Genomic DNA, 71,213 nt, shown 5'->3' on the forward strand with positions numbered 1-71,213 from the left:
TGCACCAAACCAGTGAAACTCACCGGGGCTGCTCACAATAAAACTTGTTTTAAGCTGAACTCTACTCTGTGAATTTTTGTTTCTTAACAAGAATGCCAACCTTACACCTTTGACTTTTTGGTTTTAGCCTAATTGTAATTTTCATCACAAGTAAGGGTTTCATGTTCCATCAAGTAAAATGTTGAACAAATAAACAGCAAAAAGTCCCTAGTTAGTAGGAATACAGCAATAGCTATAAAAAATATCATTGAATGGTAAGATGGCTATTTCATCCAATATACAGTAAATTTTCATCACAGATCATTATGACTGTTTAACGCAACATCCATAGTGATTGGTTTAAAAACAGAGACTGACAAGAACTATTTGTAACAATACTGATGCACACAAGCATTTTTTTTTTTATTTTAGCTTCCACACATAAAGGATAGCCCCTTTTCACTTTTACAAATTTAACTTTCACAAATTCAGGACTTCTCAATCCATAATGCTACTGCTGAAGTAAACCAAATTCATGAACTAATCAAAGTTACTGTCCGATGAAGGCTGTATGGCAATGTATTCTCATTAAGGGGTTTTAAATCCGACACAATACCCACAAAAGTATAACTTTTACATTTCATCATCATTTCAGGCAGCCCTGACCCAATAACTGAATTCTTTAATAGGACTGAGCACTCTAAAACCATGGTGCATACTTTTGAAGGAGAAAGTCCCCTAAGTTTCCTAAGATTTTCAAGAGGGCCTGTCATCCCATTAGTCACTATCACCAGGTTTTTTGTTTTTGTTTTTTCACAACAGGCTCTGTAGTCTAGATATATAAAGAGTCTAGATATATAAAGTGTCTAGGAGAGAACTCAAGGGAAAGATTTGAATGTCAAAAGACAACCTAATAAATAATGAGCATAGAAATGTTAAAGCAGGGGAGTAGTTAAGATCCTTCCTTTCCCGGTTTACACTCTTGAAAATAAGCAGACAAAATTATTGCACCTAAGAGTCCAGGAGAAAGCTAAGCAGATGAAGACAAGTCAGCAGGGGAGGCTGGGAACACAAGCACTGTGAAACACCCTGCAAGGGCAAAGGAAAAAAATAAGTTTCTGTTGTTCTTGGCCACTAGGAGGACCCTGAGCACGTTACCACACAATTCCAAGGAGGAAGTTGGAGGAAGTTGGAGTAGCCACCCTGAGCTAAAAATAACATTGCAAATGACAAGACTGTATACTTTTTTTTTTTTCTGTCAGAGGCAGAATTGGTGGTCATTAAGTGAAATCAAGCAAACACAGAAAGCAAAGTTTGTGGTATGTGAAATAAGCCAAGTGAAAAGACTAGTAACATGATCTCACTCTCACGTGGAATCCTAACAATGGTGATTTCATGGCAGTGTGAGTCTAACCGTGGGGACCGGAGTCTGGGCAGGGGAGAGGGGATCCAGGTTGGAAGCTTAATGGGATCTAAGTAACCGCTAAGCAGGTGCAATCTCCCTATTTAAAACAAAACAAAAACAAAAAAAGAGAAGCCAGGATTTTAGCATGATTCCACACTATAGAAATACTGCCTGTGTGAGGAGCTAGACACCTTGACTGCATGCAACACAGTGTGTGTATGTATTGGCATATTACTAATCCACAGACGTGGGCAACGTTTATCTGTGTCAACATTTTTCCTTGCAGAATTCTTTCATATTTACAAAAATACAGAATAGGAAGGAGGAGGAGGGCGGGGCAGAGCGAGGTGAGAGCACAGCCGCTTGCCAGTGAAATCAGAAGGGCGGCTGCGCGCCATTGGGGTTTTGCCACGTTCTGCGACTCACAGGCTCACGAGGACAAAGGCTGACAGGCTTTTCGGGGTGGCTGCAGGGAGGGCAGGCCCTCGAGGAGTTTGTTGACCCTCCACCTTGGCAACGTAACTTCCAGAAAGACGCTTAAAAGCGCCTTCAAACCATAAACGTTTGTGTTTCCCAAAACTCAAGGCCTTTTCCTATACATTTCCCATCCTAAGTTTGGAATTAAAAAAAAAAAAAAAAACTACAAAACTTAAATTCGCTTCTTCAAATTACCGTCTGCCTTGGCCACGACGTCCGCAAGGCACCATGGAAGACACTCAGAGCTTCCCTCAGGGCTGCCCCACCCGCCTGCGTACCTTGTGGGAGATCCTGAGAGGCCCCACTCCGGCGGCGCTTCCGAAGGAGGCGCTTCCCACAGCCACAGCCGCACCCGTCGCCCGCTGCCAAGTCACCAGTCCCGCCACAGTACCTCAGCAACACGTGCCAGAGGCCAGAGGCCGGAGACCTTTCCAGAAGCCTCTGGCCCCGCCCCTTCCGCGAGCTCCCCGAAGCTCCGCCTCTCTCCCCTTGCCCCCACCCCTGAGACATAGACGTCAAAAGAACTAAGTTGCTTCCCTCAGGGAGCTTTGACACCAGTCGGCGAACCAAAGTGTAAACTGCCACCCAAATGCATGAGGGAGCTGAGGTATATAGATAAGGGGAAATGGGGGTGTAGCCTTTCACAGCAGCCATGAAAGGTGGACTTACGGCAGCCTTGAAAGGAACAGAGGGCGGAAATCCGGCTCCCTGAGGGAAGAATATTCCAGTGAGGGACCCACAAGCACACAGGCTCCCAGGGGCCAGAGGCTGGTAGCTGCGAAGAGCGCACTCCCCCCACCGCTTCGTCCCCTGGTAACCACTGCCTCTGCAGAGCCTATGGGGACAAGACAGTGGGGATGCCGTCTTGTTCACCCACGGGGAACTGTTTAGGGTCGCCAGAGAAATCCAGGATGCCCAGTTCAGTTTGCATTTGGATAAACAGTAACTTGAGTTTTACTTACACAAAATGACTTTTCTTTATTGGAAGTGTGATGTCCTTTGTGTATGCTTTTAGTGGCAAATTTTCTCTGAAATGTTAGCTGAAAATACAAAAAGAATTGTGTTGATACACTAAAGTGAAGTATGAGCATTGTGAATTTAATTTTCAAAATGCTCTTGACCAAGTGACAATCTTAATTTTTAATTAACTCCAGTTTACTGACATTTATTTTTGCAGACTGCTGTTGTGATTGGTATTGTTTTAAAACATGCTCAAGATTGCTTCCAAATTTGAATAAGAATGCTGACATATCAGTCTTAGAGGACCCAAACCATGCTGATGTTATTGATACTGCGTGATGCATAGAATTACTTTAGATGAAAATTTCACAGCATTTAATTGCCAGACTATTTAGGAGGCAAATCATATAGCTGCTTTTTGTAAATAAGATGTGTTCATAGAAAATCACTTTTCTCTAGGTAAAAATTTAAAATCTGAAGACATTTCATTTGATTTTTCTTCTCTCCATTTGTAGGATATCTACAATCTCTTTAAATTTCTATTGTTAAACACTGTTCCCATAATAATTTAAAGATTGTTTCAATGATTTGTTCATTTCTAATTAAGTATTCAATGTCTTTGGTTAAAGTTTTACATTAATCAAACATTTTCAGAGTTACTTTCATTTGTTACAAGCAAAGTGGTAGGTCTTTTGTTAGTCATACAAATATATATATGTATGTTTGTATGTATAAATAGAAACCTTTATCAGTTTTTTCCTTAGTTCTCAAAATATCATCACACTGGGAAAAAATAAAGTTGTAATCATTTGCACCAAGATATTTTGCATTTCAGGCTACTGAATTTTGTCATCAGATGAGGCATTTTACAATGTTTGACAACCATCTGTAATTTAGGCAAAGTGCCTTGGTTGTATTTGATTTTGATGCCTGTTAGGATTCATGTATTTTGAATGTAGTTTTTTAGAACATAACATTTCATCTGCTCATTGTACACACAAGAAGTTATATATCCTTTATACAGTACTGAAAAGCTTATATCTGAATTCGTGGAGGAAGCATTTTTGCACATTAAGGCTTTGAACTTATTTGGCATAATCCTGGAGAGAATAATGACTTTTACACTCTATGCATGCACACAACTACTATAGTTGTTTCATTGTTATATTTATGACCTCAAAGATGTTTTGTCAGCATCATCTTTTTTTAGTTATTTCAAAAGCTAACCCCATGTCCCTTTTTCCTCATTTCAATAAAGCCAGCTTCTTTTTTACATGATTTTTCTGCAAGCATATTTAATAACCTGATGTACTTGTTTGTGATGGGTCATATCTGTTACACAAAGAATAAGAAAATGTATTATTCTCCTCAACCCCTCACCCCGACATACTTTTTAATTGAAAAGGAAAAAAAAAAAAAAAAAGACACACGGAATTCTTCCAGCCACTTGTTAACTCCCCAAGTACCCACACTGACCTGGTCTGGGCCAGGAGCCAGAACTCATCCATGTCTCCCATGTGTGGGAGGGACACAAGTGCTTGTGTCATTATCTGTTGTCTTCCAGTAGATACGTCAGCAGGAAAAACTGGATGTGAAGTAGACAGTCATGAAATTGGGCCAGACACTCCAATAATGATGCAGTATACTGCTGTGCCAAACACCTGCCTTCCTGTATTTTTTTTCTTTTTATTCTCAACAGTATTTTGGCTCTAACATGAATAGCATGGTGTGGTCCCCTAAAATCAATTTTTTGAAGCCCTAACCAAATATGTGACTATATTTGAAAAATGGCCTTAAAGATAAAATTGAACTCATATGGGTGGGCCTTAATCTAACATGGTATCCTTACAAAAAGCGATGAGAACACAAATGCGTAGCAACCTGCCAGCCAAGAAGAGAAGTCTCAGAAGAACCTGCTGATACCTTGGATCACCAAATCCATATTCTTGGATTTCCAACCTCTAGAACTGTGAGAAAAGCAAATCTCTGTTGAAGCCACCCAGTTAGTATTTATTTTTCTTCTGTCAACCTTAGCAAACTAACACACATGGTAAAATTATTTTGGGTTTCATTGGACAAGACACATGACTTTGGGTATATTTTCTAACTTTTAAAAAGTGATGTTTATTTTTATTGGAAACAGAGATCAGATTTACAGAAAGGAGAGACAGAGAGAAAGCTCTTCCACCAGCTGGTTCATTCCCCAAGTGGTTGTAATGGCCAGAGCTGTGCTCAATCCAAAGCCAGGAGCTTTTTCTGGCTCGCCCAAGAGGATGCAGGGTCCCAAGGCTTTGGGCCATCCTCTACTGCCTTTGCAGGCCATAAGCAGGGAGCTGGACAGAAAGTTGAGCAGCTGGGACACGAACAGGCACCGATATGGGATCCCAGCACTTGCAAGGGAAGAATTTAGCCATTGAGCCGTCACATTGGGCCCCCTAATTTCAGATTCTTGATTACCTATTCTGAAGAACTGTTGTATGATTAAACAACAGACTATAATATCACTATCACACTACGAAATACATATTGAAATACTTAGCAGCTTGGCTGCCATAATAAACATGTTAACACAAAGCTAAGTATTGACCCTGTGCCAATGGTAGAAAAGTATCCTGTTTTTGTTTCTATAATCACACAAGACTGACAAACATCAACACATGACAGATTTCCTTAATGGCTGATTCTATTCTTAATGTAGGAAATGCTCAAGATAAATGTGTGATATCTTATTATGCCAGAAAATGAAAGAGGATAGCAAAGATAAGGTTGTCTGTGCATTTTACAGGAAAAACAATTGTTTTAAGATTTATTTATTTTTATTGAAAATTCAGATATACAGAAAGGAGAGACAGAGAGGAAGATCTTCCATCCAATGATTCACTCCCCAAGTGACTGCCACAACAGCTGGTGCTGCGCCAGTCCGAAGCCAGGATCCAGAAGCCTCCTGCAGGTCTCCCTTGACTGGTCCCAGGGCTTTGTGCTGTCCTTGACTGCCTTCCCAGGTCACAGCAGGGAGCTGGATGGGAAGTGGAGCTGCTGGGAATAGAACTGGCATCTATATGGGATCCTGGCACGTTCAAGTGAGGATTCTAGCTGCTAGGCCACCACACCAGGCCCGAAAAAGAAATTTTTAAAATTCAAATAGAGGCCACTGTGGGTAAAGCTACTGCATGCAATGCTAGCATCCCAAGTGGATGCCAGTTTGGGTCTAATCCAGCTCCCTGGTAATGGCCTGGACGAAGCAGTGGAAGATGGCCCCAGTTCTTGGAGCTCTACCACCCACGTGGGACAGCCAAAGGAAGCTCCTGGTGTTGCCTTGGTTCAGCACCGGCCTTTGTGGACATTTAAGGAGTGAACCAGAACATGGAGGTCTCCTTTCTGTCTCTCCTTTCTGTCTGTAACTCTGCTTTTTGAATAAAGGAAAAACAACTTAAAGCAATTTTTTAATCCTAAAAAATCAATTAAATGGGCAACTTCCAGCCAAAAATAGAATAACTTACAGTAGAACAACTTTCATATCAAAAGGAAAAACGAACCATGAAAGCTGGATAAAGTTTCTCAAAAATATGTTTTAACTAAAGCAGAAAAGGATTTGGCATCAAGATCCTGAGAAAGACTGAATCTCATGTGTTTGATTCAAAAGTCTGTAGCCTCTTTTATCCATAAAGAATTTACTGATTTTAGGCATGGACTAAGAATGAGGAACCAGGTCAACAGTAAAACACAGGCACTGAAGACAAAACTTACACTATAATTTATCAAACTCCTAAATAGGATGGGTAGAAAAATTAGTCATTCAATCTGTTTACTCTGTTTACCTAAGACATTTGCTGAACTCTGAAGCTGTGCAGAATGCAAGGCTAAAATTTTTGAAAAATTCAAAATCTCATAAGAGAGATGACTTTTTCAGGCAGGGTGTATGTATTAAGAATATAAGAATTAGAGTTGAGGTGCCCAACGCTATGGCTCAGTGGCTTGATCTTTACCTTGCATGTGCCAAGATCCCATATGGGCACTGGTTTGTGTCTCAGCTGTTCCACTTCCCATCCAGCTCCCTGCTTGTGACCTGGGAAGCAATAAAGGATGGCCCAAAGCTTTGGGACCCTGGACCCTAGCACAGCAGACCCAGAGGAGGCTCCTGGTTTCAGATCAACTCAGCTCTGGCCATTGTGGCCAGCTGGGAAGTGAACCAGCAAACAGAAGATATTTCTGTCTCTCCTTCTCTCTGTAAATCTGCCTTTCCAGTAAAAATAAATAAAATCTTAAAAAAAAAAGGAGGGGGAATTAGAATTGAGTAACTTCCAGTGAGAACAGACCCATCAGACACTCTAGGTTCTCAGTCAGAAATTACATATCTCTAGATTACAGCCTATATGAGAGGAACAAACAGATGAAGGTAGAGTCTTTAAAAGTAGCAATCCTGCCTCATTTGGGTCAGGTGTCAGCTCAGGCCCTGACCAGATTAAAGTGACCAGTCTCCATTCTGCCTAGCAGTGGAAAGCATTAGCCCTTTGTGTAGGAGGTTTTAACCACCCAGAGCTTCTACAGTTTGTCATAAGAAATATTCAGTATTGTTTAAAGATGCGACGCACACTGAAAGAGTGGACTAAGTGGCCAGAAACCAAGGCAGGGTGGGGTGAGATAGAGAACCACAGGAAATCTAAATCATGGGGTCATCAGATAAGAACTTTCAAGTAACTGAGTCATTGGTCCAAGAAAAACAGAAAAAAGATAAATTTCCACCCCCACCACACAAACACACACACATGCACATACACAAAATGAATCAGAAAAGCCAAAAGAAATGAATGGGTGGGTATTTCTGGAGGTGAAAAAAATGTAAGAACTGAAATTAAGAAACTGGTAGATTTAGCAAAAGACAAATGAATTGCAAACCATCAGTAAAAATGTACCTGATCTGAAGCCTAAGGAATAAGAAGGATAGGATATACAAAAGAGAACGGGAGCTTCCTGAAACACAGTGACATGCTCCAACACTACGATTACTAGAGTCTCTGAGAAGAGAGGAAGAAAATGATACATAAAGAATAACCGGAAAAAATCTAAAAAATTTCAAAATTAACTGGTCACTCTAGCAAGTCAAGAAACTGTAAACACAAGCAGGAAAATAACAAAAAATAAACCTACTCTAGGAATCAGTCACAGTAAAACTGTTGAAAACCAAATAAAGAGAAAAATCTTCAAAGCAGTCAGTAGGGGGCAGAAGGATACACAGCCTTCAGAAGAGCTAGCTTTTTAATAGAATTGATACAACTTTCTCGATAAATTCTTGTGATGTGATTCATTAATCAATCATCCATAAGAGATCAATTGCCTGTAAACACCTGAGACTGTTAATGTCCCTTTTTTTTTAAGTTTTTACTGTAATTTCTTTAGCACCACATGAATCACGGGTCACAAGCTGGCATCTACTCCAACATGAAGGTTCTTGATATTCTTTTTCACCACTCTAGCGACGCATTGGTATTTTTGTTGCATGTTCATTAACTTTATGTTGATGAAAGTTTAATATTTTTCTCCCCATTGTAGATTGTGTATACTGGCTCTTGTGTTTAAGGGGACGCATCATGGAAGTGTAGAGGAAACTCATAGTTCAAATGTGGAGAGCAGTATGCCCCTAAGCATACAGGACAAGGATGGACTCCCAGTGAAATGGCTAAAGATGTCCTGACAGCAGGATGCTGGACCCTCTGACATGGTCCATGCTTACATTGTCAGGAGACACTTCAATGGGCTTATGAATGTTCATGAAAGATACCCATAGTAAAACTAGAGGGAAAATCAGGGGGGAGGGGAGGGAGCCTGGAGAGGGGAATGGGAAATCACAGTGCCTATTAAACTGTGTCATAAAACAAAAGTATTATATATATATACATGATACAAGCCATATATATAAGCCCCTCCGAAAAAAACACCCCAACAACAAAAAACCCTGTATCTCATCTTTAAATTCCTTAAGGAAAATGTCCTAGATGTATATAGTAATAGAATTAGTGAATTACAAGTCAGCTGAATACAACATAGGTATAAAAAATATGGAAGATGGGTTAAAAGGCAAGAAAGAGAGCATTATATGGACTTACATTTAATCAGTTTCAGAAGGAGCACAGACAATACTAAACAAGAAAATGGTTTAATACTTTTTCAACTGTAAATATTCAAGAAGCTCAGAAATCCTTAAACAGGAATCTTTTAAAAAGGGGGAAGGACTGGCACAGTAGCCTAGTGGCTAACTTCCTTGCTTGCACTCACCGGCATCCCATTGGGTGCCATTTCATGTCCTGGCTGCCCCCATTTCCCATCCAGCTCCCTCTTGTGGCCTTGGGACCCTGTACCCAGGTTGGAGACCTGGAAGAAGCTCCTGGCTTCAGATTAATTCAGCTCCAGCTATTGTGGCCACCTGGGAAGTGAACCAGCAAACGAAGATCTTTCTGTCTCTCCATAAATCTGCCTTTCTGATAAATAAATAAATCTTTAAATATATGCCCCTCATTTTCTGTTCTCAGCTGAAGCTCATCCATTTTCGACTTTTTTTTTTAAAAGATTTATTTTTTTTACTATTATTTTTTTATTGGAAAGGCAGACATACAGAGAGGAGAGACAGAAAGGAAGATCTTCCGTCCAATGATTCACTCCCCAAGTGAGCGCAACGGCCGATGCTATGCCAATCCGAAGCCGGGAGCCTCTTCCGGATCCTCCACTGCTTTCCCGGGCCACAGGCAGGGAGCTGGAAGGGAAGCGGGGCTGCCGGGATAGAACCGGCGCCCATATGGGATCCCGGGCGTGCAAGGCGAGGACTTTAACCACTGCGCCACCGCGCCGGGCCCCATTTTCAACTCTTACAGAGCCATGACTCCGTAAACTACATTTCCCAGATTTCCTTACCAGCTTACTTCCTTCTAGGCTCTACTGACAGAAGCCACTAGAGGGAGATTAGATATGGCTGCAGAGAGATAGCAGCTACTCTACAACCAGTACTTTCTCAGACGAAAACCATTTGCACATATTAAGTCTGGGATTTAGTAGTTATTGATTACTTACAGATAGCATAAGCCTATCTGATCTTACAAAATGTGCAAAAAAAATTTAAATATAGACCCTTACACTTCATATTATCTACTGCATTGCTTTTAGAAAACAGGAGACATCTTCCTGATCTTGGGATACAGCAAAACGTTTTAAATAAGATATGAAAAGCATCTGCAATAAAGAAAAAGCTTGGAAAAATTGTTAGAGTAGAAGTCCCATTATCAAGAGAGCTGGGGCCAGTTCTGTGATGCAACAGGTTAAGTTACCATTTGCAATGTGGCAATCCATATGGGAGCACCAGTTTTGAGTCCTGGACCTATGTTTCTGATCTAACTTCCCGCTAATGTACCTGGGACAGTAGCATAAGAAGGCCCAAGTACTTGGAGCCTTACCACTCATGTGGGAGACCAGAATAAAGTCCCTGGTTTCTAGATTTGGCCTGGGTGTGATTGAGAGAATGGTTGCTATGACTTCTACCTTGTGGCCCTAAGCTTGTTGCTTAGCTGTCCTGAGTCTGACCCTCCACCTAGTGGATCCTTTTCGCTGACCAGCTGACTTTCTATTTGGCGGCTGACTGTGTTCCTCATGTTACATTGATGGCTCTGAGTTTTTGGCACTATCGTATAAAACATAACAAACTTGCCATAGAACATGACCTGAAACATTGTTCAACTTTAAAAAAATATATATTTATTTTCATTGGAAAGTCAGATATACAGAGAGGAGGAGAGACAGAGAGGAAGATCTTGTGTCCGATGAATCACTCTCCAAACAGCCACAGTGGCTGAGGCTGAACCAATCCAAAACCAGGAGCCAGGAGCCTCTTCCAGGTCTCCCACATGCAGGTGCAGGGTCCCAAGCCTTTGAGCCATCCTCGACTGCTTTCCGAAGCCGGATGGAGCTGGATGGGAAGTGGGGCTGCCAATATTAGAACTGGCGCCCATTTGGGATCCTGGCACATTTAAGGCAAAGACTTTAGCTGCTAGGCTACCACGTGGGGCCCTAGACTCTTTTCTTTCCACCCTTCAAAGAGGTACTTGAAGTCTTCTTGTTGGATTGGAGGAGGCAGCTGTTTTCTTTCATGCACATCTTGGGATGTTCTTCATCTTTGCACAGGAATCAGCAACCAAGGTGGCCCAGTTTCCACAACCAGATTACATCTATATGATGTTCCCTGAGACTGGAGACCAGGAGCAGCAGTCTAGTTGGGGAGCTTGAATATTACTAAACCTCTTGTGATGGATATTTCTGCTTCTTAATATTACCCCTACCATGAATGCATGCTTATGTGCCCTTGAGTCATCCATAAAAATGGCTAAGGCAGCATTATTCATAATTTACAAGACACTAAAGCCAAATTGAATGTCTGTCCATAGCCTATCAATTGTGTTATGTCACAGTCCTATAGCACATCAACAAAACTGAACGAACAACAAAACTTAAAACAAACTACTGTTACAGAATGTGAATCTTGGGGGGAAAAAAGCCAAACATCCAAAAATAGTCTGATTCCATTTGTAGGAAATTCATCATTAGACAAAATTAAGATAATTACTTTTTGAGAGATCTAGTCATAGGTATTAAAACTGTAAGACAAGCACAAAAATTACTGCCACAGACCACTGGCCAGTGTTTACCACGCAGGCATTGGAAGGGCTCATCAGGACTGCTGGGGAACTGATTAGAAACGCTCTATTCCCCAACGCAGGCAACAGTGACAGGAGATTTTGCTCCTCTTTGCATTCTTTAAAGCACACAACTACTATCAACAGGTATCTCAAAAACATTAATACAAAAAAATGAAATCTTATTTTGGTATAAGAAAAAAGTTTTAAAGATTTATTTATTTGAAAGGCACACAGAGAGACACTGCTACCTCTGATTAATTCTCCAAATGGCCACAAAGGCCATGGCTGTGCCAAACCAAAACCAGGAGCCCAGAACTCCAACTGGGTTTCCCACATGGATAGCAGGGTTCTAAGTATCTTTTACTGCTTTCCCAGTCATATAGCAGGGTGTTGGGTTGGGAGTGAAGAAGGCAGGACTGAAATCAGCACTCAACTGGTGCTGTCATTACAAGCGGCAGCTTAATCCACTGAGCCACAATGCAGATTCTAGTACAAGAAATTTTGAAAACAATGTATACTTTTAATCAGAAAATGTATTTCCCATGGCATTTTAAAATCTTTCTCACACTCATGGATTTCAAATTTCTTTGCACCAAAATAAACATCTTTTAAAACTTTTTCAAAAGATTTTAAAAATTTTACCTGAAAGCCAGAATTACAGAGAAAGAGAAGAGAAAGTACTTCATATATACCCTAAAGAAATTTATATTTAGGGCCCAGCATGATGGCTTAATTGGCTAATCCTCCCTTTGCAAAGCACTGGAATACTCTGTCCCAGCTGCTCCACTTCCCATCCAGTCCCCTACGGGTGGTCTGGGAAAGTAGTAGAGGATGGCCCTAAGTCTTGGGACCCTGCACCTGCATGGGAGAGCCAGAAGAAGCTCCTGAGTCCTGGCTTCAGATCGGCTCAGCCTCGGCCATTGTAGTCATTTGGGGAGTAAATCGATGGTTGAAAGATCTCTCTCCATCTCTTGTAAATTTGCCTTTCCAATAAAAATAAATAAATGTTAAAAAAAAAAGTATGTTTATATGCACCAGGAACCATCAGTAGCAGGTATCTAATTACCTGAGCTGTCAACTGCTGCCTCCTCCCAGGGTTTGCATTAGCAAAAAGCTGAAATGACAAGCAAAGACTAAGATTTGAACCCAAGCACTCTAATATGGGTTCTATTTCCAAGTGACATCTTAACCATGAATCAAAAGACCACGAGGCATGCTTATCTTTACATTCTATTTTTATAAACTTTTTGAAGTATTCTCATGTATTTTTAAATGTTAAGGATGTTCAGATTATAACAGCATCACAATCATGAATATATATCTTTTTGTTCTTAGGAGTCAAGGAGAGATGATTTATTCTTTTTAGAAAAACAAAACAAAACAAACAAAACACACCAAAGCTTGGAGAAAACACATGTGGTAAAACCAGATCTAGACCTCAAAGCCAGGCTTCTGCCACTAATTTATTATCCAGAGTCTACCTACACAAAGGCAAAGCATACAAAATGACAGGCTTGGTAAAAGCTCCCCATCAAAAAAGAATAACACAACAAATAAGGCTCTTTAAGGCTTTTGCAGGGATAATTTATTATTATTTTTTCCTGTTAAAGCCACAACTGATAGAAATGTCATAATAACAAACATGTAAACAAGGTATCAGAACTTTGGTTCACTGAAATATCTCACACCTAGAACATATGAGGTACAAAGGCACCTTGCTTGGCGCTAGACAGTGACTGCTGCAGCCACTCTGACCCTACACTCGGGGCCAGGGGTGGTACAGGCTGACCACAGAAGCTGGGGACCAGGACACCAGGACCCATCCCAGCATACTCTTCCACACTCCTGACTCCAGACAAATGTTCACTCTTCCAAAGACCCGCCTGACAGGATCTGGAACATATGAAGGTGTCTCACTGAACTTGGAGTTCAAATGGGCTGTGGGGCCAGGAAGGGCAGGGCAGAAAAGCACGTCAGTCAACTTCTGTAGATCCGCAAGGTCTCAAGAACTCCTGTCCTCGTTCATGGAACCACTTGTTGGAGACTGTGAACACAAAGCAAGTATATTATCATCCTACTCCTAAGTTCAGTAGCCAAAGGTTATTTCACGATTATTCCTGCACAGTATCCTGGGACTCAGTCTCCAGGAAGACATGGTCTCAGACCTCAAGTTGCTCGTGCACTATTGAGGAAGACACATGCCAGTGACCCAAGATATGTATATGAAGGTTGTCATGGAAACAGAGCCAATGGGACATCAAACCATGTGAGGGAAGAAGAGCACTCAGGGCTTGAATAGGAAGCTGAACACAAGTTATATGAGAGAAGCTGGACATACCAACACAGCTAACATACCAACACGGGTTCCAGGAAGTGGGAGAAGGGTGGGAATGTCATCAAGTGGGAACTGGCTTGGTATGTGTCAGGTACCTTACGAAATCTCTGTTACTGGGAGGTGGCTGGGAAAACTGAGAGGAGTGAGAAAGCCTGCTAGCATAGTGGAGGGCCAGCATGTCCAATCTATGGGCTGTGGGCCCAAGAGCAGCAGAGCTAGTACCAGCACTGCATTATCTAAGCTTTGTCTCCAATATCAGGGATCAGCATTCTGCTCCTCAAACAGTCTTCCTCATAATGAGTAGGAATAATTTTAACGTACTACTTAAGTCATATAGTTTTTCACAGTAAACTTAGTTGAACAAATCAAACTATCTACAATTTTAAAATAATAAACAGTAATCTCTTAAACCATTCTCTCCAATATTCAATCCCATTTGCAGGGGACAGTCAACTTCCACTATTTCTTTTGGCATTTAACTTTCGCTTTCTAAATAACATGCTTCCAGGATTATTTCATGATTTCCAATTTTGAACTTATTTTCTTCTACCTATAAATGCATATTTCTCCCCACCTATCTTTCAAATATCATTACACCACAAGCTTTAAAATTAAGATTTGAAAGTTTGACATCATCCTGAGCCACATAATAGATTATACTTTACATTTCCTTTCTTGCAGTTTTTCCCCTGAAGTCAGCAACTACTTCCTTCTCTTTTTCCCTCATTCCAAACGTTCTGTAAACCTATCCCTCAAACTCCCTAACAGGGCTACAAAATCATCTTTGCGATCGTTCCTTTCATGTCCCAGTTCAAGCTTTTCCATGGCTCATGACCATTGCTCCCAAGACAGGAATCAAACATCAGTCTCCATGATTTGATCCCAGCTCCATCTTCCTGGCCCCTTTTACAAAGGCCTCCCATTTTTCATGTGACAATGACAGCAGCTCACTTTGAGCCCGTGCCTTGTTCCAGTAGGTCTTGTTTTTCTGGGACTCTCTTCCCATTCCTGGTGCTAGCCCATGTTAGAGCCTGTTTCTCTGGAGAACCATCCTGGACCAACAGTGGGTGGGTGCCTGTTCTTCCCCAGGGATCTTCCCTCTCTGGGCAGCTCTCGGAGTGTTCCAAACCAGCTCTCCTGGCATAAGATCAGCTGAGTAGTTAGCAACATGACCAGATGGTACCACCTACCAGTTGGCAGGAAAAACTTTTTAAAAATGTGGCAGTTGCTGTCTCCCAGCTCAGTTTCTAAAGCAGACAATCAAAGACCACAATGAGCACACCAAAGCCAACAGTACCCCTATAAGCCACTCACCCCACTTGCAGCCCACAAGCACAGGGCAGGCAGCATGTCTTGTTCGGTAGTCACCTTCCCCACTCCGTAAAAGATTGTACCAGAATACAGATGTGCCCTGGGAAACATACAGCCTTGTCAGGAAAAACTCTCAGAGACCGAGATCTGGGACCCAAGCTCAAGCCAGAACCCTCACTTTCCTTCATACTGGGGGATGTGCCTCTGGAATTCTGACAAGAGAACAATTTCCCTAAGAGGATCGCCTGCTCCAGAAGGGACTTCCCTCTCCCTCCCTGACTCCACAGAGATTGTAAGGCCACAAAGTCAGAACTCAGATTTGGAAGGAGCTAAGGCATTCCACAGTGATAGGTAAGCCCGCCACAGAAAGGGACTGGGGGACAACATCTAAGCACGGCTTCAGCGTAAAACCCCCAAGAATTAGAACTTACCTTCTTAGGCCAAATTGCAGCCCCCAGATCAGGGAAGACGGTGGCACCACCAGCTTCTACATCACTCATCTGGGAACACAAGGCACAGAACTTGGCCCCTCTATTCAAGGCTCTCAGGCCAACTCAATCACAAAGGATGTGACGAAGTGTGCGGATCACCCTGCTCTGAGCACGTGCGGTGCTGTCTGGAGGCTCTGCTCTATGATCAGCCCTACCTACGTGTATGGGTCACCGGGACAGTCTCCATGCCATGAGACTCAAGAGCAGGGGCCCACAGGTATATTCCCACCCACAGCACATGCCTTGACACACAGCCAAAGCACTTCTTGCTCATCTGGTTCACTTACTTCACGTCTTTGCCAACAGCATAAACAAAACTAGAACGAGAATATTTCTATAGGATACATACCAGACTAACTGAAGAACGCCCAACAGACATACAGTAAATGAGCAAGAAGAAAACCCCTGCTGCCTTCCCAGCACCCTGGGAGTTGACCCCAGACTCTTCTAGGACCCCAAGGCCTTCTCAGTCTCATTTGCTTCTCTCTCCAGACATGCCCGTCTGTTTCTATTTTTCCAATATCCTAAGCTCTTTTTCTCTTCTAGGCCAATACTTTCTCTTCTCTGCCAAAAACCACATTACAACAGCTAATTTCCACCCTACTTTCATGCCTCACCCGGCATGTTACTTCCCAGTGGAGGGAGGCCTTCTCTGATCCCCAGCCTCAGCTACTTCTCCACAGCACTGTCACCATGGTGACTAAACAATGGTCTCTATATTAAGTCCCTATATTAGACCTCAAGCACCATGAGAGAAACCACAGATGTCCTTTTCATCAGCATGACCACAGCACAGTCCTTCTCCTGGCTGTGCGCATGCATACATACACACATACAGTTAAAAACTTTAAAGGAAAGAATGAATATGAGCTTTAGCCTTTAGGTTATTCACTAGCCTCTGCACCTCGTTGGAACTAAGCTAAGGGGAGAAGAAACTGTGTCTCTGGATGGAGTGAAGGCAGCAGGTGGGAAGCAGCCCATCAAGTCCAGCTAAGAGCACCTCACAGCTCCCTACTTGTTGTGCTCCCAAGAAAGGAACCTTCCGGGATACCCACCCCAAAAATCCAGATCAGCACTGGGCTTACTGGAAAGGAGCAAGAATACAGTGCAGTGTGGATGAACTTAAAGGGCTTTATGCCAAGTGAAATCAGCCAGCCACAGACAGACAGACATTCCTAGAGCGGGTTATGTCACATGAGCAGTCAGAATTGTAAGAGACAGAAAACGGAATGGTGGTTTTCAAGGACTAAGGGAGGTGAATCTGGAATTAGTGTTCTATGGGTGTCGAGTTTCAGTTTTACAAGGCAAAAAGAGTTTTAGAGCCACATGGTGGTAAGGGTTGTACATTACGAAGTATTTAATACCACTGACCTGCATTCTTAAGATGGTTATAATGGTATGTTTTATTTTATGTGTATTTTACCATAATCTAAAAAAAAAATAATAATAACCTGATAAAATAAAAAACAGAGCCAGGGATATAAAAGTCCTGGCAGGGGTCTGAACCATACATTTGAGAATGAAAGCCAGCTCTCAACTCTAGCCACAAAGATGCATGGACCAGAAGGACCTGGAAACTAAACAATGGTCTCTTCATTTTTCCAGTGGCTGGTGGGGTCAGCCCTGACTCGGGACAGGGGGCAGGAGAATGGACCAGTATCTCCTCAGGGCCCATCAGCTGCATACATCATACTCACGTAGTTTAAGAATGTGGCCACACGATTCCCAGTCCCTAAACGCTTGAAAGCATCTCGTTCATTGTTCTATAAAATTAAGTGAAGAGTGAACAGGTGGGCCTGGACTCAATACTTACATAGTTAAGAAATGTCGCTAACCTATTCCCCTCCGTTTTGAGTCCGCTGTCAAAAGGTCGCTGCAATAAACAACAACTTTCACCCAAGTTTGCAACTGACTTCACCCACCACCCACAGAACTGAGGCCAGAAAAGTATAAGGCAAGGTAATAAATGTGCTTGCTACAACACAGCAGGGGATGAGGGCCAAGGCTGTGAAGGGAGGTGGCCAGGATGCTGGGAGATTCGGGGTCAGGGGAAGGAATGAGGTAAGAATAATCTTCACAAACTCCTATTAAGAGTTTTTTGCTTTAGAACCAGTGCAGATACATTGTCGGGAAACACCTCCATAACAGCATGATAGACTTACGACTGTTCATGAAGGACACCCATTGTAAAACTAGAAGGGAAATCAATGGTTGGGGGAGGGACCGTGGGGGAGTGTGGGTAGCCCCAAAGCCTATAGAACTGTATCATAAAACAAAATAAAATATTTTCAAATGTGAAAAAAAAAAAATCAGGACAGAGATGGCAGAGTTCAAGCAAGGGAATCGGCCAGTTCTGCTGGATTCCATAGGCCGATGGTTCCAGATTTAGCTTCACCAACAACAGAGACTTTGCCCAGGTGAAATGGACAGGAAGGGGGCCTGGTTATAGATGTGGAGGTGCTCCCATGAGTTGGTGTCTTGTACCTGTGATTGGGGCTTACCCTAGAGAAGTCGAAGTGTGGCTCATACTGTCCTCCCATTCCATAATTCGCAACCTGGTGGAAAATAACAGCAAGAACCTTGTCAGCAAAAACAATCAGCCCTGGAACAGCACACATCTCCAGATATGGCACCTCTAGGGACCCCCAAAAGCCATCTCTAAGGTACAGGCAGCTGTACTGGCATAGGCAAAACAAACATTGCAACCTTATCTACAGCTGTACCCAAGAGGAGGGCTTAGCACAGATGTGGTTTCCCAAACAGAACATGACTGGTGAAGCTACAGATGGCCACTATGGAGAAGGTCCAGCCCCTTGAGGATACTCAGATTGCAACACAGGGAACCCTTCCTGGGTCCAGTCCTCGCCTGGGCTGTGTTGTTGGAAGACAATGGGAAGGTGACCTAGAGAAAAGCCAATGACAAACTCCACACAGAGGAGCTTTGGAAACATTGATTTTGGAGTCATTGTGACTGGCACTGCTCCTGTCACCTCTGCCACTGTCCACTGCTGTCTGAGGCAAACTGAGTGGGCACACACATCCCAGTTCTGCCAGTGATCCACTGCAGAGAGCACGGCTGCAGCCAGGTGAAGGTGCAGATTACAGGCAACCACTGCCAGATGCCCAAGAATTGCTGTACAACTTCAGCATGCCAAACTTGAGTCTGGCTTTGCATTCAGACTTGAACCATGACAGCCTCGCACCTATCAAACATTGAAAATGCCTCCATGAAAAACTTGTTAGCAGAATATCAGAGTCTAATTCAGCTGAATGAGAAAAGGTTCGATACAAAGTAAAGATCTCATAAAGACCTCAGCTGTAAGCCACTCTCTAGGTTGCCTTCTACCTAAGCAAGTGTTACACTGCTGAGAGAAAAGCAGCCAAAAACTGGCAGGCATTCTGGGGCTGGTTAATGCCAAGTTTGTGTTAACTATACAAGTCTGCCCACATAGTTGCCTATTTTGCTTATTCAAAAAGAGAGAGAAAGGGAGAGCAAGGAACACCAGAACTGGACACTTCACCCCAGCCCCAAGGTGAAGGAGCTCCAAACTGTCTGGGGAAGAGGGTCTGGGGACGTGCTGGAGAGGGAGCAGCTGAGGGCATGTTTGGCAGGGGAGAAATGACTTCTGGGGATTTCACAGATCAGGCCATTGCACTCACACTTAGGTGAGAGAGCTGAAGTGGGGTGGTTTAGAGTGGGGAACTACAGGACATGTTTAGGTCAGGCCAAGGAACCCACGCATACGGGAGACCTAAGCTGCGCTAAGTAGCATCACCCACTGCCCAATGGCACATGCAAAAGCTGGGGCTGGGGGATGTGCCTGGGTGGGCTAGACCAGAGTACCATCTAGAATGTGCAAGATCTAGGGCTGGGAGTGGGTCTGGTAGGGAACTATGGGCACTCCCCTGCTGAGCTGCAGTTCCTGCTGGTGAGCATGAGAGCCAAAATTGGGGAGTGAGCCAGGCTGGTCAAGCAAAACAAAACAAACACCAAATAAACTTTGTTTTAACAAAATATGAACCAAGATAATGCTAACAGGGATATATCTGGTACATTAAGAGCTCCTATCACTTGTGGAATGGTGGTTCCCACACATAAGGTAAGTGGCAGATACAGTGAGTCTTCTGTCCATATACTTGTTACAGAACTTATTCAGGAACTAGAGAATACTAAGCTAGGTTGAGCTGAAAAAACACAAATTGCATGAAACATTTGCAGGACCACTTGCAAGGTAATAATCCTGTTCTTTTGAAAACTGGTGGACATCACACAAATCTATAATGACCTTCAAGACTGGCTTTCCAATAGTCGCTGCAGCAAAAGAAAAAACACCGAGTGCTGGCTGATTTGCTTAGAGGTTTCCAAGGGAAAGCTCAAAGAATCTTCTCCAAATGATCTTCCATCAATATTCTAGTAAGACATGGTTGACAAGCCCCAAATGCCAAAGCTAAAGGTTGCTACCTTTACGTACACAGAGAGATCTAACAGACAACATAAAGACTTTTTCCAAGTGTGTCTCAGGTCATTGATTTTATCATATAACCCCAAATTTCTGATGACTGGAAGGAAGCATAAGCCAGTGCTGATTCAAACTTAAGACTTGAAAGGAAATGTTAGTATGAAATTTTACGCCAAACCTACCGTGTTTCCTCTCAATCATTTTTTAAATAAACACAGGAAGCCAGGGTACTCCAAGAGCAGCCTGGGGACTCCAATAATAGCAGTCCAACTTTATAGTTACTGGGTCCAGGTGCTCACCAGTCCCAGCAGCATATTGCTCAACACTGTTATCTCAAATTGCACTTGATAATGACACAGAACCATGACCTCTGAAGACATTTTTTTAGCTCTTTCAAAGGTGGCCCTGGAATAATTCAGCTTCCACCATCCGGACAACGCCAATGAGCCAGTTGTGCCTGCCATCAATCCCCAGCTCCCAGCTTGAGTACTCCCTGCTGGTGAGCATGATTAATTCATCTCACAACTTGAGTCCTAGCTTGATAAAGTCAGTTTATTAGGCAAACCTCCGCAGGGCCAGTCCTAGACACCTTAAGAGACCATCAAGACAGAAATCCCCCCTTCCCAAAGTCCATGTACCTGCAGCAACTCTGCAGTCTTCACTGTCAGCCCTGTGATTTGCTGCATCCGGCGATTTATTCGGGCCACAACAGGGTCATCATCCTCCTCAAGCCAGGAGCTGAGCCACAGAAGGGGACAGAGAAAAGATGAGGGAGCAAGCTGAAGTCTTGTGCTCTCTCCCTGGAGTTAAGGCCAGCTTAACAGGCACACATGGTGTTACAAGCCAGGGAGGAAGTGGCAGCAGTCAAGGCAAACCATGCCACCCTCCACTGGGTAGGCCCTGGAAAGGCTGGAGTTGGAGACTGAGCAGTCATCCCTGGCCCCCTGCCCCACACCACTTTTGTGCTTACCTTTTGGAAACCCTGTAGCTGGCAACAGTGAGCACGCCTGTCTTGGGATCACGAACAGTGGCTCGTGCGAGCTGGCAGGTAGAAAGAGAAAGCAGATTGATCTTTTCTTGCTTGGAGCATTTCCTTGAGAGTATTGGGACCAGATGTACCAGCCATGCTAGTGGAGAAAGAGGCTCTGCAGGTACTGGGTCTAGCCAAGGACCACAATCCTGCAGACCAGGCCAGACATCCAAGGGCTGACATTCCCACTCTGGTATCAGATCCTGGCCACTGCCTCTCCTCTAGCTCAGTTTGTGCTACTTGCAGCTGTGCCTACAGAGCCTGTTCAGTTCATCCATGCAGCTGTCAGGCTCATACAGCTCTTGGTCTGAGTGCAGCCTAGCTGGCTGCACCCACTACAGTCAGAAGGTGCCCTCACCCCTGCACCTCAACCTCATGTTCTTCTCTTGACTCCGGAAGTTGCACCTCCTCTGAACCTCCTCCCAACTCCTTTGCTAAAAGCTTCAAACACCTCCTGCAGTATTTCCTCGCACTGGCTCCCCCTGATGGGGGGAATAAAGACAGAGGCAGTTTCACTTCTTTGGCATCTCATAAAATCAGATAAAATCAAGAGAGTACTGTACAAGTTGAAATAAGAAAACTGTTATCCTGAAGTCACTCATCCTTGCTCCCCAAATACATCTGCCATTGTACACACATGAATATGTATACACCCTTACATATCTCACCCTCTTTTCACAAACAAACTTAAGGATTCTCTCACAAGGGACCTGTTACTCAGAGCCAGCACCCAGGGCAAGGGTTCATGTGCTAGAGATGCGGGCCATCCTAAACACCTCACATAGCCCAAGTATTCCCACTGCAATAGCACTTCCCTTGAATTTAAATAAATATCTGATGAGTACCAATAATGTGCCTGCCACAAGGCTTGGTGACTGAGTTGGCCCCTGTACCTACATAAATCCACCAAATGGGGAAAGCAGAAAAGTAGGCAGGTAATTGCAACACAGTCTAGGTGAGCTCCATGTCCTGTGGAGGCTAAGCTAAAGGATCAAGGACTACTTCCTAGAAGAGAAGATCATCTACTGAGACCTAAAGGGTAAGCAGGAGTTAGCCAAGTCAGGAAGCAACACAGTTACAGGGACAGAGCCATGATGCAAAGGCCCAGCAATGACACGCATCTGCTGAATGTGAATTAGAGGCTACGGGAAGAGGTAAGGCACCAGGCTGAGAAGGTAAAGAGATGAGCAGGGAAGTCTGGAAACAACTGGGAGCAATGAGCAATGGGGAAGGCTGCAAGCAGGGGACAGAAGTCACTGCATCCATGAACACCTCATGCACGGGTGACTACGGGAAGTCCACAGTGCAGAGGCCATTAAGGAAGATGCAGTGAAGACCAGGGCAAAGGGCAATGGCCCAGGACAGGGGGTACAGAGAGATGGAGACAAAAAGACAGATGAGAGGACATTCAAAGGATGAGAGCAACCCACCTGGACATTGTACTGTTTCCACACATTCTGACAAGATGGCCAGCACACCCAGGACAGACAGCTTCCTTGAGCTCCTATCCATGAACGCCAGCTTAGGCCAGTCTGCTCCCATATCCCACTTAACAAATGTTGCACGGCTAGACCCTACCCAACTATCTAAGACTCAGTGTTGCTGGGCACCCACACAGACATTCTGGCTAGCTGTACTATGCTCAGAAGAAACAGGGCTATTTTGAAAGCAGGCTAGAGACCCAAAGCCAGCTGCCCAGAATTCCCTACAGGCCAAGTTAAGCTCATTGGCTCCACTTCAAAGCCAGTACAGCATCTGTCATGGCCTCCAGAAAGCAGAGGTCAACTATGATGGCCGAAGTGTTTCACTCACACATGGCTTCTATTCAAAGGCAAGGTTTCCCAGTGCTCCCTCTCCCACTCTGCCACTCACTCATGTGCATGCGCACACAATACACACACAGGGAGAGAAACACTCTTGACTGGAACTGAAAGATAGATAAGAAATCTCAGGAGATTCTGACATGAATGTGCCTCCCTCATTTGCAAACAAGGGAACACATTTTTGTCCTGGATGACTTGGGAACAGAGCCAGGGATCAGAAAGCAGGGTCCTGGTCCTCGTTCTCTATACTACTGACTAAACCCCGTTGGCCACAACAGTGATACCCCAACAGCTGATTCAGAGCCCTGGATGCCCTAGTGCTGCAAGCCAAGTCTGTTCTAAGGTGAAGGGCAGGAGCCTCATCACGTGGCCCCACTGGCTACAACCATTCAGCAATAGGGAGAAGGGTGGGGAAACAGTAGCAGGTCTTTGAAAGACATCCGATGGGAGCAAAGCTTTTATGAACTAGAAATAAAATAATAATTTTGTAATATGATGCATAAACAACAGCCAGTTGTATAATAAGCACCAAATACCAGAGGAAATTTCAGGAAGCTCAGGAATAGACTAGCATGCATACCATGAATGCTCTAGAAGTTACGAGTAGTTCAACAATGAAAGTAAAGGTACTATAAAGTATTAGGAAGGACAGGATAGAATCTTACTTATTTACAGGTGATAACATTATCCAGATCACCCAAGGAAACCAGCTAAAAACCAAAAAAGGAATGAGTTCAATCACTGGGGGGTGACCTACACAAATCTGCTTCCTATAGCAAACAGAAAACAGCAACACCATGTACTTGGCAGTCACAATACAAGTTAAAGTCTCAGAGCATTTAAGAACTCAGTAAGCATTATTAATAATGAAGCATATTTTTACATCAATAGTTTAGCTTGTAACAAACTAACAGTCAATTAAATATGATGATGAAGAAACAAAGTAAAGTTGCCATAGTATGAGAATTGCCTAGGAATAAGCAAGAAATAAAAGGACAACCTCAACAAATAAAAGGAAAGGAGAAGGTATTATAGTATAACGGGAAAAGTTACTGTCCGTGACACCAGCATCTCATATGGGTGCTGGTTTGAACCTCAGCTATACCCTTCCAATTCGGCTCCCTGCTAATGCTAATATGCCTGAGAAAGCAGCAGAAGATGGCCCAGAATCTGCATTCCTGCCACCCAGGTGGGAGACTGAAATGGAATTCTAGGTTCCTGCCTTCAGTCCGGCCCAGCCCCAGATGCTATGGCTACCTGGGGAGTAAACCAACAGATGGAAGATTTCTTTCTCTCTCTCTCTGTAACTCTACCTTTCAAGTAAACAAATGTGCTTTTACAAATATAAACAGAGTACAAGGAGAGGGCCCAGCACGCTCCTAGAAGAGAAGCCTCGATGCTGCACAGCCTCACACTCAACTCTACCTCATCACCTCCTCAGCTATGTCCGACAGCTGCTCCACAGGCCCGGCGTCCCTTCGCGGCTTGCTTCCTACACCCTGGCCCACACACCAGTCCTCTAGCCAGGTGAAGCACCCTCCCCTGCAGCCTGCCTGTTCCCAGTACAACCTTCTCCTGCAGCTCCTGCCTGTCCATGCTGACTCCCAGATTTCTCTTCTCACTGGGCCCCGGGTCCACAGGTCAGCCTGGGATTATGGCTTCTCAGTGCCTCTGTCACATACTCTTTCTGGATGCTGAGAAAGGCCAATGCACAACCCCTTGGTCCCCAGGGAGGAGGGAGAGGGCCTGACCTTTGGCAGCCCACAGACACAAGGACACCTACTTTGGGTTTCGCGATCTCCTTGATCCTCTCGATCTCCTCGTCAGACATGACATCGTAGTACCTGACGATGTGGGGGCTGTCCCACTCGTCCTCCTCCTTAAAGGGGGCGATGAGTAGCTCTGGCGCCCGGTTGCCATTGTGGTACCTACAGAAAAGCCTCTTCTGCCTCCGGGGGGTCTGGGGACAGAGCAGAGGCTCCTGAGCGGAGTGAATCCTGACCACAGCCCTAGCCCCGGCTCCCATGGCCAGCAGCTGCTCCCTCACACCCTGCCCAGGAAGGTCCCTCTGCTGGACCAGCATGGAATGACACAAAGCACCCTCTCCTTCTGCCACCCTGTTCCTGATGCTGTGCACAGGGATCGGGCTGGGGCAGGTGGAAGAGCCAGAGGGAGCTGAGCAGACATAATACGGAACAGGTGAGAGCCGAATGTATCCCGAGCCTCTGTGGGTAGGTGCTGGGAGTTCAGGCTTTCAATGGCTGGCAGTGCTGGGCACCAAGCTCCAGCACACGCCGTAGCCTTACAGAGAAACAGTGTCTCCACATGCACCATGACTCCACACCAAGCAAAGGCTGACCGTGCTGGAGCAGGGAGGGGAGCTCAGCTGTAACTCAAAGGATCCAATTGCTGCCTGGGCACCAGGAGAGACAGTCTCCTGTCCCACGTTGCTGAGAACACCCACACATCAGCCTTAGCAGATGCTAAGAAAAGCAACTAGGAACAGAGGCACATCCTCCCCAGATCTGCCTCCCCGCAGCCACAGCCAAGTCCCAGGTTGGCACTGGGAGCCCACACACATCTCACCAATTTGATGCCTTCTCCACGACACAGGCTCTCGTACACATCCCTCTCGGGCAGGTAGTCCACAGGCCTCTCATAGATGCCTCCCTGTGTCACAACAACAGCTTCTGTCTGATTCAATAGAGACTTTTCTCTTTGTTCCTCCAACAACCGCTCAAAGTACCGCAGATTCCCTCCAGCTCGCTCATGGCTTGGATCTAGAAAAAGCAAAGAACAAGAAGGAAAAGGAAACCACAAACATCTGTTAGGTCATTTAGAGGAATTACCCTGTAAGCGGTTACTCTCCAGCAGCTCACTTGCACGCTCCATTCTGCCTTCTGCAGCACCTGACCAGTCTGTACTAGCTGAAATCAAAAGGCAACAGAAGTTCCCCCTACCCACCCTGGTCAGAGATGACAGGGCAACTTATGCTGCCACCCAGGGCTTCGGGGACTCAGGACTAGGGAAGCGGTAGGGTCCTGCCTTCTGAAAATTGGCTGTGCCATTTTCAGCTGCTCCCCAGGGTGCAGCCATCATTGGTGATTACAACATGCACTGGCCACAGCAGGACATGTGGAAGGCAGGACGAGACATCAGCCAGAACAGCCACGTGGGGTTGGCATTGATGCAGCAGGGTAAGTCACCATTTTTGATGCTGGAGTACCAGTTTGAGTCCCAGCTGTCCCATTTTCAATCCAGCTCCCTGGCAATGCTCTTGGAAAAACAGATATGACCCAATAGCTGGGGCCCCTGTTACCCATGTAGGAGGTTCAAATGGAGTTACTGTCTCCTGGGTTTAACTTGGCCCATCTGTTGTGACCAGTTGGGAAGTGACCCAGCAGATGGAAATTTTTTTTCTTTCTTTTCCTCTGTCACTTTGCCTTTCAAGTGAATGAATCCTTAGACAAAACAAAATACCACAGGTAGGGCTAATCTAACAACATCATCCCATGAAGCAGGTGTCGAGTGGCAGGATTTCTGTGCCACTTCTGCTGGGTTAATAAAGTAGGACCCAAAGATGTGAAATGACTTAGATTAAGGCTCTTTAACATAAGAATTTAGATGTCCCGACTGTCCGTCCAAGGTTCTTGAAGAAGCCACATAGTTCTCTTCACATATCATCCCTGCAGGACTCTCCTGCATGTCCTTCTCCTGCCCTCCTAGGTTAGCTGACAACACATGAACTGCAGAAGCCCAAGAAAGTCTATGCTGGGCTGTGAAACTCCAGATGCCCATGTTTCCAGGTAACAGTAAGAGGTGGAGCATGTAGTCTTAAAGCCACAGTGCCTAGGCCTGCTTCGGTATAGCAGCAGACACAAAGCACCAATACTATGGCAAGTTTGACTGTCAGACTACTGGGTTCTGAAAGGTCCACATCCGACTGTCTGAGGTACAGCTTTCCTCTCGATTGAAGATTCTATCCTGTGTGGTGACAGAGGCATCAGAGTCCTAGGTCTCTTCTTTTTAAATGGGAGCAAGCAGGGCCAGAGCTGCCATGCGCCTAAGAGAGCACAGGCTAACTCCAGGATGAAGGTGGTCAAGGAGCTAGCTGGTAACTGGATCAGCATTAGTCAGTTATTGACTGGCTGACAGGCCAAACAGACTCAGTACCAGGAGCAGGATAAGATAGTGTTGCCAGTAGAGTCCAGTTCCTCTGCCAGTTCCCCATCTCCATCTTTCCTTCCGCTGCAATTCCCTTACCAAGTGACAGCAGGCGGCGGGTGAGCTCCAGGGCACGATGCAGGTCACCCAACTGGAAGACAGCATAGCTCAGGTAGTCCAGCACCTGGGACTTGGCTGTGGTGGCCTCCTCTCCAGCATCGAGCTGCTTCAGCGCCTGCTCCATCCACAACACTGTATGGTAATAGTCCCCTTCATTGTAGGCTGAGCGGCCCATGCTGAAGCAGTCATCCGCACTCAGCATTGCCTGGTATTTGGTTCCTGTGGCAACAGAAGTCGATGGTCATGCTCTAGAGCCTCTGGGATGAAGCAGATTCTCCCTTCAAGGAAAAGCCTGGGCCACCGGAAGGGAGGAATTATCCAAGCAGAAATGCTGCAGAGCTATTTGACCCCACAAACACTTTTGATGTAGTGAGCAGACAGGATGGCCTTGCCCCAGGCTGGGGTTCATAGCAAATTTCCTAGCCTCACAAACTCCTTATCCACATCTTTGTAAGTGGGAAGGTCCCTTCTTCATGGGAAAATTCAGAAAGATACCAAGCCAGAAGTGCTGTTGAAGAGAGTGTAACTATTGTGAGCCACACAGGAGGAGATATCTGGTGGGCAGCTGGCCATATGGACCTAAAGCGCAGAATATGAGCTGAATATCAGAAAGAGAAGTAGGCAGTAGTGAAAACCATGGAAGAGAATAATCATCTTCTGGAAGAACCTGAAAAAGGGGAGAAGGTGGCTGAACCCAGAGCTCCAGGGCACACCTCACCAGAAAACAACAGCACTGAGAACAGCCGTGGGGGGATGTGGTAATCTGACAATGTAGAGGGAGGCCAAGAGCTGAGGCTACATGGTCCCAGGCAACAGGGCCCTTAGTGAGTACCAGTTCTCCAGGTCTTACAGCTGCACAGCATCTGCTGAAGGCTAAGCACTCGAGAGTGACCAGAAAGCAGGTGCCAAAGAGGAATGACAGTTACAGGGAGATGCCGACTGAGTTCAGGCAGGACAATGTGTGTGTGCGATTCCCTCCGGGAATAGCAAGTAAGCAGACTCCACAGAAGGCAGACAGCAAAGAGCTGCCTAACCGAAGCTGGGCCTCTGCCCAAACTCCCCACTGCAGGGGGTCAGCTGCTATCAAGACCAGGGTCTGGTTGCCCTTGGTGACTCAGGAAACAACATGCAAAGTGAAGCTGAGGAGAACAGACACAAGTTGTCCAGGAATTAGGGGTGGTCTGGGACTTCCTTTCTGTCTCAAAGGGCCTCTCCAGGGCTGCTCTGGCTCAGAAGGGAGTGAGCTGGACCTATGGAGCTGGACAAAGCTGGGTCTGTGTAGGGCCTCGCAATGGGCCCACCAGCTGAGTGATGACAGGCTGCCTAGCCTCTTGGCAACTCAGTGCCCTTATCTGCAAGTAGAGATAATACCATCAACGTTAAAGAATTCATGCCAAGAATTCAGTGACATGACGTGTGACGAGGCTGCCTGTGATCCCAGGATGCTAATCAGTGGTGGCTATCGTCAACATGTCTTCCAGACACCAGGAATGGCACAAATGGCTCCCACACCATCCCCTGCAGAAGCCAACGTGAACCTCCACTCCATAGACTCTGACGCCTGAGTGCTGACAGGCAAGTAGACATGAAGCTGCCCAGCTGATCTGGAACCAATGAACAAGCTAAGCTGGGATGCTGAGGGAAGTGGGTGAGCAGATCAGGGAGACAGCAAGACCTCAAAGCTCCCATGTGGGAGAAGTATGGGTTTGGTCATGAAAGCTGCCCAATACAACAGGACTCATGTAAACATACATATACTGAGAGCCATATGGAAGACAGTCTTAGGGAGCAAGTGGGAGGTAGGAGACATGTCAGTCTTGAATTTCAGTAATTCAGTGAGAAAGCAATGGCTGTGAGGCTGGAGTCAGGGGGCAAGCACAGAAATCATCAGAGTAGCACAATCCACAGGCCTTGCACTCTGGCTTAGGACACAGGTGAATAAAGGTGCTTTTGGCTGAGGCAAGCGGTGAGAAGGGAAAGAGGAGAGTTCAAAGGAGAAACAAAGACTTGAGTTAGGCCACATAAAGCTTAGGTGTCTGTGAGTATCCATACAGCGAATGCACCACACACATTTGTCTACACTGGCTGGAAGTTTAGGAGACAGGTGTGGACAGGAAACACAGTTCTGGACATCATCTACATATACATATGGAAACAGCTGCACTCCTCTGGGGAAGCCGCTTAGGGAAACTATGAGGCAGAGGCCAAGTTCTGGAGAGTGACTCCCTTCTGCCCCTCATCCCCAGACATTCACAGGTTTGTTAACTGAGCGTGAAAGCTCAATGCAGGAGTGTGGTTCCCATAAACCTAGCTCACACCCACAGCCCAGACAGACCTTGTGAGGTGCCCTGGACTGTCTTCTTTCTGTATACATTGCCTGGTTTGGTCCAAAGCCTAAGGCAAGAATAACAAATCCATACCCCTTCTGCTGACTCAGACTCTTCTATACTAAGACCCTGGGCCTTGCCCAGCCAGCAATTATTTCTTTCCTACACCCTGGGTACCCTGCTATTTCTCCTTTAGGGCCTCCAGATAACATGGCTTCTATGGTCTAAAGAGGTCTTATTGAATCCCTGGGTTTACTGTTTTGGAACAGGTCACAAACCCAAGTCATGTTCTTATTATATACTGACATTGGGATGGTCAGTGCAAAAGTGGCCAGTTTCAAAAGATAGAGAGACACTAGCTGATAGACGAACCAGATAGACCAAAACACAGGCAATAGAGACCAGGATCCCTCCAAAATTCTAAGGAGCGGAGAATATCAGGCAGAACATGGCAATTCAATATGTTGTGAGCTGCTGAAAACTGAAGAATGTTATGGCCAAAACTCAACTACTGGCGTTACTGCCCAGGTCGGCTGATGACCTCACAAGGCAGGATCCAGGGAAGAGACCAGAGGCTCTGGGTTCAGGAGCAAACAGGAACCATGTCAGTGGGGTAAGAGTGTGGATCACTCCCCTCAGCAGCCCCAACAGGAAGAACCAACAGCAGAGACTCACAAGAGCCTGGGATGCAGAGGAAGGCTTGCAAGAGAACAGGAAGAAATGTGGGAGAGCTTTGTGGTGCTCTAGGGCACAGACTGGCGGGTGAGGAGGTGGGGGAGCCCCAGAGCAGCACCAGAGGCTAACACACGGAGGAAGACGGCCATTACAGGAGGCTGCCACTGGCACCTACTGGGGACCAAGAGAAGATCACCACCAGTGGGGACACTGCCACCTAAGTGGGAAGAAACCAGAGGAGGGTATGCCTCAAACCCACCTAGTTATTGCAAAGACAAATACAGCGCAGGAAAAACCTGTGAGAAGATTACCTGGAAGCTCCCCTCTGGAAATTGTAGCCGGGTCCAACTTGTAGGTATCTTGCAGTCTCATCAGGGCTTTGGCGGCCCCCGTCTCATCCTCTTCAGTGGGGAAGAACTGCCGCTGCATTGAGAGGTTGGCAATGAAACCTTTGGAATAGAGCAGGACCGAGAGGTGACCCTTGATTCAGGGGCAGAATTCCACCTGGGACCAGACAGCAGCCGCTACCAGGCCTCTGGCTATCAAATCTCCTAGCCCCTTCCCTCAAAGGCTTCTACCCCTTCCTCCAAGAAGTCCTCCATGATGGTTCCAGCCATAGGGACTTCTCTGCTACCCTTCACCTGTGTGCTGGAACTAGACAGAACGCCACCCCTACTGGCTAACATCTGGGAGTCTTGGGGTCTTGAGTCCACAGTGCTGGCTAGACGTAATAGACACAGAGGGCAGAGAGGTGATCTGGAAGGAGCATAGGGGTTCTGGGGAGGACCTGACAACTAGGGGAAACAAACCCCATGGAAAACCTTGATCAAGGTTGAAGTCTGCTCCTCACCTCTCAGGGACAGTGGTAGTCGCAGCAGCCAGCTGCTCACTCACTACTGACCACCGGTTTTCATCACACAGTGAGAGAGGACAAGGACAGTCCTGGAGGCATTCGGTCCTACCCTACTCATCAGATTACTGGCTGAGGACTCATCCAGCCAAGCTAAGCACTAGGTGGGAATGTACCAGCTGGGCATCACTCCATGAGAGACTACCTCGAGCTCCTCTCTGCAGGCTACTCTCTCCGCTCAGATCTGTGAGGGGCTCGGGCCACGAGCTCAAGACCACAACCTGGGGCCTCGGAGAGCTCCTGACCATACAAGGACCCCCAAGGAGCCTTTTTCAGGGACCCCAGACCTTAGCTGCACAGAGATATAACTCCTACAATCTCAGGACTTCAGGTGGGAGCCTGGCCCTCTCCCCATCCTGATTCAGGCACAGCAAGTCTGCCCAGGAGCTAAGAATTCACAGAGCAATTCCAAGGCCATTCCTTCCCAGTCTCTCCCAAGAGCAGCAGCACCCATGCCACCCACTCTCATGAATTTGGGCTCAAGCACTCACTTCTAGCCAAGCCTGGGGACTCAGGGACCAAAAAGCTATAATCTTTTCTTCCTCACAGCAGCAGGGAGGACCCTAGAGTTTACAATCCGGAGAGAAAAAATCTGCCACACTACACTGTTACTTCGGGAGCAAGAATGCATGAAGTTGAAAACAACACACTGCTCTCCGGGCCTGGCCTAGCTCCTTCCAGATAATTCTAAGGCTTCTTCAACAAACCAGATGTTGGCAGGGGTGGGGGAAGGAGGGCTGAGGAGAACAAGATCAGAGCGTGGAGGCCGGCTGAGCAGGCAGAGTCTCCTGTAGTACAGCAGAACAGCGTGTTCTGAGCCACAGGCCCAAGCTGGGCGGTGGGGGTCTGGGAAAGGCAGCCATGGTTTCTGGAGGCAGTGAGCTCACTGGGCACGGCTCCAGGCTGGCTGAGCTCACCAATCCCTCCCCGGAGGCCACCCTGCCCCCAGCCAAGCCCAGCCCAGTCTGGCTGCATGGGCCGAAATGTCTCAGCCAGAGAGACAGCTCGTCTGAAGTACATCAGGGAAGGGAGAGATCGCAAGTCCAGGGTTCTGGACCTAGGGCTAGGAGTCAGGAGAGCCCACTCCCAGGAGAGCCCACTCCCAGGCCCAGCCTGCCCTCTCCTTGTGTGGACAAGAGGAAAAAGTTAGAGTGCAGAAAATAAGATCACAGTAAAACACCAACCACAGTTAAAAACTTTCAAAAATTCACTCTGATCATTAAAAACCACTTCTAGGAATTCAGCCTAAAGACTCAGAGGCAGGTACAAAGATGTATACAAAAAGACTACTAACTTCAAAACAATCTATGCCTAATGGTTTGAGCAGCATCATAGGATGTCAGTATGACAGACTACCAGTCAAATCACGTGATTTATGACCATTAATGGCAGAGGCTGGAAAGTTCAGGATGCAAATATATGCTTATGTCACAACTTTATTTCAGAAGGACTGGAACACAAATGAACTTTACTGATGCCTAAGCTTCCCAGCTTACTGAGGACTCCCCACCCAGCTGGCTAAACTCACTTCATTCATTTGTCCCTCACAGCAATAACATCTACATGCACATGCAGAAAGACTTTCATCATAGTAGCATTTATCACCATGCAATTAAATTAAGAATGATAATATTCTGAGATGACTGGTTTAATGGTTTCCAATTTTTCTATAAAAGCATATACTACTGGGCCCGGGGCGTGGCCTGGCAACTGAGGTCCTTGCCTTGGACTCGCTAGGATCCCATATGGGTGCTGGTTCTGATGCTGGCGCCTCCACTTCCCATCCAGCTCCATGCTTGAGGCCTGGGAAAGCAGTCGAGGACAGCCCAGGGTCTTGGGATCCTGCACCCATGTGGGAGACCTGGGGGAAGCTCCTGGCTCCTGGTTTCAGACTAGCATAGCACCAGCCATTGCGCTTACTTGGGGAGTGAAGCATCGGATGGGAGATCTTTCTCTCTGTCTCTCCTCTCTGAATATCTGACTTTCCAGTAAAAATGGATGGATCTTTAAAAAAAAAAAAAAAAAAAAAAAAAGCATATACTACTGAGGCCAGCACTATGGTGTAGTGGGTTAAGCCTGTGGTACCAGCATCCCATATAGGAATTGGTTCAAGTTTCTGATGTTCCACTTCCAACCCAGCTCCCTGCTAATGTACCTGGGAAAGCAGCGAAGGATGGCCTAAGTGCTTGGGCCTCTGCACCCATGTGGGAGACCTGGAAAAAGCTCTTGACTCCTGGTTTCAGACCAGAGCAGCTCAGTTCTGGTCATTGAGACATATGGGGAATGAACCACTGGATGGAAGATATTTCTCTCACTGTCACTCTTTCAAATAAATATAACATCTTTTTTAAGGAAAAACGTGTATTAGTAAATGTAATCTTTAAAAATCTCATTACTTGATAAAAGGGAGAAATAAAAAAAAAGCATTGAGAAACAATTATTATTGAACAGGAAGAAACAAGGACAGTCAACTGCCAGGTCTCCACAGAGAATGGAATGAAAAAATGGACTGATGGGTCCACGGCGGAAGATACACACTTCTGCTTCCAACTCAAATACACACACAGAACCCCAAGGCGGGCTCAGACGCAGCGACCCAGGCACAACCCCACCAACACATGGTTGACAAAACCTGTTGATCATTCCTCACCTGCACCTGGGTCTTGCAGGACAAGGTCCTCTAGCGCAGGCCAGTCTGAGTTCAGGCGCTTCATCAATTTGTAGGCATTCACAGGATGTGCTAGGTAGCCCTCAGGGTCAGCAGCTGACTTGCTGGTCAGGGCTTCCATCTTGCTGGCCCAGCTGTGGAATGGAGGAAAGGGAGCATTGTTACTGCCATCGACAAAGGTTCTGATCTGTGGTAACTTCTCTTGTGAGAGCCAGGACCCTTCTCATCCATAAATAATTTTAAAAAATACATAAATATAGATACCTCCCAGACACACACACACTCTAGTTCTGGCTCCTTAACCTGGGTAAGAGCCAGGAATTTCAATGTGAATTTTTTTTTTCAAGTCTTAAACTGAAGGGGGGCAGGGAGTGATCCTTAGCTTGTGTGTTTAGTTCCTTTGGAGTTTCGGCATGAGTTACTTCCAGGTCTGCCCCATGTCACCCTCAAGTGAATCCCTTAAAGACTCCCTGAACAGTGTCCTGGGAGGAGAGTGGCCAGCTCAGGGTGGGTGTGGTGCACCTCTTAATCTTGGAAAGCTTGTCTTCCTCCGCAAGAATGTACTCCTTCAGAGCCTGCACCAGGTCTTTCTCAGCGTAGATCAAGTCAGTCATATGCCCTGCGGGGGAGAGAAACAGAGTAGTGAGAACTAGATGAGGGAAGTGCAGCTCCGTCTGGTAGAAGAGAACACCCTCACAGACATGTTTCTGGGCCAAGGACATGTCACCTCTCTGAGGGTCTTGGGAACCTGGACTTAAAAGGCATCTAGCAAAAAAAAGGGAATCATAGGTCCTGGCCCCCAACTTTAGAAAAAGAGAGGCAGAGACGATATATGGGTAAATGCACTAGCAACAACTCAAGGAAGACATCCCAAAACTCATTCTCCCACTGTTAGTCAGCTGGCCAGTCCCTGGGAAACGGGCATCCCAGGGGCTGTGAAACTTCAAGTGAGAAAGAACGGGCTGGAGTGTTCACTCAGAACCACTAGTCCAGGGCAAAATGGCCAAAGACCAGAGGAACCAAGAAGCCAGTACAAGTCAGGCAGGAGGGTCCAACTTAGACATTTGGCCCCCAGAATATCCAAATTATCAGGAGCTGATGTGGTGATGGAGTTTGTGGGTGTGAAGGAGAAGAACAGTTCCTCATGCTCCATTCTCTCCAGAAATGATCATAGGCAGGGGGTGACCTCAATCTACTTCAATGAGAAAGGTCTCAGGCAGGGCCAGGGACTGATCAGGCAGATGACGAGCCTGTTGGTACATACCAATAGAGGTGAAGAATTCAGCCCATGTGCAGTTCAGGACAGCAATCCAGGCCACCAGCAATGTGGACACCAGGGGCTTCATGGTCACCAAAAGTGGGGTACCAGCAGGACATTCAGTGAGTGAGAATCACTTGATCTACACAGTGGAAAAGACAGCAGCTTCTCAGGGGAGGAGACACACACATAAGCACATACACATAGACACCCCCAGACACATCTCAATCCTGGCCTGCCTCACACAAGCTGTAAAAGCTATTTAGAAGCACCAGTCGCAAGAGCAGAAGGCGTGAGCCTGTAACGCATGTTCAGTTCTGGCCCTGCTCTGAAACCGTATGCTTAGGGAGAGGCTCCCATGTTCTCTGCTCCTGCCAAGTACCTACAGCATGAGACGACTGAACTTTCTGGTTACCATCAGCTGGAAATTCTGGCCCACCTGTTCTCGTTCTCACTTCCAGACTACTAGTCGCTTCCTAAGTTAACTCTTGACATATGCGCCAGGAGCTGGGGACCCAGATCCTGCTTATAGGAGGGGAGCCCAGGAGTAGCTAGCAACACACTCTGGAAGCCCCAGCTCAAGCAGAGGTTAACAGCAAATGTCTAAGCAGAAGAGAAATAAAATTGGTCCCTGCTAGTCAACACCAGCCACAGAGATGGCAATGGGGGCACCACACCAGGACAGACAACAAGATTCTTCCTGCCCTGAGGCCCCTGGGCAGACACTGTCCTCGCTGGCCAGACACTGTGTGTTCTCAAATATTTACTGAAGAAGCACAGTGACCAGGCACTGAGCTAGGCACCTGAGATACAAAAAACGAAGGAGCCAGAACCTCAGGCAAGGCTGTGCCTGGAGAAGAGGCCAGCAGCTGTGTTCTCAAGAGCCCAGAGATGGCCAGACACAGCTCTGAGGGCAGCAGACACAGCCTGGGGCAGGCCTCGCTGGCAGTGGACCTAAGTATACAACAGAAGCTTCAGCCGAGTGGCCCGGAACGTGCCAGAGGACCAGTACCCATCCGGGTCCCAGCTCAGTCTGCCCTCCCTCTTCCTGCTCCACCCCGGTCAAGTCCCACTCGGGTGCTAAAGTGGAAATTTACTTAGAGGAAAATAAAGGATATACAAATGCTTCCCCAAAATACCAGTCTGGCTCGACAGAATCCCAAGCCTGAGCTCCTAATGAATGCCCATTCATCAGTTTCTGACTGCCTTGGTACTCTGGACCCAGGGTCACTCCCACTATATCCCACCCATTCAGAAGAAACGCTAAGCCACTGTGGCTCCACGTTGGACTCTGAGGCAGCCGACCACAACCCCACCCTCAAATGAGCTCTTCCGTGAGCAAGAGAGTAAATGAATGGTCTGTGGTGCCACGTGTCACGCCACTGCCACAAGGCTGCAGCGCCAACAGCGCGCCTGTCACAAGCCAGGGACTGCAGACCAGAGACACACAGGACAACTACCTTCCAACCCAAACCTGCTGCGGGATGGGGAATACAAAGCTAAGGGGGTCATTATGGAGTTACGGTAACACAGGAAAGAAAATCATTACAAGAAGGAAGGCACAACTAGGCCCAGGCCCTCCCAGCTCTGGACAGAGGCCTGCTCTCGGGCTTCACCACACCATCTTCTCCAAGATTCCAGAAAGCCTCTAATCCTGGTTCCATGGCCCCTTTCATGAAAGGGGTAGGTGTTTGCCCTCTGTGTGCTCACAGACTGGACAGCTCAGCACAGCACCTATATGTGTGTAGGGAGGAGAACAGGAAAACTGCAGAACCTGTGGACAGTCAGGGACCAGCTAACTGCTCTCAGAGCTGGCGTGCTGGGAGGACATGCTGGTCCCAGGACGACCCCTGGGATGTCACCATTTATGGTTGGATACTTCCTCTGAGAGCAGCTGGGCAGTCCAGGGGAGCAGCTCCTGCATTCTTTGGAGTTACCCTGTTGTTAACAGCCTCAGCTATACCTCACAAGACTCAGGAGAAAGCAGCCAGGTTTCTTCATTACATGAACACCAGCTGTCATTTCTCTGGAATGCACCGTCTGGCTTAGACACAGTCCATCCACAAATCCCATCTTGCAAGCAGAGCCCCAAACAATCACAGATGGCCTTTGGGAAATAACTTACCCAGGGCTGCACAGGCCTGCTTTGGTGGGAGAGGGGGATGGCGAATCTGTTAGCCCAGAAAGCTGGGTCCCCCCACAAGCTGCTTCCAGACTGCTCTTCCACACTGCCATCCCAGGCGGGGCACCACAGAGCACCACATCATTTCTCCAGATCCTCGGTCCCTGAACTCAAAAGGCCCGCAACCCAGAAAGCTCACCTAATTAAGGGCAAGAGGCAGCACCCAGGAGGGACTGCACCACACAATGTGGGAAGGGCCAATCCCATTCTATCTCACATCTACACCCAGAAGAGCTGGAGAGCGGTGGCTGCCCAGGGTCCCCAGCAAGCAGTCAGCGCTGCCAAAAGCCCTCTCAGGTACAATCTCAGAATGCCATGCAGAATAGGCCTGTTGTTGTTGTTGTTGTTTTCTGAAACAACAAGCCCAAGAAGAAAATCTGTACTGAGCTTCATCTCAGGTACAACCCCAGACCCCCAACCCAGACCAGGGAACAGCAACAGAAGGCTTTACATCTCTCCCCGAAACAACAGACTGCTAAAAAGTACACAGAAATGAATACAGTGTGGATAAAAAGGTCTTCAAAAGTTCAAGGAGAATGTATACCATGAGATAGCTATGCATAGATCTCAAAATTCCTCTGGGACAAAAATCAACTTCTCTTTTAATTCTGCCTCCCATAAACTTTTGAAGTACCCTGATATATCACAAAGTAACCAGAGCAGATCCCAAACAACACGTACTCTCACTTCAGTAAAGAAAAGTCATGATTGTGTACATGTGTAAGAAGACAGGCACACAGCTACTTACATCTTGGTGAAGTAATTTTACTTTCCTTTTTTGTGCTTGCTTTTCTGATCTTTCCACCGAGTTAGTTCTACAGCAATCTAACATGCTTAAAATGTAAGAGAAACAAAGGGGGCCCTTCTCAAGTAGATTCCAAAGGGACTTTGGCAGCCCCAGTCAGGACCCCCGTGGGAGGACCTATAGAGCCTGCCAACGCCCCGGCGACAGTGATTCACCCACAGGGCGGCAGCAATTCCAAGACATACAACCAGCATGCTCTCTGGAAAGGACACTGACAGCCTGGCCAAATGGCTACAAAAAGATGTTTCCAGCTGCAAGCAAGTGCTGTCCTTAGCTTCTCCCCTTACCTCACCAGGCAGGACCCTCTGCCAAACTCGTTCTTCAATCCAAACACAGTAGGTCGAGTTTTACCCATGTATTTAATAACTCAGAAACAGAACATGAGTGTACTGAGAACAAGTGGGTCTCCCTTGGCACTCAACAACAGTCTGCCTGCCTTTGGGGTGGCTGGTGCTGGGGGATGGAGGCAAATCCTGCCAGAATTAAGACTCCTGGCCTGTTCCTCTCAAGCCTCTCCTACCCCCTAGTCCTGCCTCCTAGTGCTGTAGCCAGCTCCACAACAGCAGAGCTGAGAGGTCCTGTGGTTCAACCTAGAAGCCGTACAGGGGCCCCAGCAGGCTCCACCATCACAGCACATGGATGTCCATTCAGGGCCACAGGCTGCTGCCACGGGCACTTCGCAAGTATGAAAGGCTCCCTCCTCTCTTTCCCTGATTCCACCTCCAACCACAGTCCTCCACAGCCATGCTGGTCCCCACTCCACTGTCTTCTGCCCATCTCCCCTAGCCTACCCTTCCCCAGTCCTGCTCTACAAAGCACAGGGTGGCTGCAGGCAGCCCCTCTCTGGATTGCCCGCTGCCATCAGGATAAAGTCGTGACTCCTGAGGCCACAAAGTCCTTCGGACTCTGGTGTGACCCAGCTTTGCTACTCTCTCCAGCCCAGGTCTCACCATTCCTGCTTTTGTTTTTCCACTTGATGTTAAAAAAAAATTCTCCTTCACCAAGAAGCTAATGAAATCTAGACGTGATGACCTCCACTTCCCCAATCAGGAACCATCAAACCAGTGTCCTACGTCAGGGATGACACAACTAAGTGGCACAGAAGCCTGTGGAAATCAACGTGCAAAAGCCACCGTCGCATTCTTGGCAGCACTGTGGCAGCCTGGGTGAGAACCGAGAGGACACAGTCTGAATGCCAACATGGGCCATGGGCCTGACTGCCATCTGGAATTCACCTGTCTCCTGGACCCCACCCCTTCCAGCTCAGTGAGGAGATTGTGCAAGCTCCACCCACTACTTCTGGACTCCCAAGAAGTACCTGCCTAGCCTGTCCAGTGGCCAGAGACGGGCACCACTGAGGAGCGGGTGGAGGAAGAATTTAACTCCTCATGAGGCAAGGCCAGCCAGTGAAGGAAGCAAGACAGAGGAGGCAAGAGAATAACTTCTTTTTCTGAGCTGCCCACAATGCACTGCTCTGAAGCATGGAGTTTCCACGGCAACAGCACAACATGATCCCACAAGGCTGGGCACCAGGGCCTCCTGCACGGACAGGTCAGCTTGATAACACTCCACCCTCCGTCTGCCTCTCGTTCTCCTACACCTCACTTCTCTTACCTCACCCTGGCTGTCCTACAATTACACTTCCCCGTAAAGCATCAAACACTTAAGTTCTGCCTCAGGCTGTTTCCTGCTAAGATACCCACAATTGATGTATCCAAGAAGCTTTCATTTCTACCATCTAATTCTCACCAAAGCCCTGTAAGCTGGATCATTACCTCTATGTCTGATGCAGTAGTCAGTCCTTCCTCATCCATCGGGCATGTTCCAAAGCACCTAGAGGATGCCTGAAACCACAGACAGTGCCACAGCCTACACATACTATGTTTTATCCTGTTTGTACATACTTACAATAAAATCTAATTTGTCAGGCACACAGTAAAAGAGAAGCAGAACTCATATAACTCATATAATGAAGAACAATTACAATAACATGTTGTAATAAAAGTACCAGCATCACTATTTGTGTACTTTGGGGCCGTAATGAAGTCAAACAAGATTCACTTGAACATTAAGTACCACAATACCATGGCAGTGGAATCTGATGACTGAAACAGTGTGAAGTGTAAACAGCATGCATATGCTGCAGGTGACTCATGACCTGGAAGATGGCACAAGATGGCATCACATTCCTTAGAACACCAAAGCATCTAAAACACCTATATCAGTTCTTTCTGGAACTTCCTGAGTGTATGTATCTGGATCTGCAGACAGCGAAATCCCAGAGAAGAGGCGTACTGTGTAGGTAGATACACAAAAGGGAAAAAGGAGGCTGAGTGAGTATTCTGCACACCTGACAACAAATCAACAGCAGGACCAAAACTCAGACCCACAAACACCCTCTGCTGCCATCCAATCTTACTCAGTAGTATCTGTCACCTGTCACGCATGGGCCTTCCAAACGGGGGAGTCACAGGTGGCACTAGAAGAGCATGCCTGCCCAGGTTAACAACCTCATCACGGGTTAGTTCAGAGATTCACAATGACTTCTTTGCATCCTAACAGAGGGAAGGGAGCACACTGGACCCGGAAAACATCACCACGGTGTTCTGGGCTCTGAAAGACACTTGCTCCCACCCTGGCATCACAGCACTCAACACCAGCCAGTCTGCCCAGCTCAGGACAAGGCAATGCAACCAAACTGACAGGCACACCCACCCTGGATTCAGAAAGATTCAGAGCTAAATTCAAGATCCAACTTCACCTCCAGGTTTTGTCACCTTCTCTAGTGGAGGTAATTACTGTACAGACTGAATGAGAGTAAAAGGTGTTAACAGGTAGCTTGGCACCAGGCACAATGTATGTCTAGGCATGATTGCTCAAGGCAGCAGCAGAGTAGTGTTCCTAAGGTGGCCAGCTGTCCACCCCAAGTCAGCAATCCCTGGGTGAGGAACAGGTTCCATAGGAACAAACAGTACAGATGCAAGAACCAAGAATAAAGCAGAAATTGGACAACCTCCGTGTCCCAGCAGTGGCAGGAGACACAAAGCATTTAATTCCAGAGACGAGGTAGGTGCAACACGCCACACACATTGTCAGATAACCCTGGAACTGGCCAATCACCCTAAAGTCCACCAAGAAAGTCCTCTTGCAAAAGGCAGGGGGTTGGGCCAACATTCTGGAGTCTCAGGCATTTCTGCGCCTCTGACCTGCTGCTGTTCCAGGCTCCTACAAGTACCGAGCCTCTGGCTCTGCCTCATTCTGGTCCACAGACGTGCCAGGTACAGCAAAGGCTCTACCAAGCACCTCTTGAGAGGTCTGGGGCAGGCGTCAGCCTGTGACCAGGCTCAGACAGGGCCTATCCGAGCTGGAGCACACACATCCAAACACTTAATCCTCGGCCCTGCAACGACATCAAGCCAACAAAAGCTCTTTGCATGGGCTCCAGCATGGCTACTCCAGACTTTTCATTCCTCTCTGCTCTTTTTAAAAAATTCATTTTGAAAGTCAGAGCTACAGAGACGGAGAGACAGGGATCTTCCATCTACTGGTTCATTCTCTAGATGCTGCAATGGGCCAGCACTGGGCCAGGCTGAAGCCAGGAGCCAGGAGCTCCTTCAGGGTTTCCCATGTGGGTGGCAGAGGCCTGGATATTTGGCTTATGTGCTGCTTTCCCATGCCATTAGCATGGAGGAGGATCAAAAGTGGAACAACTGGGACACAACTATAACAGCTTCATACACTATGCCACAACACCAGCTCCTCTCTGCTCTGAGAATAAGACTGTCTATCCCTTACCCCATGTCCCAACACAAAAACCACAACCACAGGACTTAGCCCTTTTTACTCCGCGAGGCTGGGATCCCACTTTAGGGCACTTCAAAAGGACAAACTGCCAGATGCAGTAACTTTCTGTAAACTTAGCTCTCACTCCAGCACTCTGCTGGGATTGCGTGTGCCTACATCCCAGCATTTCCTGCCAATCTCCATCTGTATAAGATTAAAATCTCGACAGATCCTGGGAGCCAGGGACACACCCTCCAGGCCTCGGCACACTATCAGCCAGCGTGGCCACAAATCAGCCAAGGCCTCGCAGGCTTTCTCAGACCCCTCCCAAGGACGTGGGAGGACAGAACTCAAAAGGGAGGCTTTGCCAGGAAATGAGAAGACCCTAAGTGCCCCAATCCACTCATTCCTCAGAGCTGCACCCATGCAGTCCCTTGCTTTGATGGGCACCCACATGCTGGGCTCCTCCCCTGGCACACAGACAGCCACCTGGATAAAGCTATAATCTCAGATTATGAGCGCCCCACGGGCAAGAAGCCACCTTCCCTTCCTCCTCCCTCATAGCAGCCCCAGGCACCCTCTAGGCAGGAGTGAACAGTGCTCAGCCATGGCCAGACTAAGCCAACCGTGAAGCAAGGTCTTCCTCGGGCACCCCACTGCAGAGCCTGTGTCAGGATGGCGGGGCCTATCACAAATCAGACAACGCTCCAGTGTAGCTGTCACTGGGTGAGCCTGGCAGGCCCTCCGAGGATGAGAGTGACCCTTGAGGACAGCACTTTTAACAGCAGGCCCCCAGGCAACTCACCCCTTCCTCACCACATGACTTCAATGGCAGGGCCACAATGGACATGCCCAGCCATGTGAGAACAGGACAGGTTCAGGAGAGAGGAATGCAAAGCTCACTCTCCCCTCAAAGGGGAAGAAATCAATAGAGTCTGGCCCCGGAGAAGCAAGAGCCAGCATCCCGGTCAACCGTGGCACCAGCTGAACCCCAAGTCAAAGGAAATCCTGGTTCCTTCAACACAGAATGGAATCAGGGACTCTGCTGCCTCCGATGGGATACTGGCTGACAACAAGCAGCAGCTGGCAGAACACCCTGGCAATTCATGGGTGGATGAGGGTCTCTGCCAAACTGGGCCACTTACAGAGTGATGCCCCCCAATTTCTGCTCTTAGGGCTGTGATTTCCCTGCCAAGGGCCAGGCCTGCCAGGCTCCTGGTGGTCTGCATCGAGAAGCCCAAGTGTCACTGGAGTCAAAGACAACAGTCTCCACTGTACTACTTCACCTTCAGGGTACAGAGTCCAGGGAACCCCCTCAGATGCAGTATCTGAGGAAGAAAGGGTTCCGAGCAATCGCCCCTTCAGGCTCTTGTGGACAAGATCCTGAGCAGGAAGCCCCTGAAGTGCCCCTTCCCCATCTCCTCACTTCCACTAAAGTGCCACCAAAGACTGAGACCACCCAGGTTGGCTCCCATTCAGATGGGTTGTTGATCTGTCCAGGCTACCCCCAATCCTTCTGCAGCTCACAAGTCACCTCCCCCAGGAAGCCCTCCAGTCTGACACACCCAGTCTTCTCCCAGGAGCCCACAACCTGTGCTCCCTGCAGAACGGCACGCACCACTTGGCTCTGTATCTGCATTTGCTCATCTTCCAGTCCACAGCCCTACTGGGAACAGCAACTTCTGGCAATTTCTGGCACACAGAAGCCTCCTTCGCTGAATTAGTTAACCAATTATCACAAGTCTCCAGGCAGTGAAGACTCGGCATGCGGGACGCAAAAGGTTGGCTGGAGGGGAGAGCCGATGCCCTGAGCCAGCAGCTTATCCAAGGGCACCAGGGACTCTCTCGGCCTCTCCTCAGGAGCTCACGTTAAGCCACCCCCCAGGGACAGGCGGACGTGCCCGGGCTGCCCCAGCCTCCCTCGCTCCCGCCTCTAACTGCGGAGGCCGATGGGGTCAGGCCGGCCCCTCTCCGGGAGCCTGACATGGCCCCACCCGGCCCGACCGGCAGGAAGGACGCAGCTAACCCCGCCGCCCAAGAAGTCGGGAAAGGGCCGCGGGCGGGACAGGAACCCAGGGTGCGCGGAGCCGGGCGAAGGGCGCAGGGCTGTGCCACGGACCTCGCTGCGGATGGCGGGTGGCGCCAACCCCTGATTCCGACCCGGCGCCCCACAAGAGTGGGTGGGGGGAGCAAAATGCACCCCAGAGACGCCGGCTCGCCCGGTCCCCGCCGCTGGCCCGGCTGCCCAGCAGGCGGCTTGCTCACCTGGACACGCGCCGCTCCCGGCGTTTCCAGAAGCTCCTGCGGCGGTGCCCGGCCCGCTCGGCGCCTCCCCCTCTGGGGCTCCGCCTCCCTCCGGGGCCGGCTCCGCCCGCTTGAGCCGCTGCCACGTCCACACCTCCCGCCCCCGAGTCGGCCCGCCCGCTGGCCCCGCCGCTCCGGAGCTGGCGCGGGGGTCGCCGCCGCCGGGAAGGCCGGGCCGCCGGGCGGGGCGCGGGGCGGGGCGCGGCGGCCTCGGGCGGGCGAGCTGCAGCCGGCGGCGCGCGCCCTTCATGCCGCCCGCCGCGCGCCGCACGTACGCCGCCCGCCGGCCCTCCTCAGGCGCGCCCACCTGTGGGACGCGGCCGGCCCCTGAAACCTGGAGAGGGACACGCCCGGCCCGGCGCCGCGAGGGCGTCTCTGGTTGTCCGCGGGCTCCCCTCAGCTCGTGCCCATTTCCTCGGCGGGACCCCTGCCGGGTACAAGGGCCCCTTCCCCACCACCACCAGGTTCCAGGGGACCAGGGTGACCAGGGTCAGACTTGTGGAGAAAGAAGATCAGGACAGGGGAAAGGGAGACCGGCCCGGGCTGAGGCTGAGACACTGCTCAGCGGGCCTGGGTGTTGAGCCAGAAGCTGCTACATACTGAAGCGGCCTCAACAACCGGCAGCCTGCTCCGCGCCGACCTTTGCTTAGCCCAAACCCTTTCCCGACGCCTGGTCCAGCCGGTGCAGGCTGGGCAGGAGCTCAAGGCAGCGATGCCCGAACCTCCGCAGGCCCTGGCGGCCAGACCCGTTCCCACGCCTGCTCGGTGAACCTGCCTCCTCATGAATGAGGGGAAACCCGGCCTGAGAATCTCATCAGGGAGCCGAGCCCAGACCCGGCGTGGATATTCCCCATGGCACAGTTGGGCAGGCAGAAATACACACCACACACAGGGAACAGCTGCCGTTCCTGCCTGCATCAGCGGCATGCCACAGCTAACACTCAGCTGGTGTCTGCTCTAACCCGGGGGGCGCAGAAGCCGCCCCCAGGCTGCCCAGTCCTTCCCAGCCCCTTCCCCTTCTCAGGAGCTGGCACTGCTGCTGGCTCTTTCCTGTGAGCCTGGGGTGGAAAGCAACCCTCCTCTGACCCACCAAGCCTTAGGTGCTGCCTCCTTCTCCTTCACAGCAAAACGCCGGAGCCTTCTGTCCTTACCTCAGCTTCCGCCCCAGACCCTGCAGTCACCTCTCAAACTGCCCAACTACCACCCCAAGCATGTCTCAGCAAGCTCTGGGCCACGTCCACCCTCTACGGCCTTTCTTCAGTTCACATTGGCCAAGGCCCTCCACAACAGAGTTTGACACCCAGCAGGGACCACCGCCTTCCTTGGTTCGCCCTCACTACCACCCTCTCTGGTCACCTCTGCCTAAACTGCTTTCTAGTGCTCTGTGAAGGTTGTGGGTTCCTCAAAGCTCAAACCTGCCCGCCACTACAGCTTCTGTAACCAGTTGCAACAAGCTGGGCACATTAAAAAAAAAAAAATCACAGAAATGGGTCAGGCTTTGGGCACAGCAGTTAAGATACCCTTTCAGGAGCCTGTGTGGTGGCAAAGCAAGCTAATCCTCCACCTGCAATGCATATGGACACCAGTTCTGGTCCCAGTTGCTCCACTTCTGATCCAGTTCTCTACCAATGGCCTAGGAAAGCAGCAAAGGAAGGCTCAAGGCCTTGGGCCCCTGCATCAACGCAGGGGACCTGCAGGAAGCTTCTGCTTCAGACCAGCCCGTTTTTGGCTGTCACAACCATTTGGGGAGTGAACCAACGGATGGAAGATCTCTATTTCTCCTTCCCTCTCTCTGTGACAGTTCCAAGTAAAATAAAAATAAATTAAGAAGAAAGAAGACATACTTTCAGACACCTACAATCCCTATGGAAGTGCCTGACTCAATCGAATCCCTCTCCCTTGAATGAGGGTTATACAAATATAACCAGGTAAGTGTACTCTTTCAGTTCTGGAACCCAAAAAGTCAAAACCTCCAAAGACAGAATCCTTCCTCTCCTCCTCCAGCTTCTTTGGCGTCTGCTGAAATCCACTAATCTTAGCTTCCAGCTTCACATGGCTGCCTCCTTGTGACTTCTCTTCAGTTTCTTAAATGAACAGATAGAAACACACATGCATACATGCATACTTGGCACTTGGTTCAGGGCTGCCCACCTGGTCTGGGATGAGCCCATCTTATGACCTGTGTCTTTTTCCAATTTTTTTTTTTTTTCCTGAAAGAACACATTCACAGGGTCCAACGTTTGGATGGAGAATGTGTCTTTTGGGGACCACCAGTCAACTAACTCAACATTCTCTAATGCCCTCAACTGAGGCTGAACATGTGGGAACCCAGTAGTACATCTCTAGCCAGGACCACATCAGACCCGTAATCCCAGCCTTGTCTTTGGGACGACTGGGTAAGCACGTTCATCTCCTGTAGCATTTCCCAGCTTCCTCCATGGTTTTCCTGGCTGACAGATACAAAGTGACTCAGCAAGGTGCTTGTTTTTCTCTGCAGTTTTGAACCCAAGCTGTGGCCTTGATCCCCCAGGCATGATGGAGGCATTTAAGTTGTTGCCCAAAACACTGAAAGAAGTCATCTCCAACGCTGAGACAAATTCACCCGTGCTCTTGTAGACCCCCAGATGGCAGATGTACCGAGGGAGGTTACCCCTTGTCTTTTTGCAGTTTTCTCTGTATGAAAGTTCCCTTAATAAAAGCGTTTAGCTGGTCACTCCCACATTTGGTGCTCCTTCCTCTGGAATCCCAACTGGCCCCCATCACAGGACAACTTGGAAAAGTCTTGTGTGGGAATTCCCCTGCTACAACTTTTGGGGCAAGTCCAACGACAGGTTTGACAAAAACAAACATCTCTGCATAGCTCACCCCATACCACCCTAACTTCTGTTTATGCATTTTCTATTCCTCAAGAAATAAAATGGCCGTCTCCCAACTGCTTCCCACCACCCCACCCCCAGTGCATGCTCATATTGGAGCTCTTACCTGGAGGGTAACTCTCCACCCTCTTCTTTCTCTCCATCTTTGCTCTCACATGCCAAACTCAGGATGGTACCGCTTCTCACCTGGATAAGACCCACTGCTTCCACTCAGCCCCACTCTGCAGGCAGGTTATCTTGACAACAGGGTTCTTTGGGCTGGCATTGTAGCATAGCACATTACGTCACCGCTTGCAATGTTGGCATTCCCTTATGTGCTCCAGTTCAAATCCTGGCTTCTCCACTTCTGATCCAGGTCCCTGGAAAGCAGCAGAAAATGGCCCAAGAAGTTGTGTCCCTGCCACCCATATGGAAGGCCCGGATGAAGCTCCTGGCTCCTGGCTCTGACCTGGCCCATCCCTGGACATTGTAGCCATCTGGAATGTGAAACTGTGAATGGAAGATCTATGTACGTCTCTCTCTCTTGCTTGCTCCTCTTCTATCTCAGTAACGCAAATACATAAATAGCTCTTTTAAAATATTTTGTTTGTTTTGATCATGCCATTTCCATCTATTAACCTCAAAGGTGTTCCTCTGCCTCAGTCCTCCCAAATCCCACCACGGCTTCCTTTCCCCAGTCTTGATGTACTTTTTCATCATGGGCAGCTTCAAACTAACACTCTAGCTCCTTCTGGCACTTTCAGGCCGCGTACCTTTGAGTGTGTTATTTATCCCACCTGGATACCACATCCCACAATGACTAGTTCTTGTAGGAGCCTTCTCTGGGCCTGACCTGAGGTAGTTTCTACCATGGCCGCACTGCTCCTCGTGGATGGAGTCACACTGCCTGTTCATCACAGCGACTCCAGCTCTAGAACGGGACTGGCATCTACAGCCTAGACAGAAAACAGTGAGAAAAAACTGCTTAAATGAGCAGAGGCCCCAGACTCTTCTGATAGAGCTCGCTGAATCCATCAGTGTGTGTCACTCACACTCATTCCTGCATAGCCATACATCCAAATTTGTTAAATTCACACCCCTTCTCCCCCCAGTCCATTGTCTGAACAAAGCTACTCCCCCAAATCTTCATAACGGTTTTATTCATGCACTCACTCAACAAACATTTTTTGATCACTGGTAATTCCAGATCCATGCATGTCGGAGAGGCTCTATTTAGTGGGGAAAAAGAACGGAGGCCTGCCTTGTCTGGGGGAGAAAGACCTATCTCCTCCCAGCTGCTGAAAGCTATTGATAGATACTATGTGTCTGAGATTTAGAAAATGGCCCAGTCTTATAGACTAAAGACCAGGTACTGCCTATGATCTTTGGCCTCGGCATAGCCAGGATATTGTAACTTCGTCTTCATTCTACCCCTAGGCAACATCCCTGGCCAGTGCTTTTTGAACCAACACAGACTCATCTGTGCTTGGAGAAATATCTGGAGACCCCCCAGGAGTTGAAAGGGGAAGCATCTGTATTGAATCAACAGGTAAAACCGCAAGAATGGGAATGTAAGTGGGGTACGGCCCTTTGCCCTCAACAGGGCCTCCTCAGCCTGCCCTGGCCCTGTTTGTCCTGGGAGAGGGGAGAGGGTCTGCTCCATGTTTATCACTGAGGTTTCCCTGTCTGCTGAAGACTCTTGCAAACCCTGGCAACCACTTGGCAACTGCAGGTCTTGGTAGAGATTACGAGGACATGACCTGCCAGGAAATTTTCCAGAACAGGGCTCCCCAGACCAGGGCATTGTGCAGGTCAGCGTCTATCTGAGCCTTTCAGCATCTTCAGCACAGAGCCGTCCACTGCACCTTGGAGCAGCCAGAAACCCAACACAGCTTTCTCTGGGGACTAAGGAAAGACTGGTGTTTCCCAGTTCCGATCCGCTCCAGGGCCTGGGAGGTGTGCTTTGAGTGGGGCCACCTAGTGGAGGCCCTGATGCTGCAAGCAGCAGCGTCTGTCCAACTGGTAGTCTGGTTCTCAGGCTACGGCTAAGCGCCAGAGAAGGAAAAGAATCTGACAGAATTCTGAGCAGCCTGTGGGTCCAGTCATGGGCAAGGTCAAAGGCACCCCTAGAGGCTGTCCTTCCTCCGCAACCCTTGAACCTACGTGTTCGATGCAAACCAAGTCAGGCTGCTAGAATAGCTGCCAGTTCCCTCCCAGCTGTCTCCCCAGTGGACCTCCGCCACCCGCAACGACAGAGGCGGCACAGGCTGTGCTGCCCGTAAAACATCCCAGACTCTTCGAGGGGTGTAATTACCCAGCAGGCCTGAGGCAGGCTTCACACAGCCTAGAGACTTCAACTTTAGCACCGCCCCACTACCCCGCGCATGAAGCACTGGACTGTTGCAAGTGCTCGGAGAAGCCCAGGAGTCGGCTAAGGGTGTTGCTTATGAACCCTGCTTGTGTTAATGCACACAATAGCACCTCCCTCTCCTTTATCCCTCTCAGCTCTACACCCATAACGGGGCTGGGTGGGAATGAAGCCTGAGGACAACTGTTGGGTGTTGGACTTCTGCTGCTACTCAGACAGTCGGATTTGCAGGGATAATAGTGCTTCGGGCATTGTCAAAACATCAGGGAGCAGAGAGTAAAGCTGGGGAGGTATCAACAGGTAAAGCTTCAGGTGTCCCAGAGGCAGGTCACCTGAGACTTCATGAGACACACAAAAAGGTTTGAACATGACTATTAAAAAAAAGATTTAGTTATTTGAAAGTCAGAGTTATGCAGAGAAAAGACAGAGAGAGATTTCGTCTACCCATTGTCTCACTCCTCGGATAGCATCAATAGCCAGTGCTATACCAGGTTAGAGCCAGGAGCTTCTTCCAGAGAGGAAGATCTTCTGTCTGCTGATTCACTCCTCAAGTAGCCACAACAGACAGAACTGAGCCAATCCAAAGCCAGGAGCCTCTTCCTCTGGTCTCCCACACGGGTGCAGGATGCCAAAGCTTTGGGCTGTCCTGTACTGCTTTCCCAGGCCACAGCTAGGGAGCTGAATGGGAAGTGGAGCAGCCAGGATATGAACCAGTGCCCATAGGGGATCCCAATGCATGCAAGATGAGAATTTAGCTGCCAAGTCTTCACACTGGGTCCATAAATGCATCTTTAAGAGAAAAAGGAAACAGGAGAAGAAGGAATGGAGAGTCTCTCTGCTTTGGCACTCTAGCCCTTAGCTGCCTCCATATGCTGACTGCTGACTGGAAGAAGTGAATGGACAGGATCAAGTGCCAAAGATGAGACAGAGGTTCATGTAGCCTGCTGGCCAAAGGGGCAGAAGTAAGGAATGCTGGAGGCAAGTGCATGGGTACAAGTTGTTAGGCTGCCCAATCTACAAGTTGTCTCTTGAAGGATCTGAAATTTCCACTGCCAGTGGATTCCCAAAATCACCTGTGAGAGACCCACCTTGCTCAACCATGACAGTTCTTGGTGGTCCTTTGCCCTGGGCCTGTGACATTCTGCACCAGTTCTGCTCTCAGTTCTGTCCGAGTGTATCACATATATAACAGATCATCTCTCTGTTTTCTTAGCCAAAGAATAGTTAAGGAAAAATTAATGAGGTGGCAAAATAGGAAGGGCTGTGTGCCTTCACGCCGCCATCATTCGGAACACTCTGACTCCCACGCTGAAATCCAATTTTGGAATGAGGCCCCACTTGTCCTCACTAAAAGCAGTGACTGCCCCCAGACACATCTGTCCTTCTGGGGTTCCAGCTGACACGGAATTCTCATTGCAACACCTCTTTTCCTCAATTGCAGACTCCTTGCCTTGTAAGGTAACCACCCACTTAATGACAGCTTCAGCATGAATTCTCCTGGCGCCACCCTTCCTCTCCCACTGCCTCACTTCCCCTCCTATTTTTAAATGAATGCACGTAGCGACAAGTGTGTGAGGCAACAGATGTCCCTTTTTGGAGCCAGGCTGGTGTCCATGAGTCCACCCACGAGTGAGCCGAGCGTGTGCCCTGGGGTTCATGCCTGTCCCAGACATTGCTTATTTGCATATTCATCATATCATTCTCCTGGCAAATAGAAACAAATGGAAGTGAAAAAGTATGCGTCTTTTGCTAAATTGTAGGAATTGCCATGTGGGCTGGCAGCAGCCTGTCCTAACTTGAAACTACCACCACGTAATACCAGGAACCCAAGTCCCCAGTGGGGTCTTTGAGGCCAGCTCCCATTGTCTCAAAGACCCCAGCTCTCCTGTGACACCCTCCAGCCTGCTGGTGTCAGCTCTGCTTGTAGCTCCGACCCCTCCCCCTGTCACTTGAGAAGACTTCATCGCCTGAGTCTGCCCTGTTTGCTCTGTCCTCTGTCCCCGCGGGATGCTGGGCAAGAGCTCTGATCTGCCACAAGGACAGGTGCTCCTTCTTCTGGAAGCCCTGCTAGATGACTCACCCACATCACTCAGGGTCTAGCACAGCCGCATCATGCAGAATCACACGCTATCCCTGACCAGGAAAGAGTATGGCTGAGTTCCAGGCCACAGCTTCCATGATGTCACTCTTCATGTGTTAGCCTTTAGTATTGACAGTTTCTTTTCTATTGCTTTCACCATTTTCTCACACCTCAAATATTAGCATAACTCTGGGAGAAGGTTGGTGGTTTCTATACCTCTAGAGCTTGAAAAACAAAGTTCTCAGCTAAGGCATGGCTCCTGTTCAGTGGGCCCTTACCCAGGATTTACAGATACACGTGTGTGCACATGCGTGCACATGTTGAGAGAGCCACATACAGAGCAAGCTGGTAGATCTGGCCTCTCCTATGACAAGGAGGAAGTTCTGCCCTTGTACTGTGATTCTGCCATTACCAACTGTGACCTAGAACCTGATGTTGATTTTGGACCAGAATCTGATCTTATTCCTTACCCTGAACCAGCCAGGTCCCAGCTGAGGCCCTGGAATCAGGAAGATGTGTACCTCTGCCCCCATGCAGGAATGTGAGCCCCCATGAAGTAGACACAGCTTGCACAGTATGAGTTCCTGGTTGAAGAGGGTGTCACCCACAGTGGTGAGGATGGGAAGATGGCCTTATCAAGCTGACACTATCATTGGTGGCATCGGTCCTGAGGGCAAGCAGCGCTCTCATCCTGACAATTGCCCTGCAGCTAGAAGCCAGGTGATTCCGTACTTCATCCCAGGGCAAACACTCCTGTGGTCTTGCTGGAGAACTGTCTGCACAAATGAGGATGGCCACCAGATGGCGCATGGAGCCCACCACGGGACACAGTCAAAGTCGCTGCGCTCCAGCAGGCTAGCTACACTTTAGTTGGAAACTGCCTGGAGCTGCCAGCAAGGTGGCGGTGTGGTCCTAAGGAGGCCAGGAGTCCTGAGACCAAGGGCTGGTGATAACCGGAGATTAGGGAAGGAGATAGGGAAGCTGTGGACAGGACTCTTGCCTGTTAAGGAGATGGGCCAGAGAGGCATGAATGCTTACCTTACCTGGTTTCTGGCTTGCTAAGAGGCCCAGGTTGCTTCTGCATTTATCTGCTAGCTCCTGGTGAACTCTTGGATCATTGAGGAAGCAACCTCGGTGTTCACCTCAGTCCCTGTCTCCCCTGCACTTGCTCTGTGCCCTGGCCACCCATTTTGCGCAGACTCTGAGAGCTGAGTTCCCCTGCCGTATGGCTTGTGGTTGAGGTCCAGCAATGCAGGGTACCAAGGTGTGGCTCAGAGACCTACCCAACCTCAGCCAGCATGGCCTCTGAGGGCGACCTTCAGCTGCCCTGGCCAGGCTGCAGGGCAGCAGACCTGCCCCCTTGGAACTGCAGCCCGAGGACCGCCTTACCCACGCAAGGTCTGACCGTGCTGCAAGAGGGCACAGTGACACAGATGACAGACACAAGCCCCTGCTGCGTGAAGCACGTGTGTGGTTCGGGGTTTTCTCCCGTCGCTTTGGGAGAGGAGAGGAGCCGCAGGTGAAGCCCTGGAGCCTGAGGGAGCCCGCGGGAGAGGGCCTCACTTCTGGGTGGTCTAGCATGGCTGGGGGAGGGGTGGCTGAGTCACATCCGAGACAGTACTGTCTACCACTGAGACATGCTGTGAGTAACGTGGTGTATTATTACAAAAGAATGCGTTGTCACTTTAAATAGTCAATCCTCATGATCGTTTCTCCATGTTATTCGTTCTGTCTTTTGTTTCCTTTGGAATTGCCTGCAACGAAGGTCTGGTGACAAACAGCCTTGGTTTGTCAGAAGTATCTTTGACTTGACATCATTTTGAGGAATGTTTTCACTGGGTAAACTCATCTGTGTTTACAGGGTTTTTCTGTCTCGCATTTACAGATGTCGTTCCACAGTCCACAGATTCCATCCAAGAGAGCTGACAGTCTTATAATGGCTCCACTGAACGTAATGTGCCCATTTATCCTACTTGGACAATTTGTAAGATTTTTTTCTTCTTTGTTTTTAATGGTTCAACTATAATGTGTCTGCATATGGTTCCCTTTATATTCATCCTACATAGGATTTTTTTAGGTGTTATCCTTTTTAAATGTTTATTTTGTTTGTTTGACATGCAGAGTGACATATATACAGGGAGAGAGAAAGAGAGAAGGAGAGAGAGAGATGTCCCACCCCCCAACTGGCCTCAGCGGCACGGTTGGGCCAGGCCCAAACCAGGAGTCAGGAACACTGTCTGGGTCTCGCATGTGGATGGCAGGGGCCCACATACCTAAGTCATTTTCTACTGCCTTCTCAGGTCCGTTAGTAAAGCACTGGACTGGAAAGTGGGTGGCTGCTACCCTAACTGGTTCTCTGATAAGAGAGGCTGGAGTCTGAGGTGGAAGCTTAACATGTTGTGCCACCAAAGCAGCCCCGTGACAGTTATGCTTTGAATGGCCTCCCGAGAGTTTGTTTGTCTCCTTCAGGGCTGTTGGTGACCGCCGTATTAGTCCTTTGGAGAGGAGAGGAGCCACAGGTGAAGACCTGGAAATAGAAGCAGCCATGGCTAGTGCAGAATTCTGACCCACAGGGCTCTCTCACGCCCTCTTGCGTCACCTGTCCTGTTTCCATCCGTAAGCCTCACCTACCTGCCATATATATTGGCAGTTCTTTTTTTTTTTTTTAAGATTTATTTACTTTTTATTGCAAAGTCAGATACACAGAGAAGAGGAGAGACAGAGAGAGAGATCTTCTGTGCAATGATTCACTCCCCAAGTGACTGTAACGGCCGATGCTGTGCCAATCCGAAGCCAGGAGCCAGGAACTTCCTCCAGGTCTCCCATGCAGGTGCAGGGTCACAAGGATTTGGGCTGTCCTCGACTGCCTTCCCAGGCCACAAGTTGGGAACTAGATGGAAAGTGGAGCTGCTGGGATTAGAACCGGCACCCATATGGGATCCTGGCACATTCAAGGTGAGGACTTTAGCCACTAGGCCACCGCACCGGGCCCAGAGTTCTTACGTTTAGATATTGTTGTTAGTTCCATATGTCCATTTATTCTGATTTGTATAGATCCCAGGATTTAAAAATTATCTACCTGTCCTCTAGTTTATTCTTCCTCCACCCCCATTTTCTTGAGCATGTTAATTATGACTATTTGAAATCACTCACTTCTGAAACATCTGTGGATCTTTTCCCATCGCCTGCTTTTTCTCTTGGTATTTGTCCTGTTTTTGTTTTTTTAACTTGACTCATGCTGAATATAAAACTGGAAAGAATCCGGATGATGTTACTCTTATCCAGAAAAACAAGATTGAGCTATCTCGTGGCACATTGAAGAAAATCCAGGTAAGCAGACTGATTAATAGTGCTAAGAATTCATACTGCTGTGTCTTCTTATCTGGACTTCCATGACAACTGAGTAAATCCCAGTGACGGATACATTGGGATACGCTGGGTCTGCAAGCCCCGTGAGGATGATGTATTCCCTACTGGGTAGCTCCTTGGCCAATGGCCATGATTGTGTAACCCTGTGTGAAAGGAGCCTCCCTTGGGGGCTGTTGCTGCTGTTGTGTTACTGTCACCTGTGCTGCCACTGCCTGAATAAAGTGACCCACCTGCCCACAGCTCCATGAGGGTTCTCTTAGTCCCTGCCCACCCTGTGCCCTATGGCTTCAACGTCCTCAATAAACCCCATCTGAGTGCACTTGGTTTCAGGCTGTGTACCGGCTAATGCACTTCACTTGTACCCTGGGGCATAACTCTTACACTTTCCTGGGGTGTGACCCCTCTGGGAACTTGGGTAGAAATCTAGGTGTTTGCCAAGACCTCTCCTCCTTAAAAGAACTTGAATTCCCATCTATCTCCCCAGTACGTGGTGGCTTCTAGAATCTGCTCAGTTCTTCAATCTTCAAGCTGCTGCTTAAAAGTAGGGCAGTGAGTTGAGAGGTGTGTGTGCGGTAGCTGGGCTGCTTCTCTGTCACTTCCTCTTTTCTGTAATGTTTGCTCTTACCTTCCAGCGTCTTTGGTAACCCTGAACTCCAACCCTGTGTCCTCAGTCTAGCACGAGCAATGTTTTCTGCTTGGTCCGTATGCCCCTCTTGATGTGTCCCCTCCCCCGGCTACCGGGAGAAGGGTGTTCCTTCCTAAAGAAGCTGTTCTCCAAGGCCTTCACAAAGCTGTTGTCCATGTTTTGTCTAATTTTTACAGCTGTTCTTGGCAGGTGGGTGAGTCTGATATAAGACACCATTGTGGCTGGAGCTGGAAGATCTTTTTGGTTCCCATCCTGATGCCACATTAGACAGAACTGAGTGGGTAGATCCAAGCGGCCCAGCTGCTGGCAGCTGAAACTTGGAATCTCAGACGCCCATGGCCTCAGATGCATGACTTGGATTAAGGCTCCCCGGCATGCTGTCTTTCCCTCCCTCCTTTTAAGTTTCAGAGTTTTCTTGCATTCCAGTCATGACTGAACAACTAGTAATAAACTTACCTCCCACTGTAAACAGCTATAAAGCTAGATTAAAATGCTCATAGAAGTTGACTGAAGGCTTTGGACATCAAAGAGCCCCATCCTTGGCAGGAGCAAAATATACCAGAGTGTTTAGCCTGCATCCCTTACAAACCACGGCAGAGGGAAGTTGAGTTTACACAGAAAGCCCAGGACTGCACTGAGTGCAGGACTCCGAGTCACCGATAGAGAGTGCTAAGGAGCTGAGATTTGCCTGGCTGGGAGTCAGAGCTGCCCAGACCAGGAAGCTGCAGAGGTATCCCCCAGACACCTTGCCAGAGTTCCACGATGCCTGACAGGTAGCACTGCCCTGGGCCATGAACTAGATGGAGACTCTGCAAGTCATGACACCTGCTCTTTATTCATCTATATTTTCTTGGTTAAGATTTGTATTTATTTGGAAAGGCAGATTTACAGAGAGAAGAGAGACAAAGAAAGATCTTCCCATTGACCATAAGGACTGGAACTGGGCCAGTCTGAAGCCAGGGGCCAGGAGCCAGGGGCTTCCTCCGGGTCTCCCACGTGGGTGCAGGGTCCCAAGGATTTGGGCTATCCTCTGCTGCTTTCCCAGGTCACAAGCAGGGAGCTGGATGGGAAGTGTGGCAGCCAGGACATGAACTGGGGCCCATATGGGATCTCAGCACTTGAAGGGGAAGGATTAGCCAATTGAGCCATTGCACCTGTTCTGATCAAGCAAGCAGCATATTAAGGTCTTGCTGAATGAATCTCCTGGTTTGATTAAACTAAAACTTAGAAAGTCCAACCTTGTACCCGACACTGATAAAGTCCTTGCTTATGCACGCGCCAGGATCCCATGGGCGCCAGTTCTAATCCCGGCAGCTCCACTTCCCATCCAGCTCCCTGCTTGTGGCCTGGGAAGGCAGTCGAGGACTGCCCAAAGCCTTAGGACCCTGCACCCATGTGGGAGACCTGGAAGAGGCTCCTGGCTCCTGGCTCGGGATTGGCGCAGCTCTGGCTGTTGCAGCCGCTTGGGGAGTGAATCAACAGATAGAAGATCTTTCTGTCTCTCCTCCTCTGTGCATATATGACTTCCCAATAAAAGATAACAATAATAAATATTTTTTTAAAAAGTCTGACCTTAGGAATTATGCTACTTTATCCCTATAGTATGGTCTACCTTAGATCTACCCGCAATGAACCTAATCTAAACTTTGGTAACATTGAATTGAGCCTGTTTTTACTGCCCAAGAAAACAAACTCAAAACTCTCCAAGGGACATACCCCAGTTCAGACTCTCAGCAATGTGTGTCCACAATTCCCACCACAGAGTCCAATGTTACCAGCCATATGAAGAAGAGAGAGAGCCATTAGGGAGAGAAAATAGACTCAGAACCAGAGGAAATAACAATAACTGCTAGTAGCAGATGAGAGCTTTGAAATCACTATTATAAATATGGTCAGGAATTTTAGATATCAAAATGAAAATAGTAAGTGAACAGAAAAAACTGTCCAAGCAGAGGAAGAAAACTACCCTAAAAAATCTAAACGGAAATTCTAGAAGTGAAAATGAAGTATGTACTAAGTGGATTTAAGAGAAACCTGGACACTAAAGAAAAAAATATTGCTGAAGTTGAAGCCAAGTCAATAGAAACCATCCTAACAGGAAGGAAAAAGTACTGAGAAAAACAAATGGCACCTCAGCGAAGTCACCTTGAAACAATATCCAGAAATCTCTCAGTATTTCTCTGTCTCTCTAAATATACACAATTCCGGCTTTCAAGTAAATAAGCAAACCTTTAAAAGAAATCAAGGGGCTGGTGTTATGGCAGGATGCGTTAAGCCTTTAACAGCAATGATGGAATCCTATATGGATTATAGTTGGAGTCTTAGTTACTCCACCTCTGACCCAGCTCCCTGCTAACGTGCCTGGGAAAGCAATGAGATGGCCGAAGTGCTTGGATCTCTGAAGCCCCTGGTCCCTGGCTTAAATCTGGCCCAAACAATCATTGTGGCCATTCAGGGAAGGGACCAGCAGGTGGAAGCCCTCTCTGTCTCTATCTCTTTAAAAAAAAAATTTTTTTTTTTTAAGAAATCTTGTATACATAAAGCTGGAGTTGCAGAAGGAGAGGAAGAAAAGTTTGGAGCAAAAAAAAAAAAAATCCTTTAAAAATAACGCATGCAATTCTAAACATGATTTTAAAAATTACTAGCTGACCATCCCAGAAAGTTTGGGATTATAAAACAGTACAAAAGCAACCAAGCTCTGGCACACCAATGTTGAATGTTTGAAAACCAAAAAGGGGTTGGTGCCTTGTAAAGAGGTTCAGATGCCATTTGGGACAGCACATCCCAAGTCAGGCTGCTTAGTTTGAGTCTCAGCTCCATGCCCCATTCCAGAAAGCTGGAATGCACCCTCTGGCAGACAGTAGGTAATGGGTCCCTGCTAACCACACGGGATGCCTCTATGGAGTTCTGGACTCCTGGTTTTGGCCTAGCCAAGCCGGGCTGTTGCAGGTGTTTGGGAATGAACCAGTGAGTCAAACATATTTCTCTCTCTCTCTCTTTCAGATAAAAAGAAAAATCAATGTTTAATTTAGGGAGAAAATAAGAGACACATGACGTAAGGGCAATAATGACAAAAATTACCATTTAGAAACGGGTGTGATGACACGGATGATTGGGCCACTGCTTGGGACACCACCATTTCACACCAGAATACCTGGTTCAAGTCCTACCTGTCCTGTGATTGCACTCCAGCTTCTTTCCAACACACCTGGGACGCAACCACTTGGGTCATGTCAGCCACATGGGTCACCTGAGGGGAGCTCCTCGGCTCCTTATTCTGGCCTTAGCTTGTCCTGGCGGTTGCAGGCATTTCGGGAACCGGCAGATGGAAGATCTCCCCTTTTCTGTCTCTTTCTCTCTGTCATTCAGCCTTTCAAATAAATAAATAAATCTTAACAACATAATTCTCGTTTTCCACCTAGAATCATGCAAACTGGGAAAAAATGGAGCCATATGTTAAATATGAATGGTGCTTTGAGAGAAAAAAATTCTCTTTATATTTAAAGAACTTCTCTTTCAGTAGAGAATTAAAAACAAAGAATTTTTGGATTGAAAAAGTGGAAAGAATTCATCATCCGTAGGAAATGGTAAAGGAAGTTCTTAATGCTGTAAGGAGATGATACTGAGGAGAATTTGACTCATAGGAAGTAAATACAAGTAAATATAAAACAGATTTTTTTTTTGTTGTTGTTTTTAAAGATTTATTTTTATTATTTTTTCATTGGAAAGGCGGATATACAGAGAGGAGAGACAGAGAGGAAGATCTTCCGTCCGATGATTCACTCCCCAAGTGAGCGCAACGGGCCGATACTATGCCAATCCGAAGCCAGGAGCCTCTTCCGGGTCTCCCACGCGGGTGCAGGTTCCCAAAGCTTTGGGCCGTCCTCGACTGCCTTCCCAGGCCACAGGCAGGGAGTTGGAAGGGAAGCGGGGCTGCCGGGATTAGAACCGGCGCCCATATGGGATCCCGGGGGTGCAAGGCGAGGACCTTTAACCACTTGCGCCACCGCGCCGGGCCCTTTTGTTGTTGTTTTTAAAGTTACTTAAAACACAGTTGACCATCTAAAGGAAAAGATGATCAATTATGATATAAGTTCTAGCATGCCGAGGTAAATGCATAACAACCCTATCGCAAAGGAAGGGAGGGATAGTGAAAACATGTTATCATAAGGTTGTTATGTAGGAAGTAATGATTATCCTTTTCTGCTGTTTATTTTTCTTTTGGTTATCTTTATTTTTCCAGTTACCAATAGAATACACATTTATGCATGTGAAATTAAGACCCTATGGAAGTATATAATGTAGAAAAAGTAAACACCCCGACTTACTGTGTCTAAAAAGCACAAATATCAGTATTCCTGATATCTTAAATCTCAGAATACATAAGGAATTTATCTTGATGGAAAAGGTATTTCTCACACCAGGATTAAAACAGCTATCCATATTCTCTATTAATCCAACTTCAAGTCTAAGTACATGGGTAGATTATAAACACATTCATAAAATTGAAATATATAGATCAGTAATACACTTTGAGTTTATTTTATAGTTAGGAAAACATATGGTAAGGAGGATTATAACTTGCTTATTTCTGAATAAATAAACAATGGCCCCAACATGATTCACTAAATAAGCCATCACATTCAATGGGCTCTCGTGTATCCTATTGATGCATTTGTCTTTTCTTGTGGTGCTTTCCCACTGAATTATTTTTAGCATAACTGCATATGTACTTTGACACTTGCAGGACAAATCTTACCTCATAACCTTTAAATCCAATATCTGATTTTTCTTCCATATTTATTTCTGTTTTCACTTGTTCCTTAGCATTATCTTAATTCCTACTATCAAAATCAACTGAATGGAGTAGGCTAGAATTTATCAGTTAATAAATTGAAAACACAAAGTGTCCTAAGAGCAATGCATGCCTCCTCTTCAATTTTCTCTTTTTTCAAGTCGACCCTAGATTGATATTTACAGACCCTAAATTCCTTTCAAGATAGTTTCATGTTTGATTGTTCTTTTGGATGGTGAATTGCTTCCATTATGTTTCCTAGTTAAGTTTGAACACTTCTAAAAGCAGAGGAAATCTATATACATAAATGAATTCACCTTACTTAGCGCTGTCCTACTGGATTCTCCTACTAGTCCTAACAGTGACTCAGCGGATTCTCCCAATGCAAAGAATGACCAGGAGGATTTTCGACCTATTATGCATTTGCTTTACTCATCCCTTTCTTCTTCTTTTCACCTTATTGACCTGTTAGGGCCTCCAGAGTGATGCTGAACAACAGTAGCGAAGGGGCATTGTTTGGCTTTCCATTTTTAAAAAAAAAAAAAAAATAAGGTTGATGTATCTATTTGAAAGACAGAGTGACAGAGAGGGAAAAATAGAAAAATGTTCCACATAACGATTTACTCCACAAATGGCTAAAACAGCCAGATCTAGACCAGGTAGGTCGAAGCCAGAAACCAGGAATTCCATCCTGGTCTCCCAGGAGAGTGGCAAGGGCCCAAGCATCCTGGCCATCCTCCATCGCTTTCCTAAGGGCACCAACAGGAGGCTGGATTGGAAGTGGAGTAACCAGGACTTGAACACTCTTATATGGGATGCCAGTGTTGTAAGCAGTGGAACTTTCTAGACTATTACGTCTAACAATGGCTTTCAGTTTCTGATAGATGTTCTCTGTTCTTAAGAACATTTTCTTTCCTTCAAGATTTTTCAATTTTTTTAATGTGAATGTCTGATGAAATTTTATCAAATGTCTTTTGATGTTTTTTTCATGAGAAGAAAGTCTGAAATTTAGTGTAACAGTGTTTTAACAAACTGTGGGAGCCAATTTACTATGTTCATGAATTAGAGGGGGATGCTTTTTTGTTTTGTTTTGCTTTTTGCCAGACAGAAGATCTTGCCAGGCCTGCGGAAGCTGTCGTTGCCTCTCCAGCTCCGGAACATGCTGATCCCAGAGGTAGCACACACGTGTTCCTTCTCCGGGCCAGCAATGTTTCATGCTTCAATGCGCCATGTCACAGCTCTTTGTGGTTAGCTTCACTTAATCTTCGACAGACCTACTTCTCAGGGTCTGCTGGCCCCGCAGTGTCCAATGCCTCATGCACCTCAGGCCCACACCCAGCATCTTCTCTTTGTCTTTCCTGAGAGGAGACTGATGTTTACTCTCCACACACAGCGTTCTCATTAGACTTGTACATTCTCTTGGCGCAATCTGGCTTCTCATTCAGGAGGGGCAGGGCAAGGCTACCTTCCCATTTAAAATGGTGATCTCATAGGCAGCAAACAGTTTGACAGCCGTGCTCTGGGTGGGGGCTGCAGTCACACTCATGCTCCTGGCCATGTGTGTGGGTAGCAGTGTGAAGACTCCAGCCTCATCCACTGCGAGGCCTCTGCCTCCCACTCCCCACCACTCAGCCTAGATCTACAAGCTCTGGGTCTGGAACTGGAACAAATTCTGAAGACTCTTGAAAATATCCACCCAGAAAATACCACGAAAATACCCACCCAGGACACAAAGCTCCTCTCTGATCCATTTTCCTGGTGGGCATCCAGCAGACAGAGCCCAGCCCCACCTTCCTGGGCGGGCCTGGGAGCTGGATCCCACGCTCTAATCCCCATGGCTCTCAGCATCTGTACTCCCAGACCTGTGGGCCAGCTGGCAGCCTCTGCCCTCTGCCTGGCTCTGCCCTGTTCTCCCAAGCCACATGGGCAGCCAGGCTCCCACCAGGTGGTCCCAGCTGGGGTGTCCAGTGGCCAGGCCCGGAGGTGAGGTCAGCCTGAGCAATGCCTGCCAGCTTGTGATTCATTCACCATTGGCAGTGGTGCTGGGTACCACTGGGCAGAATGTATTCCCGAGATCAATGGCTGGAGGAGCTGACCCTCCATCAGGAGGCAGGATGATGCTAGGGGGGCTCCTGAGGAAGGAAGCATTTGCCACCTCTGCCAACCTAAGCCACAGCCCCCACAGCCTCTGAAGCAGAAGAAAGAGGCCTGGTCTACACCAGGAGGGACACCAATGGTGGCAGAGGTTACAGGGTCCATCTGGGAGGAAGGTCCGAGTGGCCCAGGGCTTGAAGCTCTGAAGTTCCTTCCAAACAGAACCCTACATTTCAGACATGCAATACAATGATTTCATTATCCAACACTCTGGCCTCTAACAGCGCCTGACACATAGAGGTGCGGGTGGCCTGGTCCTCTGCAGTCCTTTAAGCAGACCCGGATGGCCACTCCATTGGTTGGGGAGAGGAGGATGCATTTTAGGTCAGAGACCAGGCTGTCCTGGTCAGACATCGTGTGTCACAGGGGTCCAGGCCCTAGCCAGCCATCGAATGGCAGGGTGCAGTGAGGAGCCACAGCACCTGCACTGCTGTGCCTGGCATGTGGCTGCTTCCTCCTTGTAATCCCTGTGCCTCACAGGCAGACTTAGCTGCGCCTCACAGTGGTATTCTCTCTCTCCCCTGGCTATGGAGTTCCTGCACCCTTGCTTTTGTCCAAGCACGCTGATGGCCAGGCCATGGCCAAGAGTGTCCGAGACCCACGATCCAGACACCATCCAGTTGCTCCCCGATCCTTCTGCTGCTCTCAGAGAGGCTGATTCCTAGAGGCAGATGCCTTCTCCTCCCAGGAACCAGCGTGGATGCCTCTAGGTGCTTAGGGAAGCTGGGCAGCAGAGAGGCCCAGGGTGAGTTCTCCAGTTGGGGCCATAGGTTGAATGGGAACTTTCAGGGCTAGGGTTGTCTGCCCCCTGCAGCCTCAGGAGAGGGGTCTCCTTGCAGCATGGGTGAGGCTGGGTGCTTTGGCAGCTGCCTTCCTGAGGCCCCAGTTGCACAATCCTCTGAGACATGAACATCACTGCTTCTGCTGACGGCCTGTCCTGTCGCTTCCCCACCTGGGCTGGGCCATGCTGCCTCTGGCACTCTCACCTGTCTGCTGCCTCCCTCTGTGCAAGAAGCCAAACCTTCCAACACCCTTCTACTCCCAGGCCTCAGGGCTGAGGCCTACCCTGGGCCCAGCTGGGTAAACCTGCCCCCGCCCTGTCACCTGGCAGCCCCTTTGGCGGGTTGCAGAATGGTCTGCTTTTCTCAGTGAGAATAGAGGCGGAGCAGGTCTGCCAGGGGTGCCACTGGCCGAGACACACCCAGGCTGCCATACAAGGGGCATGGCACAAAGGCAAGCAAGGCGGGCTTTGAACCGCCCACCTACCAGTTAGCTCTGGCCATCACTCACCCTCCCCCAGGCTCAGTTTCCTGAACATAATAGCTTCTGCTTTGGGCAGGGGGCACCTGGAACCTGGTCCTGGTTTGTCCCTGTTTAGACCTCAGAGACTGATTTCCAGAGCGTCCACCCTCTCTGCCCTCTGGCAGAGTGGGGAAGTCCCCAGCACACCTCCAAGTCCAGCTGCCCAGGTCTAGCCTGGACCCAGGACGCTTGGTGTTTGTTCAGGGATTGAATGGCACCAAGCTGGAGCTGGGGAACTCCCTCGGTCACACCCTCCCATGTGTGCTCTGTAGAAGCAAACACAGCTCAAAGACCAGCTTTGTTGCTTCCTGGACTGGGTCCTGTCCTCAGAGGATATGCTGGGCATCAGGGCCCACCCTGCTTCACGGGCCCCGCACCTTCCTCCCTGCTGCCGAGTGATGCCTATGCCCCCTGGTTGCCTCCAGCCCTACCAGAGCCCCCCAGATTCTCCTAAGGCCTGCACTGGCTCCCTTTCACCATAAGGCTCAAGTTAATTTTTAAAAATATATTTATTTCTTTGCAAATCAATGTTATGGAGAGGAAAAGACGGAGACAGAGAGAAATCTTCCATCTACTAACTGATCTTCCTAGACAGTCACAATAGCCAGGGTTGAGCCAGGCTGATGCCAGGAATCAGGAATTTCATCCAGGTCTCCCATACGAGTGCAGTGGCCCAAGAACTAGGACCATCTTTTTCTATTTTTCCTAGGCATGTTAGCAAGGAGTTGAATGGGACTGGAACAGTTGGAACTTAAACCAGCATATGAGATGCAGGCATTGCAGGCAGCTTCTGCACCCACTGTACCACAGCAGCAGCCCTATAAGGTCCCAGCTTAATCCTGCAAGAGGTACCCACACAGCTGTGCCCTTCCAGGGCCCGCTATCCTCACTCCCATGCAGTCACTCAGGCTTCTCAACTTCTCAACCAGCCTAGAGAGCAGACCCCTGGGGAGACAGGGGCCATGGAGCCTGGCGCCAGGTCAGACAGACCATATGGAAGTAAAGGCTTCATGAGTTCTGGCCTCTGACTGCTCCCCGGGGCCCTGGAGTGGTCAGTGCTGTGGATGGGGCATTCCAAGAAGAATTGAATCGATGCCTCAGATCCCTCTGGAATCTGGGCTGTTGGCCGGCAAAAAGGAGTTGGTCCTTGAAGGAGGAACGTGCCAGCCTTCAGGAAGCTGAGCCTGAGTGGGCAGATGCCACTCGGTAGGCTGCGACCCGGGGCCAGGGTGCAACAGTTCAGCGTCCGAGCTGTCTGGCCAGCCCCACTGTCTCACAAAAAGGCACCCTCTCTCTCGTGCAAGCTCACCCCTTTTAAACCGAGACTGCTTCCGACTTGGGGCCATCTCCTTGGCTGTCCTTTGGGCTGACCTCCCTGGCAGCCTGAGCTTGTTCTTGCCCCACCCCTTCCTTCTCCCTCCCTCGCTCTAGGCTCAGGCCCAAGGGCATCTCCCAAGAGTGTCTGTTCCTGCTGGAGCCTGCCAGCCCTGCTTGCCCATTGAGGAAAGAGTGCTGTGGTTTCTCCTGACCTTGGGCAGATCTAGCTGCACATGGCTGCCTGGGCATCGTGCCCTGAGCCACTTGGGGTTCCCCTTGAAGGACGAGGTTCCCAGGCATGGCCTCCAAAACAGTGGGAGCAAAAGCCTTTACCCCGGTTAAACCTCCCTCGTGCCTATCCCTCCCTCTCTCTGGGTCTTGGCCAAGGGGTGAGCTAAGATAATGATTCCCCAAACAGTGATAATGTTGTTCCTAGCACATGTTTGTGAATACCTTGTGGGTGCCAGCTTCTCTGCCAGGTGCCAGGGAAACATAATGAAAATAGACACAGTCCCCGCCCTCACGATGCCTCGGCCCAGCTATGGGCAGGCACGGGCCTTGGTACATGGACAGTGCTCAATGCATGTTTGTTAAGTGAAGGAGGAAGGCAGGTATCTGCTGCAGGGTATAATGCTCATTTCATGCACCCCAATGTCTCCAGCAGGCTGCAGGAGCACAGTCCAGCCCAGACCTCTTTCCAGAGAGGCCCCACCTGAGCCCACGCAGCGGGCAGCAGGCACTGCCTGGGCATTCTGTACATGTCTCAGGGCTCTTCCCCCACAACCCCGGCCCAGCCCGTAGTGGGAGCAGCTTCTGAGTGTGGCTGTACTGCCAGGCAGGGAGATCCTACTTGGTAGAACCTCTGTTGCAAGGGAGTGATATGTTCCCCCAGCCTGGACAGAAGCAAACGGGCAAGGAGAGCATTTCAGAATGTACAGGAGGAGGGTGAGGGAGGGGAGGCAGTCTCCTGGCCAGTTACCTGCCTGGAAGTAGCAAGGGAGAAGGGGGTCTGAGAAGGGGATTCAGGAATTCACTAAGAGAAGCTTGGGGTGGAAGTCCTCAGACCCCGAAAAGCCCCCTCCCCTAGCAAGGGTCTGTACTGCGGCTCTTGACTCAGATGAGGGTCTCAAACCAGGGAAGCCAGTGACAAGTGATGGTGGCCCCCATTTAGTGGGGTCAAGGTCCTGCAGGACTTCTGGTCTGCGGGCCATAGAGGGACCCTCTCCCACAGGCCTTCCAGCTCTGTCTTTCTGGACCCAAGATTGCATGCATGGGGCTGAGCAAGAAAACCATCCCCTACCACAGTGCTGAGGGCTCCGTGGCTGCTGCTCTGCAGGTCCTGACACCCCCTCATACACAGAGCACTCCCCCACACACCCCTAATGCACACAGCCCTTTATTGGTGTCTCTCTCCCAGCTCAGCGCAGTGCAATGCCTCATCTCCCAGTAAGGCTTCCACACTCCGTGGTGAAAGGCTCCCTTCGTTGGACTGTCCTAGCTTTGTGCCAGTCAAGTTGTACCCCTCCATGCCTGGTAGAAAACCCAGGGACTTATCTCAGCCCCCCAGAGCAGCAGAGCCCTTTCCAGAGCTTGGACAAGAGAGGACACGAAATCATGGAGAAACACAGCTGAACTAGGACCTCAAGGCCTACAACAGCGTGCAAACGGGTTCGCTGGATTTAGCCGCGCCAAGTCTCCAGACAGCCAATGAGTGGGACCTCGGCCAAGCATGGCATCCCTGGAGGACAACGGAGGCTGGCGAGGTGGAGAAGAGAGCTCTGAGAAAGGTACTGCCGTTTCCACCTCCTCCACCCCACAGTCACTGCCCTCAGCCACGCTTGCTTCCTGCAGAGGCGAGGCGGCTGTGCAGACCGAAGAGACAGCTTGGATGGTGCGGGCAGCATGAGAAGGCCTGGGTGTCCCCCTGAGAAAACAGGGACACCTGGAAAGCTAAACCCCTCCCTCCTACACTCAGCTCTGGGGCCCCCTCTCCCAGGCTGCCTTCCTGGCCTCCCCAAACTTGCTTGGGCGTCTTTCTGTCATGTCCCAGGTCTGCTCAAGCCCAGGGTCCCCGGGACCGGTTCCGAGGGCTTCCCTCGCAGAAGGCTGGGTCCGCAGGACCTGGAGGAGGCTTGGGAGCCGAGCCGGGCGCGGGCCCCATCCCCCTCGGAGCCGCCCCCTTCGCTCCCCAGCCCTCCTCTGGCTGGGCGCGGCCCGGCAGAAGCAACTTCAAAGGGCCTGTGCGGGGAAGGGAGGGGGCGTGCTCCCGCAACCGGGCTCGGGTCCCGCGGCCTGCAGATCCGAGGTCCGGGCGGGACCCGGGACGTCGGGGACGCCACTATTCGGGGTCGGGGGCGGGGAGTGGGGCTCGGAGAACCAGGTCGTGGGCCGAGCTGCGGAGGCCGGGCTGAGGGGGCGGGCCCGCGAAGCCCCCCGGGGTGGGAGGGTCGGGCGGCTGCAGGGCCAATCCCGGCGCGCAGGGCGCGGGGCGGGGGCCGGGCGGCGGGGGCCAGGGCCGGGCGGCGGGGGCGGGGCGCGGCGTCCGGGCGGCGGCGGCGGCTCCTCAGTGTCCAGCTCCGGCGGCTGCTCCGGCGGCTGCTCCGGCCCGCGATGCCCCACTCGGTGACCCTCCGCGGCCCTTCGCCCTGGGGCTTCCGCCTGGTGGGCGGCCGGGACTTCAGCGCGCCCCTCACCATCTCGCGGGTGAGTCCTGCAGCCGCTGTAACGGTGGGGGGCGGTCCGGGCTCTGAGACTGGGGTCTTCGCCGGCCATGGGGGACCCAGATCCCCGAAGTGTCCGAGGCTTGAAAACCTCGAGGGCCGGTCCCGAGTGAGCCGTGTGTGCGGTGGCGGCGGCCTGCGGGCAGGGCAGCGCCACGCGGGCCCGCCGCCCCCTCCCCGCCTCCCTGCCAGCCGGGCCCGTGCCGTCCAGTCCGGTCTGGTCCTAGCCCATCTCCGGCGAATTGCCCCGATTCGCATGCCAGACGCCTGCTGGCCGCCCTCCGGGGGTCGGGGAGTCACTGTGGGTCGGGGTGGTCTGCAGGGCAGCCCTACAGAGTCCCAGAGATGCCTCAGAGCCAACCCTGCCCTGAAGATTTGGGGCAAAATGACTGGAAGCTGCCTCGCCCCCAGGCCAAGGCCCTGACAGCAGCTCTGGGTGGCCCGGGGTGAGAGGGCTGGGTGCTGTGTGAGTTCAGAAGAGAAAGGTCCGGCCACTCCCCGGGACACAGGCTTCAGTCTCTGCCCTAAGCTCATTCACACTGAGGGGAAGTGGCCAGGAGGACGCTCTGGCCAGGGTGACTTCTCACTGAGCCTGAGACCCTCCCCTTGGGACAGACCACCCAAGGCCAAGAGCAGCGAGGGCATCACCCCCCAGGGTGTCTGTCTTGGGACAGAGCAGGAAGCGCAGGGGACACGAGTCTAGAGGGGTGGGGGTTGTTTGAGGACAGAAGCAGAGAAGGGATCTTCGGGACATAGGGCCTGGTCCCTTTTTCTAGAGCAGCAGAGGGGCATGTGTCCTGCCTGGGAGCGTCCCTCAGCCTAGGGGACAAAGAGGCCCTGCCCTGGGAGATTCCTCCTTGGGAGGGGCAGAGCCCATGACCTGGTGCCACTGGAGGGTCATCCCCTGACCCCCTCCACCCTGCTTCTCCACCCCCCAGGCCCTGGACCCCTGGGGACCCGTGTCAGGGGACCTGAAAACCACCTTGCCCCACCCTGCTGCCCCTCTGCTCAGGGCCTGGGAGACTTCTGTGCAACTTTTGGGATGGGACGGGCACCGAGTGGAATGTGGAATTCTGGACTCTTTCTGGGGGCCCGGGTGATAGGCAGGCCCAGCTGTCCTCGGAGCGTCTCACGACTGCCTCCAGAGCCAGGTCTCCAGGGCCTGGGTGGTGGGCCTGCCATACATCCGGGAGCCTTGTATGTGCCTGGTCCTCATGGGATTCCCCAGCCGGCTGGTTCTGTGTGTGTGTGATGCACACACCCTGCACAAGTGTCTGGGTCTGTCTGTGTGTGTTCCGCGACCACCACCTGGGGTGCTAGGCTGGCCAGCAGGCCAGGCACCCTGGGCGTGAGGCTGCTGACAGGCTGGGCTGCAGCGGCTGACGGCCGCAGGCGGCAGCGAGCTGAGACATCTGTTGCCCACGCGGCCACTGCGGCTGTCTGCCGGCCGAGGAAGGGCCGCCGCAGCGGCAGGCAGCAGGGGCCTTGTTTGCAGTCGCCTGGCACGCAGGCAGTGTGGAGGAGGATTTGCCAAGAAGAGCCCCCTTTGTAGTTCCCGAAAGTCACGTGACTGCAGTTCACACCCAAGGAGCCAGGATGGCTAAGCCCAGGTTTGGGTGGGATCTGGGGAGATTTACGGGACCAGGGAGGCACAGGCCACAGCTTGCCCAGCAGGTACCTACAGGGACTAGGGTCCAAGGGAGTGTATGGGGACGGGGGACAGGATCCATCCTTCCTGTGCTCCCAACCCCTCTCCCAGAATCCCAGGACCTTTGGGAACCAGGGAAAAGGTGGCTGCCTGGAGCCAGGGGGAGACCACAGGGCAAGCTCAGCCCCTGAAGGCCAGGGGATCCCCAGACACATTGTCCATGACTCCTTCCCCACAGAGTAAGCATAGTGATGGCTGGCTCTGACGAGCACCCACTGCAGGCCAGGTCTCACCCTACTAGCTTCTGGTACCAGCCCTTCAGTATCCAGTCCTTAGAAGGAGCCATACCACACTATGTGCCCAACTTCCTGTAGGGGCTGCCAGTGCCCTGACTGTTGCAGGTCATCCCATGGCAACTTTGAGGGATTCCCTCTGAGACTGGGGACAACACAGACACAGAGGGGTTAAGGCTGTGCACCCAGAGAAACAATCCATGCCTGTGTGGCATTTGCTGTGACTGCACAGGATGCTATGGTGTCAGACTGGGACTGCGACTCCCTGCCCACCACAGTGTCTGGGCTGGGTGGGGCTGGGCTGGAATGCAGCCACTGCAGGTGCCTCCTGCCTGACCTCGCTGCTCCCGCCTCCCTCCCATCAGTTTATCCTGCACCCCACAGCATGAGGGACTGGCCTGAACTCAGCTCCATCCTGTCATTTCCCTTCCATGGTTCCCAGTCACGCAGTGGAAAAAGTCTTTTAGGATCTGGCCCCTGCGTCTTCTCTAACCACATTGCAGCCACAGCACCATCCCTCTGCGCTCTGCCCCAAGGGCATGCTGGGCCTGCTCCCTGAAGTGCTCACTCCCCACGGGACTGTCTCCTCTCCCTGTGTGCAGACAGAGCCTAGGGGTGCTGAGCATAGGTTTGGATGTGGGATCCCTTGACTGGGAACGAAATCCCGACTCAGCTGTTTCTCAAGTCCGTGTCCTCATGTGCTTCTCTGGACTTCAGGTTCTTCATCTAGGAAACGGGGCTGGCTGTGAGGATGAAGACAATGCCTGCAAGGGTGGCTGGGAGAGTCACCATTTCCTGGCCTCATGCCCTCTCTGACCAGAACTCTCCAAGCTAAGCGGAGCTGGCAGCAACCCAGCCACCCCTGCTTTCAAGAACTTCCTCCGCCCACAGGGGCCTGAATACACCCCTTGTGCTGGCTGAGTCATCCTGTACCCCCTGAAGATGAAGACTCCTCCAGTGTGAGGATTGGGGCAGGGCGCCAGCCCCAGACTCTTTCTTCATCTGTACAATAGGAACAGAACGGCCTCTGCCTCGCCCAGTGATTGGCAGTTGGCTGGGAACTCACCTGGGGTTTAGGGCTGAGGTTCTGGCATGGAGCAGGTACCCTTGAAAGGAAAGGGGACTGGAGCAGGACCCTGAGGGGAGAGGTTAGGGTGCCAGGAGAACAGGCTGGTACAGGTGCCCAGGCCCTGCAAGCGCACACACATGGCAAGTAGGCCAGCCGGCTGAGGGTGTCACCTTCTGAAGAAGAGCATTCCTTGAAGAAGCCTGTTTCAGGAAAAGTTGATCTGGGCAAGGCCAGTGCCATAGCTTTGACCACTTGTTACTGGGAGTTGGCTGGGCTAAGCCTAGCTGGGCTTGTGGGAACCCACTCCCATGAATAGTGCTATTGCTTGGCACTGGGGGGAGAGACTGGGGAAGACCCAAGGATACCTCTGGCCTGCTCCTCGGCAAGGAGAGGGTGAAGGGTGTCTTCCAGATCCCTCTGGGTTGCTTACTCACTCTTTCTGTGAGTCTGTC

At 49.4% G+C, this 71,213-nt stretch overlaps 2 protein-coding genes across 3 annotated transcripts in view; one reads left to right on the plus strand and one right to left on the minus strand.

The window, feature by feature from the left end:
- Positions 1-13,075: 13,075 nt before the first annotated feature.
- Positions 13,076-44,165, minus strand: P4HA2 (prolyl 4-hydroxylase subunit alpha 2). The gene is made up of 15 exons (XM_040971427.1): positions 44,107-44,165; positions 35,078-35,213; positions 34,336-34,432; positions 33,796-33,947; positions 30,547-30,684; positions 27,213-27,452; positions 25,536-25,729; positions 24,733-24,909; positions 21,067-21,137; positions 20,735-20,834; positions 18,138-18,191; positions 17,334-17,399; positions 15,577-15,645; positions 15,149-15,245; positions 13,076-13,543 (listed from the first exon to the last, which is right to left on the minus strand). Exons 2-15 carry the CDS (start codon positions 35,157-35,159, stop codon positions 13,473-13,475), a joined length of 1,608 nt encoding a protein of 535 aa, XP_040827361.1. The 5' UTR covers positions 35,160-35,213; positions 44,107-44,165; the 3' UTR covers positions 13,076-13,472.
- Positions 44,166-67,568: 23,403 nt separating this feature from the next.
- Positions 67,569-71,213, plus strand: part of PDLIM4 (PDZ and LIM domain 4) — a 13,007-nt gene continuing 9,362 nt past the window's right edge. The window contains exon 1 of one of the 2 annotated variants that reach the window (XM_040976511.1): positions 67,569-67,734. In XM_040976511.1, the coding sequence (XP_040832445.1) occupies positions 67,642-67,734 (93 nt within the window). In that variant the 5' untranslated portion in view covers positions 67,569-67,641. The remainder of the gene's footprint in view (positions 67,735-71,213) is intronic. The other variant, XM_040976519.1, reaches the window with a different exon arrangement.

The sequence above is a fragment of the Ochotona curzoniae genome, unplaced genomic scaffold, assembly GCF_017591425.1.
Source record: "Ochotona curzoniae isolate NIBS_2020 unplaced genomic scaffold, NIBS_Ocur_1.0 contig_1, whole genome shotgun sequence".
In the NCBI taxonomy this organism is placed as follows: domain Eukaryota; kingdom Metazoa; phylum Chordata; class Mammalia; order Lagomorpha; family Ochotonidae; genus Ochotona; species Ochotona curzoniae.

Coding starts and splice junctions, on each gene's coding strand:
- P4HA2 (XM_040971427.1), bottom strand. CDS start 35,159: ATGAAGCCCCTGGTGTCCACATTGCTGGTGGCCTGGATTGCTGTCCTG. Junction 30,685..33,795: donor CCTGCAAGACCCAGGTGCAG/GTGAGGAATGAT, acceptor TCTATTCCAAAG/GTTTCATTGCCAACCTCTCA. Junction 13,544..15,148: donor GCTTGTGGGCTGCAAGTGGG/GTGAGTGGCTTA, acceptor TTGTGTTCACAG/TCTCCAACAAGTGGTTCCAT.